The following is a 72,089-nucleotide window of genomic DNA, read 5'->3' on the forward strand; positions in this document are numbered from 1 at the left end:
GCAGCTTTTAATTCTATTTTTTGATGCTCCAAAAGAAAATTTTCCTCTCATCATTTTGTGTGAAGAGTTGTAGGATCAGACTTATGTCAAAAGGGAAAGACATCAGCTGGCATTTTGTCTAAGGACAGACTAAAAGCTAAGTGAGGACCTTTGGTTTTGGTTCATTGTTAATTACTACAATATCTGTAAAAAGAAGAATGGTTTGTCATACCCAAATGCAAAACCAGTACACTAAAAATCTGAACCTCGGACCCAGGCTAGCAAGGCCAACAGCTTTTGGGGACTTCTCCCTCTATTGCCTTGCCTAGCCATCAAGTTGTTGCCATTGATAAAAGATTTCCATAGCTATTACACTGGTCTGTTATAAAGGCAGTTTTGAATATCAACTCTGTTACTTGAGTTTCAGCCTCTTCTAATACAAGGACAGGCTGTGAGGGAGTTCAGTCTGTCCGAGCATCATGCTCTGTTTACATTTACTCCAGTCTGTGATTCTTCCAGTAAGAGTCAATCCAGAGAACAGTGTAAGAAGTGCTGGCTGGGAGGCACTCACAGCTACTCAAGCCTGAGCCTCTCACAGTAGAGGGAATGGGGTGAGAGTGGTGACTTCAGGGAAACTCAGATGCTCTATCCCAGTCTCTCCCAGCAGGGGTCACTATAAGGAAGATAAAAGTCTCTTGCACTGAAGTCATTGGAGAGAATATAGTGCACCCAAGGTGTTTTCATCCCAAGAACTGCACTGGAATTGGTCCTCTATACATATTTCACTGAACAATGGCATGATGCCCTGTTGAAAACTGCCTGGCTGTTCATCTTCATCGTAATTCCTGGTGATCTGTTGTCTTCTGTTGTTACACCTGTGTTAGTGGGACGTTATTTTAAGTTGAGCAGAATGAGAGCTATACAAATGCAGCTCCCTTCCCCTGCTGCTCTACTTAGCTTCTATTACAATTGTTTGCCGAACACATGCAGAACACAAAGAAAAACAGCTGGGCACCCTACACTGCATTAGAAAAAACCTCCTTCACTTGTCAGCAGCCTCTCTAGTTTACTCCACTAGCCCACTACCTACTCATACCCTCACTGTCCCTCTTAACCCTCCATCTCCAGTGCGGCAGAGTCACACCCCCCTTCAGTATTTGAATCAAACAAATTCAAGGTCTTGTCAAAGAAAATTACAAGTGTCCCAATACATCATTTACCCCATCTTTCAATCATTAATGCAGGGTACAGTTATGCAGAGCCTAACACTGAGACACCCAATGCACAATCACGACCTCAATGCAACACATTGCAATTTGTCATTACCCTTGGGCGTGGAGCTCCAGTAAGTTTTTAATGCAGGGAAGTGTTCCTAGCCAAACCAATTTGGAATGAATTTTGAGTCAGTCTGTGAACAGTTAAATCTGAATGTGTTACAGCTACTGCATTCACTTTGTGCCTTAAGATCCCAGTCCTGTGTGGTGCTGAGAGCTCTATACTCCCCATGGTCCCAGAGGCCAAGGCACAGGACTGGGACTTGGAAGATCGGGGTTCTATTTCTAACTAAGCCACAGACTCCCCAAGTGATTTTGCTTCTCTGTGCATCAGTAAAATGAGGATTGTATAATGCTTCTCTAGTTCACAGCACATTCTCAAGCATATTCATTAATGTTTGGGAAATGCTAAGATACTTCAGTTACAAGGATATAGAAAATAAAATGAGAGTAGGGTTGAAATGACGGTAATCAGCACCTCACAGGATTTGGCCCTAACTTAAGTAATTCTATTCATGAAAGATCAGACTTGCCTGACAGCATTTGTTCTTTATAAATCAATATTGCTTATGGCTCAGAATGGTATTAGCCTAGATAGTTACAGATTTTTTACAGCATGGTTCTTTCTTTAAATCACTAGAAATTAATGTAGATTTGCAGAACTATTTTATGGGAAATGTATACATCTAGGTATGAAAACATGACAGGCTATGTTAAGCTGTCCCCAAAAGTCTCTTGCTATTTGATAATATCATGTCATGAGGGTGCCCCAATGTTTTTCTGAAATAACTCCACTGACCTCAGAAATTCCAAATTTACAATGATGTGAGACCAGAATCTGCCACCCCTATTTCTACAGGAATGGGGATGTTCAATTCCTGTGCACTTTACACCTTGCCTTGGCTTTGTCTGCTGATATGCCCCAGTTTAACTGCACCTATGTGATGCAGACAGTAGTCTACTAGAAATTAGACTGAAACCAGCAACTCAATTAATAAAACCCATGAAACTGACATCAGATAAAAGCAGCAGAGAATCCTGTGGCACATTATAGACTAACAGACTTTTCGGATCATGAGCTTTCACCCACGAAAGCTCATGATCCAAAACGTCTGTTAGTCTATAAGGTGCCACAGGATTCTCTGCTGCTTTTACGGATTCAGACTAACACGGCTACCCCTCTGATACTTGACATCAGATAGCAGCACTTACCAACTGAAGATGGAGCTGAACTGGTGACCTAGAGTTGAAAGGCTCTGTGTCCCATCGCCAATCCACTGAGGCATACGGTACTGCAATTTCACAGGCAGCTTTTAGTAGAACTCCTACAGGGCAAGACCAATTACCCTAAGGAGCAGTCAGCTTTGTCTATGGTTGTGAACCCTGGACTCTGCAGGTCTCGTTGTCAAACCTGAGCCAAGGCAGGTCACTTCACATGTGTTTCAAATGTTTGTCCCTGCAATTCTCAGTTTATAGTTTCAAAAAGCTTCATTACTCAGCCTGGGTGGAGAAATGAAACATACAAACAGGACAGATCCTGACTATCAAGATTGCCCAAGAAGGGGGTCATGGTATAGGCTGCTCAGCTTGGCTGGGAGATCCAGCTGTGTTATTTCTGCCTTCATCCAAATGGTCTCATCTCAGTGTTTTCAGGATCGTTAAACTGTAGCTAAAGAGCTGCATCATCCACAAGAAGGGCTCATTCACCAGTTTATCTGCTACAGCAACCCAGAGCCACCATATGAACAGCTGTGGACCCCTAGACATGGGCATTGGACTCCTAGGTGTGCAAGTGATCAGGACTGAAGAGATTTGATCTCAGCATTTGATTAAAGAGAAATTGTTTTTATTTTTTACATTTTCCATTGTCTTATACAATGAACTCTTGACTTTGTGGACCACAGACACATCAGAAAAATTTGAATACATACAAACCCTCACAGTTAGTGAAATATAATGAATTCCACAGCACAACAGAGTAATGACTTAAGATGCTCTCTGCTGCTGTATTCATTAAAAGAAGCCAGTTTGCATTAGGATTTAGATTGTACTATTTGATTTGGCACTATGCAGCACATATCAGGACACTGCAGGGAGACAGAATTATCCTGAAGATCATATTGCAGCTGCAAGAGGACAGTACATTCTGTTATGCACTCCTCTGAAGCAGCAACAGACTGTGAGACAACAGCACAGTGTGATGAAAGTTAAAGGGATTTACAAAAGACCACACTGGCTTGCCTGTTACATGTTGCAGCACAGTTCACAACGCTGTACAATACTGCAGGTAGATGAGATGCATGTTACACCTCACTGTGTAGGAAGCTGTAGTACATAAGGCAACAAAGCATTGTGATACAGATTAGCTGTGCCAACTGGGAATTTCCCCAGTGCCTTCTCTGTATCCACGCCTTCTGAGGGAGATGAATTAGACCGTAAGATGTTCTATTTTCACTTTTCATCCTGGTCTTGCAGTATCACACATCATCTCGCCATATTGGTCTCTGAGACCCAAACCAAGGTCATTGCCTCATCACTGTCTCACACTTCCAAATAAGGTGAAGAGAATTGGAATGGTTTAGATGGTGTCAGAGCAGAGACTGTTCTCCTTGGGGAAACTACAGTGTAACAGTCTTACTCATGGCATAAATGAAATTTTGTAGAGAAATTGTCAGGGAAGGAAGATTTGTAATTTGGCAGGAAAAATACTGTAATGTCTTTGTGTACTTGGAAGCAAGACACAAGGCCAATGTTCACCCATGATAAAGAATTACCAGGTGGTAAATCCACTAACTGAGAAGGGGAATTAAGAGTACACTACGGCCTTCTTATAAAATGGAGGTCTACAGGCAATGTAAATGGATGCTAACTTTGACATATCATGCTGAGGAATAAAAATCAACAAGAATATATTTTTATAAATAGAGCTTTCATATTCAAGGATAAATTCATATTAAAACTAAATGCTGTGTGTACAAACTTTTAAAGCTAAAGGTCAGGCAATAAACACAACTCTTATTAGGACTGGCCAGACTTGTTTTGCCTATTTTCAAACTGACTCAAACAGCACAAATACAAGAGTTAAACTCAGAAGCTACCGGGGTTCATATTCCACTTAGGAGAAAGAGTGAATAAAGACTAGAGAGGAAGAAGTCCACTGCAAAATAGCATAACATATGGAACAGAGAGTAGAGACAGAAAAATTCTACTGAAAAAAATAGCTATAGTATCAAAGGAATACATCAATAAAATGTCATGGATAGGGAACTTACGTAAGGCAGCCTATATTTTGAAAGGATTCATTCATCCTGAATCTATAGCACAGTCCTCCATTTAGCTGAACTTAAAAAAAAAACGGGATCACTGTAGGGAAAGTAAGGAAAAAGGGGCATAGAAATCAAACTAGTTTCACCAACTTCTAAAAATAACAATGAATAAATCAATGTAATGAATTAAATCTCAGCTTACTAGACTGATACGTGGATCTAGTGTAGTGTTATTTATCTTTTGAATAATACAGTGCAAATTCACAAGAAAAATGAACTTGAGTTAGACCTTCATAAAAACGCTGGGGCGTAAGGTTGGATTTATGCAAAGAAGGCATGACAGAATACAGCCACAGCCAACAGAATGACCCCATTGATGTTCACAACATTTCTCCAGAATGGCACCTCGGAAGTGTCAGTCATTTTCTTCTCCATTGCCTCCTGCTCCTCTTTGCTCAGTTTCGGCCCTTTTTTCTGATCGAAGCCACAGAACCAGTTGTAGGCCTTCTTCAAGAACCCTTGTCCTTCATCGCCTTCCTCTGTGATAGAGAATAGCACAAAGGTCAAGAAACATGGTGTGTGTGGATCTAGAAGACTGGCACTAAAACAAGGTCTTGGTGATACAAAGCATTCTTTATAGACTCTTGTAATTGAAATAACAGCCTCGAATTCGTGGTCTTAATGATTCAAAAGCTCTCTAGGATGAATGTTGCAATTCCACAGCAGACCTGTGGAGTGAGTGATTCATAACCACCAAATAGCATTACAATCAATTCTTTTGTATCCTACAAACCCCTGTGCTTTCCAGTTCACTAAGAAATCGTTATTTACTGTACCTGTGGTTCTTCAAGATCTGATGCAGACATGTATTCCACCTAGGTATATGCACGGCCCAGTGCACCAGAGCTGGAGAAATTTGCCTTAAAGTACCCGTAGAGGGGCGGTGCTCATGCCCTGTGACTATAGCCCCTCCCCAGCTAAATGTGGCAGTGCCACCATGGCCCTCCCTTAGTTCCCTCACACTGAATGCCTGGAAATAAGATTCTGATGCAGAAGGGACAGCAGGTCGGTCATGGAATACACATCTGCATCACATCTTGAAGCAGTAAGTAACCATTTCTTCTTCAAGTAGATGCAGACATGTATTTCACTTTGACTAAGAAGCAATATTCCCTCTAGGAGGCAGGGCTCAGAGTTTACCTAAACAAGGACTACAGACCTACCACAGCCTGCATCCGCCCTGGAAGATGCAACTATGGCATAATGGTTCATGAACATATGTATCTATGACCATGTAGCAGCCCTGCAAATGTCCAATATGGAAACGTCACAGAGGAATGCTATGGACATTGCTTGCACCCTTGCAGAAAGAGCTCACACCTACTGACGGGGGGTAGCCAAAGCTATTTCATATGCAGCCTTAATGCAGGATGTTGTCCATTTGGAAACAGTCGAGGAAGAAACTGCTTCACTCTTCATGTCATCTGTACATGACACGAACAAACAAGGCAAAGCACAAAACAGTTATGTCCTGCCAGACAGAAGGCCAGACATCGCCTAATGTATAAGGAATGTGGCTTGGGAAAGAACACAGGTAAATATACCACCTGGGTCAAATGAAATTGAGAGACCACTTTGGGACAAAAATCTGGGATGCAATCACAAAGTCACTTTGTCTTCCGAGAATTGTGTATAAGGAGGCTCTGCCATTAGAGCCTGCAACTCACACTTGCCTTGCAGACGTTATCACTACCAGGAATGCAGTTTTCTGACATAAAAGTGGAAAGGGACAAGATGCCTGAGGCTCGAACAGAGGTCCCATTAAGGCTGCTAGGACTGAGTTAAAGTCCCACAGAGGAACTGGTTCTCAGACCAGAGGATGTAGATAAAGGAGCCCTTTTAAAACTCTTGATAACATGGCTCAGAATGGCAGGGGGATGAAATGCCAATATCACTGCCAGATGCACTTTCAATGTACTAAACACAAGCCCCAACAACTGAAGGCGAAGTGAGTATTCCAAAATGTCCACAATAGAGGCCAGGGTTTGCTGGATTCTATAAGGCTAGTGACCACACTGAAAATCACTTCCATTTTCCTGAATAGGGCATCCTGATGGAGGATTTTCTCCTGTTAAGGAGGACTTGTTGGACAGCTGCTGTACACAGCTCTTCTTCCTCACACATCCATGGAGCATCCACGCCATGAGATGCATGGAGATGAGTGCAGGATGCAAGGTGCAGCCTTCGTTCTGAGTCAGTAAGTCGGGATGGGGAGGATGGTACAGGAGGTTGAAGGTCGGAGAACCAGCACTGTCTTGGCCACACTGGGACAATGAGAATGAGCTTGTCCCAATCCACTCTGAGTTTGAAAATGACCTGAGGAATGATCGGGATTGGGGGAAAGAATGCCCCAAGCTGTGAAGATGACCTTGGGGGCACGTGTCTTCAGGGACCACTCATGACTCAGGGAAAAATACTTGCTGAGATGGTCTGCAAGATGATTCTGAACCCCAGGCAAGTAAATAGCTATTTAAATAATGCTCTCCTCGATGCAAAACTGCCACAGCCTGATCGCCAAGAAGGCAGAGTCACTTGGAGTCTACTCCCCCTTGTTTATTCACATAGTATATCACAATGGTATTGTCAGTAAGTATGTGAACCACTGAGTCTCTGATACAGTCCTGAAAAGTATGATGTGCATTGTAGATGGCCTACAGCTCCAGCATGTTGATATGGAGTGAAGACTCCTGTTCCAACCACAGCCCTTGTACTTTCATTGACCCCAGGGGTGCCCTCCAATACCTCAGACAGGCATCAGTAACAACCAACATGGTTGAGGAGAGCTGGATAAAGGGAACGCCCTGGCAAACACTCTTGGGATGCATCCACCACTGCAAGAAGTCCAGGGCCAGTGGAAGAAGATGGGCAGTCTGTCTAGAGGGTGAAGAGAAGGATGGTAAACTTCCTGAGCCATATTTGAAGGGGTTGAAGGCACAGACCTGCAAACTGGACCACCTGCATTCAAGTGGGAATCCGGTCCAAGAGTCTCAGACACATTCGAACTGTTGTGAAAGGCTCAGACTGCAGACTGAGGCGATGGTGGTGAATTATCTGAAAACGGTCGGTCGGCAGAAACACTTTTGACATCATGGAATGTAAGAGGGCCCCAATTAACTCGATTTTCTCAGCGGAAACAAGGTTGACTTCCTGGCGTTTAGGATGAGATCAAGACAGCCATGCAAGTACAGCGTGGTGCTGATGTGAGCAAGAACTTCCTCTCTGGAGTTCTGTCCCTCAGTAACCAGTCATTCAGATTCAGGAAGATGTGAATTCCTTTCTTCCTGAAATATGCTGTAACAACGGTCATGCATTTGGTAAAAACCTGGGGGGGGGGGGGGTGCAGAAGAGAGGCTGAATGGAAGCACTGTGTACTGAAAGTGGGCTCTGCCATGATGAATCAAAGGAATTTTCTGTGGCTCAGCAAAACTGACAAATGAAAGTAGTCATCCTGAAGGTCCAGAGCGGCAAACCAGTCGTTCTGAGATGATGCAAGGAGAATATCAGATAGACAACCATTTGGAACCTCATGTGCCCGATACATTTGTTGAGGCTGCGAAAGACAAGCATGGGTCTTACTCCTCCCTTCGATTTGGGTACCAGAAAGTACTGGAAGTAGAAGCTGTGACCCCCGCGTTCCTGCAGAACCTCTTCCATTGCTCCAAAAGCAAGTAGAGGGTGGACATGCTTGAGGAGCAGTATCTCATGAGAGAGGAGTCCCTGAAGAGGGACTGGGAGGGAGGATGGGGAGATGATGTGGAGAGAAACTGGATGGTATAACCCAATCTGATAGTGCTTAGGATCCAGCTGTCAGTGGTGATCAAGCCCCAAGCCCTGTGAAAACAGGCCAGCCTGTTCCCAAAAATGGGAGAAGAGAAGGGAGGAGCAAGGACGGGAACAGTGCTCTGGACCAAGGAATCAAAATGGGCATGTGGAGGGTGCCAGGGAGGGGCCAAACCCCGAGTCCAACTGCTTTCTCTTGTGGGATCTATCCCTCTTTCTGGGGTAGTCCCATTGCCTCAGGGGAGTGAAAGGCTGGCCAAACATTCACTGCAGACGATACTGCTGTTGCTATTGCACGTCACACTGGCACCTCTGCATTGCTGGCGTGTACACCCCAAGGACCGCAGAGTGGCCCGGGAATCAAAGAAGTGCAGCACTTTTGTCCAAAAACAGTGTTTAGCCGTTAAAAGGCAAATCCTCAATGGCTTGCTGGACATTAGGGGCACAGCACGAATTCTGCAGCCAAAGCCCTCCTCATGGTGACTGTGGAGACCATCACTCTGGCTGAGGTGTCCATGACCTCTAGTGTGGACTGCAAGGACGTATTAGCCACCAAGCAGCCCTCAGTGACAAATGCCCAGAATTCCTCTTGCGAGGCCTCAGGGAGCTGCTCTGCAAACTTTGACACAGTTGTCCAGTTTAAAAAAAATCTTACTTGGACAGTGAGGCTTCCTGGTTAGCAATTCACATCTGTAAGAAAAAGGAGGTGTAAATTTTCCTGCCCATGAGAGCCAATCATATAGAATCTCTATTCTTGGGGTTGGATTTAAACCAGCCCTGCCAGGCTGTTATTCACCACAGCTGCAGCTAAGGAATTTGGGGCTGGATAGGAGTAAAACCACTCTAATCCCTGCATGGGAATGAAATAATGCTTTTCCATGTGCTTAGCTGCAGGCAGTACCAAAACCAGCATGCTCCAAAGGTTCAAGGAGTGCATCATTTGTAGGGAAGGCAACTCTACCAGGGCAGACAGCTGCAGATATTCACTAATTTGTGGCTGTTCTCTTGCACAAACTCCACTTGGATACCAAGGGAAGCAGCTATCTGCTGCAAAAGGCCTTGGTACACCTTAAAATCCTCCAGTACCAAAGGGGAGGATGAGCTGGGCAGCACAGAATTGTCTGAAGATGAAGACGAGCCCCTTAGCTGAGCCAAACCAGATCCTGTTCCAGAGCAGACGGGCCTGTATGGGAGGACTCTGGAGGCTCTGCAGGGTGAAGGACCGCCAGTGCTGGGGCCTGCGGTAGATGGACAGTCACCACCACATCCTGGCTGTTGATCTCACCTTTGAGCAAGACAAAGAGAAGGACCTCCAAAACTGAGGGGTGTTCCACGGATTCCATGGAGGCCACTGACATAGGTAAGGCATTGGTGGCCAGTAGGTGCCGGGCCAGAGCCCTCCATACTGACCACAAGATGTGTGCCAATCCTGGTACCCGTAACAGTCCATCAACAGCCCCCAATGCTGGTCAGGTGATGGAAAACAGGAGGATGATGACACCGATTCAGACATAGAGGAGCCTCAGGATGCTGGAGATAAGGGCGGAGCAAGACCAAAGGGAATGAGACACCAGTCTGACTCATCCATCGCCTGGAACAAGGCAGGAGGCAGCACTGCAGAAGTGGCTGTTGGTCCCGAATTGAGCAGTGATATTGGGGTGTCTTACGATACTGATGTCCAGGGCAGTGAAAGCCACCACAGAAGCGTTTGCAGAGCCAACTGCAGAGGTCTGAGGAGTTTCCCGGTACTGAAGTCCCTGTATCAGCCCTGCTTCCACAACATGTGGAAGGGGAACACTGGGATGCAGTGCAAACAGACCTGAGGGGTCAGTGGCTTGTTCAATCAATGGGGCAAGAGATGACACAACCCTGGCAAAATCCTGGACCAAAGGAAAGGTTGGGATAGAAAAGCAGAAGTCTGTAGCTGCCTGGTGTGCTGTCGATATGGAAACAGTCGGTACCAGCATCTCCCTCATTGGCACCGGACTAAAAAGACACCCAGAGGCTGGAACCAGAGTCAACAGTACAGGGTTTCTGACCTCCCTACTCAGTACCAGCGAAGGGATGGAGATACCTGTACCATCCTGTGTGCCAGCATCAACTCCGTGCTGGTCCATGTTTTTCCTGGGGGAGGCGGAATAGTCACCCCAAGACCTGGAGCGATCTCAGTTGGTCTTATGCAACCTTTTCTCAGCACAGGTGACAGAGAGCAGCTCCTCTGTTTCTTCGGAGAGACGCCTGCTCCAGTGTGCTGGGCAAGCGAGCATACAACCTAAGTGGAATATGGGCCTGCATCTACTCGAAGAACAGCAGTTTGTTCCCAGTTAGCAGTGATATAGCTGAAAACACTGGTAGCTCACAAATGCTAAAAATCACTTAGCTGATTCAAGCACATTATAAATACTTAAATATACATGATTTGCAACAGGACTGAAAAGTGTTGAGTACAGAGTAATGGGCCAGATCTTCACCCTCGGCCTCTCCCACTACACTGCCATTTGCAGCAGGGGCAGCCACACCCACTTTCCTTCCTCAACATGCTCCCTCTGTCTCTTACACAGGTAAGGTTAGGGAGGGTAGCTACACAGGAGGGAGCTCCAACATTCTGCTGGAAAGGGCATCCCTTGCAAGGAGCAATTCTCTACCAGCTATTTTTGGCTGACTTAAGGCAACTTTACCCTGCTTACATGGTGCACAGAGGCCTTAGCAGGCTCGAGACTCCAGCCCTGACTCTTCAGCTTGAGATTGAGAACCAGGTTACAGTGTAGTTCAAATGTTTTTGTATTTTTTCTCTTTTTATTAAATGGCTGAATTCAGTCATGCTTGGTATCAGAGCCTGGAGCCAGGCAGAGTTTTGTGCAAGTTTCCCCAGTGCAATTCTGGGAAAACATCTTCACCCTGCTGTGCACCACCTTTGCTGTTCCAAAACCTAACCCCCTACACCACTTCCAAATGCATCTTCATTCAGTCCTTTCACACAACTCTGCTATCACCCCTGTCCAGCACCACCCACTTTGTTCTAGCCCTGAGCCTCTCATCTAATTACATGAAGTCTTTTGCGCTATGCACAAAAAACAACAGGGAACTAGACTGCCATCATGTAATTAATTTCACTCCCAATCTACATCAGACCCAACAGTGGTGAAAAATCATTGCACTAACTCTCTGTGCATACTAGCCCTTCAGCATCTGCTTTCAAGGGACTACAAGGCACTTCATTGTTTCCTCAGGAATGAAGTTAGGGACCTCAAATACATTGATGGTGTCTACAAAACTTAACAGAATTTTATTCAGAAATCACCTGATTCATCATCTTTACTCTCAAGTCCCTCAATCCTCTCATCTGCATCCAGGTCAATACGCTTCTCTTCACTGTTCCGCAGAGTCCAGCACAAGCCATAGAGCTGCCATTAAACAAAATTCAAAGCTGCAGCCTTAGAATACTGAAACCAGCACATGGAGATCGCTATAAGAACGGCCATACTGGGTCAGACCAAAGGTCCATCAAGCCCAGCGTCCTGTCCTCTGACAGTGGCCAGTGCCAGGTGCCACAGAGGGAATGAACAGACAGGTTCTCATCAAGTGATCCGTGTCCTGTCACCCAATCCCAGCTTCTGGCAAACAGAAGCTAAGGACACCATCCCTGCCCATCCTAGCTAATAGCCATTGATCCTGGCTATCGGATTTGGAGGTCATGATTGTTTGCTAAGTAATATGCAGGGTTTATTAGGGATCTCATAAGAGTAGGGAGATACTGTAGGAGACAATTCCTGTTTCCCTTCATTAACAACGTCATTACTGAAATCTTTGCTACACCACAGAAAATGCACCACCTACTGTTTGTGGCTCTTAGGTGTCAAATTCCAGTAGTAGTCCATATTGTATACTATATAATGTCTTCAAGGTGCTTCTGATTACAGAATAATCTCCAGAATATTGTTTATGTAGCAGAGTGTGCTGCCTTTCCAGAAATACCAGGACCAAGAAATAATTTGGGGAAGATGTAAAATTTCACTCTGAACCCAATTAGCTGGGAGGATCCTGTATGATTTGCATACTCTAAATTCTAGGATTGAGTATACTTATTAATATTTGTAAAGTGTAAATTAAAGTGATTTTTTTTCATAGCTTGCCAGTATCTCAGGGAGCAGGAGTGGGAATAAAAGAGCAGGAGAGGCAATAATACTCACATGTACATCAGGAATGGGTTTAGTTATCAGTGAGATACCCAGGATGACGATGGTGGAGATCCCAAAAAGGATTATAGCAAAGTAAAGGTAATGAACTCCACAAATTATCTTTGGACAGTTGCTGGGGTTTACACAGCTTCCAGGACCATACGCAAACTCTGCAGTCATTCGACTCAGCCCAACTACAAGCCCAATGAACAAGCCCCAGAAAGCACCCTGCAAAAAAAAGTATCAGAGGGGTAGCTGTGTTAGTCTGGATCTGTAAAAAGCGACAAAGAGTCCTGTGGCACCTTATACACTAACAGATGTATTGGAGCATAAGCTTCCATGGGTGAATACCCACTTCGTCAGACGCATGTAGTGGAAATTTCCAGAGGCAGGAATAAATATGCAGGCAAGAATCAGTCTAGAGATAACGAGGTTAGTTCAGTCAGGGAGGATGAGGCCCTCTTCTAGCAGTTGAGGTGTGAACACCAAGGGAGGAGAAACTGCTTTTGTAGTTGGCAAGCCATTCACAGTCTTTGTTTAATCCTGAGCTGATGGTGTCAATTTGCAAATGAACTGAAGTTCAGCAGTTTCTCTTGAAGTCTGGTCCTGAAGTTTTTATTGCGGATGGCTGCCTTTAATCGTATGTTGTGTCCAGGTGCTGAAGTGTTCTCCTACAGGTTTCTGTATATTGCCATTCCTAATATCTGACTTGTGTCCATTTATCCTTTTATATAGGGATTGTCCAGTTTGGTCAATGTACATAGCAGACAGGCATTGCTGGCACACGATGGCGTGTATTACATTGGTGGATGTGCAGGTGAATAAACCGGTGATGTTGTGGCTGATCTGGTTAGGCCCTGTGATGGTGTTGCTGGTGTAAATATGTGGGCAGAGTTGGCATCGAGGTTTGTTGCATGGATTGGTTCCTGAGTTAGAGTTACTATGGTATTCTCACCAGCAACCATACACCGCACCATAGTAACTCTAACTCTATCTCTAGACTGATTCTTGCCTGCATCTTTATAAAAAAGAACAGCAGCACTGCAGAATTTGTTTTTAAAATAAATTCTCTCTCAAGAATTACATGGAATTTGCACTCAGACATTAGAAGTAAAGATTCTTCTTCAAGTGGCTGCAGATGTGTATTCCTCTCAGACAACCATCACAACAAAGTTGGAAAACTTTGCCTAGCAGTAGTCATCAGGATGGTGCTCAGGCCCTGGGGCTCTAGCCCCTTCCCTGTCTATTTAAGGGCAGCAATGCCCCTACCCTTCTCTGTTCCTTCTCACTGCCCACAGCTAGAGTTGGAGCATTGTGTGTGGTGATTTACCTCACATTTTTTAGCTGTTTCTCTGGGAACTTACTGTATAAAGCCATTCCAATAGGTGTGTGCGCGTGCCACGTGCATGATCATTGGAAGGTTTTACCCTAGCGGCACCCTTCAGGTCAGCTGTGGAGCCCCAGGAGCGGCGCCTTCATGACAGCATATATAGGCCCCTGCCGACCTGCCACCTGCTCCATTCCTTCTTACTGCTACTGACGGTCATTGGAGCAACTTGTCTCTTGCTTTAGCAAGTGCTTTCCTAGTGGTTTTTCCTGTACATAGTTGTTAATTGTTATTATAGTAGTTAGTTTAAGTTGGGGTTCCCCCCCCCGCTAAGTTTTTCCCCCTCACCAGGGCACGCTGCAGCCCCACAGGTTCAAGCCGTGCGATAGGTGTGGTAAGCCTATGCCCAGAGGGGATCTGCATGCCACTTGTCTGAAGTGCCTGGGAGAGGGAGATTTGCAGGACAAGTGTAGTATTTGTAGAGGCTTCAAGCCAAGAACCAAAAGGGAGACAGACTATCAGCTGAAACTCCTTTTACTGAATTCTGCTTTTCAGCCTCAACCTGCACAAGAGGTGGCACCAGCACCCTCGGTGCACAGCGCACCAGCCTTGGTGCAGGACACCTCGGCACGACCTGCATAAGGAGCATCGGCACCTCTCCACAGTGTGCAAGGCCAGCTCATCAGTGCAACACCAATCACAGTCCCTAGTGCCGCATAAGAAGAAAAAGGCAAAGAGTGGCCGTTTCCCCACCAAGAAGAGCAAACAGGACACCAGTGCTGTGCATCCCATGCCAGGACACCAGAAGGCTGTTCCATCGGTCCTGACACCGTTGACTCCGGCCTCGAGGGAAGGTCCATCGAGTCCAGTATCGGTGGACTCCCCAGTCTGGGAGGTGCTGGAGGAGGACCTGAACCTTCCCTCCATATCGGGTACTGTTGAGGCCGCATAGGACTGACTGCCATGATGGCATAGTCCCCCACCTTGCATTCCCAGGCACTGGTTCAGGTGCATATGGCACAAGGCCTGGCTGATCCTGCAGTGCCGATGCCTGGTACATCTGCTGCACCATTTTGGGCACTGATGTCAGCACTGCCTGTGACTCAATCTGCAGCACTTGATGGCAGCACCGTCTGTGGCATCACCTACCCGGCACCAGGGCAAGCCCACTATGATGCTCCCTAGCACCACTGAGGTCCACTCTAGGGGTGATAGAGGAGGTTCCTCAGGAGTTATGGGGCAGGGGATTCTACTCTTGATATTTCCTCATCCCCAGTGCCAAAGGTGGGCTCAGTCCTATCCTGGATCTGCGAAACCTCAACACATTTATAAGAAAGCTGAAGTTTTGTATGGTTTCTCTGGCCACCATCATTCCTTCTCTGGATCCGGGAGACTGGTATGCCACCCTCGACCTGAAGGACCCTTACTTCCATATATCAATTATTCCAGCGCACAGACGATTCCTGAAATTTGTGGTCAGTGGTCGACACTACCAGTTCACTGTACTCCAATTTGGGCTTCCTCTGCAAATGCCAGGTACAGGTCTTCCCATACCTGGGCAACTGGCTCATCAAACACGATTCTCGGGTGCAAGTGCAAGAGCACATGGTGTTGGCATGCACCACTTTCAGCAGATTGGGGCTCATTCTGAATTGGCCCAAGTCTACCCTAGCCTCAACCCAAAAAACAGAATTTACTGGGGCTCTCCTGGACTCCACTCAAGCCAGAGCTTTCCTGCCCAAGTCCCGGTTCCAAAGCATCAGGGGCATCATCAAGAGCCTCCGCCGGTTTCCAACAACAATGGCCAGAAACTGCATGAAGCTTCTGGGGCATATAGTGACCTGCACATATGTAGTACAACACGCCAGATTGTGCCTTCTCCCCCTCCAGGCTTGTTTGGCGAATGTACACAGATCAAGCCGGGACCCTCTGGACAGACTGGTGACCCTCCCATCCCTGATTCTTGAGTCCCTCAGCTGCTGGCTAAAACCTCAGGTGGTCTGTGTGGGAGTGCCCTTCATCAAGTCTCAGCCTTCACTGTCGCTGGTCATGGACGCATCAGAGAAGTGCTGGAGAGCACACCTGGGCAGTATCAGAACTCAAGGCCTGTGGTCACAACCAGAACTATTGCTGCATATTAATGTCAGGGAAGGGAGAGCGGTTCGCCTGGCTTGCCAGATGTTCCAGGCCCATCTTCAGGGCAAGCGTGTCTCAGTGATGATGGACAACACCACAGCGACGTTCTCTATAAACAAACAAGGTGGTACTCGCTCTTCTCCCCTGTGCCAGGAAGCTCTCTGACTGTGGGATCTCTGCATTGCAGACTCCATCCAGCTACAGGCCTCATATCTGCCAGGAGCACAGAACGAACTAGTGTACCTCCTCAGCCGCTCGTTCACTCATGAGTAGCCACTCAGAGCGGACACTGCCCTTCCCATCTTCCAGAGGTGGGGCTATTCCTGCATGGACCTGTTTGCGACATGGAGCAACAAAGTGCCAGCTGTTCTGCTCCTTTCAGAACCACAGCCACGGCTCCATAGCAGACACTTTTCACCTCCCATGGACAGGTCATCTGCTATATATATGCGTTCCTGCCCTTCCCTCTCATACACAAGGTCTGGCAGGACAGAGCTTCGGTGATCCTCATAGCACCAGCGTGGCCCTGCCAGCACAGGTTCACCACATTGCTGAAATGATCAGTGGACAGGCCAGTAGCCCTTCCTATGCTCCCGGACCTCATCATGCAAGACTACACTTCTGTACCTGAAACAACAGGGGCTGGTGATATAATCTATTAAGGTGCACCTGGCTGCCAGTTCAGCCTTCCACCCAGGCATGGCGAGTAGGTTGGTCTTTGGAAATCCCATGTTTGGTCAGTTTCTCAAGGGCTTGGACAGGCTTTATCCGCAGGTGCAGCAGCCCATTCCCCAATGGGATCTCAACCTGGTTCTCTCCAGACTTATGGGGACCTCTTTCGAGCCCATGGCGACCTGCCCTCTATCCTACCTGTCCTGGGAGGTGGCTTTTCTGGCAGCCATTACCTCAGCCAGAAGGGTCTCTGAACTCAGAACAGTGACTTCTGAGCCTCCACCTTTTTTATAGAGAGAAGGTGCAACTACGCCCTCACCCAGCATTCCTACCCAAGGTAGTCTCACACTTTCATGTAAAGCAGGATATATTTTTACCGGTATTCTTTCCTAAACCTCATGCCAGCAACAGAGAGAAAGTACTTCATTCTCTGGACACCAGGCGTGCCCTAGCCTTCTACATTGACTGCACAAAGATGTCTCATAAGTTACCACAGCTCTTTATTGCAATCGCCGAAAGGATGAGAGGACTTCCCATCTCATCTCAGCACATTTCATCGTGGATCACATCTTGCATCAGAACGTGCTATGTGCCGCATTCGTTGTGCAAGTCCCTATTCAGGACATATGCAAGGCAGCAACATGGTCTTCCGTCCACACCTTCAAGTCGCACTACACCATCACTCAACAGGTCAGACACGATGCGGCCTTCGGCAGGGCAATACTTCAGTCAGCAACTCGGTGAACTCTGACCCCTCCTCCATGGAAACTGCTTGGGAGTCACCTACTGGAATGGACATGTGCAAGCACTCAGAGAAAACTGTTATTTACCATCTCTTAACTGTTGTTCTTCGACATGTGTGCTCATGTCCATTCCAAATCCCACTCGCCTCCCCTCTGTCAGAGTATTCCAGCAAGAAGGCACCAAACAGGCGGCAGATTGGCAGGGGCCTATATACACCGCCATGAAGGCGCCACTCCAGGGGCTTCACATACGACCCGCCGGGTACTGCTAGGGTAAAACCTTCTGACGATCATGCATGTGGCACATGCACACACCTATTGGAATGGACATGAGCAACACATCTTGAAGAACAACAGTTACGAAATGATAAGTAACCATTTTTTTCTTAGTGTAGTCTAGTAGTACCCTTAGGTTTAGTTAAAATAGTTAAGATAGCTAGTTTGTTGCATTGGGTGATGCTCTTACCGTGATTTAAACATTGTCCATTGTATGGGGTTGCTATCCCCAACACTGAACCCCACCCATGGTGTTTGTTGTGCCTAGGAGAAGGGCACAATAATGAGAGGTGTTCTATATGCAAGTCCTTTAAGAGGGGGACTCAGGTTAGCGAGGGACTTGCGTCTGAAACAACACCTCTCAAAGTAGGCTGTGAGGTCCTCAGCACTAGAGACTTCTTCAAACCACAGAGCTCTGTCCTCTCTTTCAGAGCAGACATGAAATGTGACTCCTGGCTCAAGATTCGGTGCTTCTCCTAACAGAAACTGTTCTCCTTCCTCAGGTCCTCCAAGGAAGAGGTCTCATAAGACTAAGCAAGACTACTGGAGAGCTCGAAGGGACTCCATCATATGGCTGCATGCCCTTTTGTAGACCAGCATGCAAGACTCTGCTTTTGCCTTCTTCAAATGTAAAGTTGTCAATTGTTGGACAGTCTTGTCTAAGTGCCTCTGGAGATCCTGGACTCCCTACAGCAGTTTTGAGCAACATATGCCAGGATGTTCCCTTTGCATGTCCTCCACTGACCAGGACTATAGTCACCAATGCCTTCAACAATAGGTTGGAGAACACATCTAAGAGCGTTGAAAATTCCGGGCTTGTGCTCAGAACGAGCCGTTCCCCTCCACATCAATGTCTTTGAGCTTCAAGCCATTTACAATGCCTGCTGAGCCTTCTGGGATCACGTCAGTAGTACAGCAGTTCACGCGCTTAACAATAACACTGCAATATATTATGAGAACAAGCAGGGTAGAGCTCACTCCAACTTGCTGTGTCAGGAGGCAATAAAGTACTGGCAGTTCTGCATCTGGGAGAGCATCATTCCCACAGCCTCTCACTTACCTGGGGCTCAGAATCACTTGGCAGATCACCTCAGTAGGAATTTCTCCCAAAATCATGAGTGGTCTCTGACGTCTTGTATTGAGGTCCATCTCTGTGGAATGGGGCATTCCCAACTGTTGACCAGTTTGCCAAGACAACCAGAAGTGATATTCATTTTGCTCTTGAGCAGATCTTGGTCCAGGCTCCTTACTGACATTTTCCATATCAATCGTGGATCAGCTCTAATGTATGCCTTCTCTCTGATCCCAATCATCCCACAGTTCATTCTCAATCTGAAATTGAACTATGCCAACTCATTCTCATTGCTCCGGCCTGGCCAAGGCAATGTTGGTTCTCTGACCTTCTCAGACTATCAGTTTGGCCTCCCATATCTCTTCATCCCGACCTACAGACTTCAGCACTAGGGTCAAGTTTTGCATACAGCACTTCGTATTCTGCATCTCACAGTGTGGATGCTACACGGCTAGATGAGGAGGAGGAATGATGGTCAGAAGCTGTTCATCAGGTGTTCCTTAACAGCAGGAAGCCCTCTCCACTTAACCAAGTAAGTTGCCTTAGTAAACATTTTTCAGTTTGGGCACTTGCTCGGGGAATTCAGCCAATGCTGGATGGTATTCAGGGCATTTGGGAGTACTTATTACACCTTCAGTCTCCTGGTCTCTTCCTCAGCTCATTAAAGGTTCACTTGGCAGAAATTTTGGCATTTCACCCAGCCATCCAAGTAACATCAGTTTTCTCAAAACCCCATGGTGCTGAGATTTCAAATGGGAATCATTCACCTCCACCTGCCTGTGAAAAAGCCAGTTCCCTTGTGGGACCTTCATAGTGTCCTTGCTGCCCTTATGGGTGTTGGTTGAATTCTCTGTTCCTCCTGCATGAAAAGACAGCCTTCTCTATAGCTATGAGATCTACAAGAGTGTGCAAGCCGCAGGCCTTAATGGCAGAACCCCAGTACATACAGTTTTTCAATGACAAAGTAGCTTTATGGCCACATCCAAAATTTTTCTAGGAAGTGGTTTCATAGTTTAACCTTAACCAAATGGTTTATTTACTGATGTTTTCCTAAACCACACTCCAACACAGATGAACAGTACCTTCAATTGTTGGATACGAGGCAATGGTTGGCATTCTACCTCGACTGTACTAAGCCTCTTTGGGCATTGTTTCATCTGTTTATCTCTTGTGCTCTTTGAATGAAGGGACAGGTGATTTCTGGGCAAATAATTTCCATGGATAACTTCTTGCATTCCATCTGCATATGAAATAGCTGAGACCGCGCCTCCACAAAGACGGTGGGTTCATTCGACGAGGGTCCAAGTGATGTCAATAGCATTGATCAGTGATGGTTCAATACTGGACGTTTGCTGGGCTGCTACCTGGTCTTCTGTACATACTTTTACCAAGCGTTATACAATTACCACTGCATCTACGTCAGATAAAACTTCAGGAGGGTAGTCCTGCAATCGTCTAAGTATATTCCAAGTTCAACCTCCTGTGAGTACAGCTTGAGAGTCACAAGAGTGGAACAAACATGTACAATCATTTGAAGAAGAAAATATATTTACTTACCTATATTGTAACTTGTTCTTCAAGATGGGAGGAGCGAAATGCATATTGCATGACCCACCTTCTGTCCCCTCTACATCAAAGTTTCTACTCTTGACATTCAGTGTGAAGAAATTGAGGGGGGATTGGGGCAGCGCCACCCCATGGGTACTGCTAGGCAAAGTTCTCCAGCTTTGGTGCACTGGGCATCTGCACACCTGAGTGCAATGTATGTACACCCACATCCTGAAGAACAACAGTTACAATACAGATAAATAACCATCTTCTCCCATCTTGACATATGCCAACAAGATTGATAAGTATATCCTGCCCCAGGTCTTGGCTGATATTTTTTGGCCTGTGTTATGCAGATAAGATCATCAGAAAAGGTCCTTTCTGACTTTAATAACTATGAAGAGAGTAAAATCCCCTGCTCCTACAACACAGCTCATATACAAGCTGTTTCTGAAGTCTGGAGAATGTCAGATGAGCATCTAGCATTATCTGAACCAAAACCTTTGAACCTTCAGAGCACTGGCCTTCCTTATCCATGTGTTTACTCTGTCTGTCGCTCTCTATTCTGAATATCATAAATATAAACAAAATATACAGAGCCAAATTCACTTATGAAGTAAGCAGGTGCAGCCCTATTGACTTTAATGCAATTGCACTCACTTACACCAGCAGTAAATTTGGCCTATATGCTAGAAAGGAGACAACTAATGACAGTGGTACTGAATTATAAATCCTGCTGGAAACTTTCTAGTTAGAACAAATTTATTATTAAATGGTCAGAAAAAAAAATCACAAAAAAGTATTGGAATAAGACAAGATGAGAACCTCAATTTATCATAAAAATAAGAACTTTTCAGAAAAGTCTAGTCTTGGATACTAAATAAATATCAGTCCATGATCCAGGCAGTGCTTCAGATCTCTGTGACTTTTATTTGTTCCCAGTATTTATTCTAATTAAGACTGCGCTTTTGACCAAATGCTGAGAGTCTTACTAGTTCTTAATCCACTCTTACTCAGGCAAAATTCCAACTGAAATCAACGGAAGACTTCTCTGAATAAGGACCTCAGGATCTGATCCTTTAACCATGAGGTTCAACCAAGCAGTGACTGGAAATGGAACATCCCTGATTAGGAAGTATCTAAACACTAGTACTATATTCACCAATGTCTAGAGAAAGAGTAGTGTTAGAAAGGAGTCAAAGTAACTAGAAAGCTCCAATCCTACCTGGAAACAGTGTTATATTGTTTATCTATTGGCTTTCCTCACCATTGCATCTGTGCACCTCACAAATATTAAATTAATTTATCCTCATAGGCAAGTATTATCCTCAGCATTGCAAGTGGGGAAATTGAGCTACAGAGCTATTATTGGAGTGATTTTCAGAGGTGCTGAGCGCACAGTTCTCACTGACTTCTGAGGGAGCTGTTCTGAGTGCTCAGCACCTCTGAAATTCAAGCCAACAGTGACCTGCCTAAGTTCTCACAGGGCGTCTGTGGCACAGCTGGGAATAGAAACCAGATCTCATGAGTTCCAGTCCAGCAGCTTAACCACAGGACTTTCCCCTTCCTTGTTGAAGCCTACAGAACCCACAGAGAACCTAGAACAGGGGTTGTCAAACTGGGGGTTGGGACCCCTCAGGGAGTTCCGAGGTTATTACATGCAGGGTCACGAGCTGTCAGCCTCCACCCCAAACCCTGCTTTGCATCCAGCATTTATAATAGTGTTAAATATATGTATAATGGTGTTAAAAACCATGTGTTTTTATTTATGAGGGGTCGCACTTAGAGGTTTGCTATGTGAATGGGGTCACCAGTGCAAAAGTTTGAGAACTACTGATCTAGAAGGTTGCAATAAAGCACTGTTTCCCAGAAATTATCCCTTCAGCACAGGTCACAGTGAAACAGTAGGTGGTTCCAGCTTCACAGCTATCTAGGAGCCAATAAAGTCCAACAAAGTCCATGCACATTTATATATATGTGATGGAAGGGGAGTATAAGGATTCCTCAACTGAGCCAAGAGCCCCTCAAGCATTCTGCTTTGGAACCTCGGGCACTGGCCTGTAGCGGGAATAGCCTCAAAGAAATTGAGAATCAAATTGAAACTAAGAAAGGGGAGTTGTCCCAGTGCACAGATGAATGTCTTCTGTGACCTTCTGCACACAGAGCCCTTCTCCTAGCCTGTACTCACCTCCTCATTGACCCTCTTACAGAAGATAGCAAGCAGGAAGACAGCAGCAATGGGTGGCCCCAGGTAGCTGGTGATAGACTGTATATAATCAAAGAGCTGCCCACTCTGAGCTGACTGCACCACAGGAATCCAAGCAATGCTGATACCAATTAAAGCTAAGATAAATAACCTGCAAATATAGCCAATCAAAAAATCTGTTAGCCACCTATTTATAAATATCAATCAGAAATACAGAAATCACAATGAACCAATCAACAATTCATTGTGTTATTCAACCAGCATTAAAACATCAGCAAAAATAACAGTAATCAGTCATCAGCACTAGGGAAAAAGACCAACCGGCAATGAAATCTCACCCGATCCATCAGCTCTCAGTCAATTCAAAATGACAACTCTGCTCTCAAGACAATAAATCAATAAGCACAAATAAACACAGCAATCAATAAAACACCAGAGAGGGATAAATAAAAGAGAAATCAGCGCATAGCTAGTGAATATTACTGATGCTGTAGCTTTGTCTAACTGGCATCTTGGAACGAAATTTAAATAGATCCCCTGGGATATCTGTAGGGAATAGACACCTCAGATTAATCTTTAAATAAGAAACGAGGCCTGGAAACCACCCCACAGAGTATCGAGAAAGACACACATGGGATTAAGCTGTCAGGCCACAAGAGGTCACTGCTGCATCACATGCATTCAGTGGAAGGTTGTTCATCAAGGCACTTTAAGGTGAACTTTGAAGGGTACAGTCTGTGATGGCTCCAATATTTCATTAGGTTCCTAATGCTGGGAAGCGGGGCAGTAACACTTACCTCCCAGCCAGCATGAGCTCTCTCTCAGATGCCTGGGATCGTATTTTGGTGTAGATGTCCATGGTGAACAGAGTGCTAGCACTATTAAAAATGGAAGTCAGGGAGCTCATGAGAGAGGCCAACATGACTGACAACATCAGACCTCGCAGACCTGAAACACAGAGAGAGACACCACCTGAGCTGGGGAGGGTCAGTCACTGGGAAAGCCCCATAAGTGACATCTCTGAGTGCATGGTCTGACCTCCCACAACCCAGCTATCTGTTAGTAAATGAAGCACACCCAGCTTAAGGCAACTTCATGGTACCCTACTGGCACATTAGCAGAATGGTGCCTTCTAGATCAGGAAGCACAACATTTACAATACCACATAATACCTAGACTGGGCTGTTAGGAGATGGATAATGGCAGTGTGTGTTTGCAATGTCAGGGGTAAGAGACACTCCCAGAAACATATACTCTTGTCGTTTATACTGCCTGACTGGACTCTGGGTCAGTGGGAGAGAAAAAACACCACCCAGGAATTGCCCCTAGAGGAGTACATGATCAAACAGCATTATGATTCTCCAGGGAAGATACCAGCATTACATGCAACTTGCAAGAGATGACTCCACAAGGGGCACAGCAAAACCAATCAAGGAAAGTGGTAAGAAACCCAGACATTGATAATCAGAGGTCTACCTAATAGGGAAATGTCAGTTATCTCAGTTCTCAGTCCCTTGTCCAAACTCAGTTTGTAGTTACGCCAGGGTAAACTTTAACAATTTATTCTAGATTTAGATCTTTAAGTCAATGGCCCCTTGTGACCACTCTACCTTTTCGCCCCTAGCTCACAAACAAGGCTCGGATGCAATGGTTGATCATTTCCTCCTATCTGAGAGAAACGGTAGTTCCCACTGAGTTGCTGATGGGTGACAGCTGCTGCATCAGTCTATAGGTCTAAGCTGCTTTAGATCTCATTGAAAGCCAAGCTTTTCATCTTGGCATTACACATCCTACACCCTCCACAAAGCCCTGCTGCCTTTTATTGAATTTAACTCGAGGTGCTATCTTTTGTCAGGGCAACTATCTATCCCTTCTCTGTACAGACCTTCCTACTCTCATGTGTCCCTGGCCATCTTTCCCTTTGCCTTCTGTGCTCACATTCCCGCGTCTAGCGGGCTACTTCTTCAGCTCACTTTTCTCTTAATGGTCTGAGACCAAACCCACCTGCATCACTGTCTAGCAGTCTCTTCCCAGGGAGGGGCAGTCTTCTCAGCATGCACTGAGTTCTCAAACGTTCCGTGCTGTACCCTTCTAAAATCTGCCAAACTCATAGGCCAGGGTAAAGCAGAGGCCCCATGTGTATGGGGCTTGGCTCTACCAGCTCCTCTTCCAGGAATGATGCAACTTTTCTACAGTGAGAGACTGGTGCCAGTGAGAAGTGAGGAAAACAGACCTCAAGCTGAGTTCAGCACAAGCAGCCTCTCTTAAGTAGCTTATCCTAATTCAGACAGCTGAGAAGCAGCCCTCCTGGCTGTGGCCTAAGTCTGCACAAACCCATCCCTTCTTAATGGTCCATTTGCAAACCACAGGCATAACATGAAGGCCTATACTTGTCTGCAAAAGTTTCTCATTTTTCCTTGTATGTATGTCTATCTCCCTCCAGAGGTGCATTGTTCTGCAAAATTGAATAGGCCTTATAATGTACCAATGGCTGTGCACCAGAAGGGCTGTACTTTCTCTTCCCAGCCCAGTGAGGTTAGCAGGGGAATGCAAAGACATCCCCAGAGATCCTGGCAGAGGCAGCTTCTTAGTAGCTGGCAACTACTAAGGCCAGATTTACCCATCTCACAAGGCCAACGCCAGCAGTGTCTTATTAGCTCATGTTTGCAAATAAGCAAGATTGCCACGGCTAGTCTGTAACCATCTGGCATCTATGACATAACGCATGGCATGTGTAGGAATATACTGTGTATATTGGAATGATCTAAGGCCTCCAATAGCTGAGCCCTGATAACTCAAGAAAGTGCTCTTGTACTTTGACGATGTCAAGTCAGACTAAATGAGAATGCAGGCCCCTAGTTCTGGTAGCCGATTTCCAAGTCTGGGAATCTCTCCCCCACAACACCCAACTTCTATTAATCTGCCATCCATGTTTTACCCACAAAAACACTATCACAGCCAGCATCTTACCATTCGGCATAAGGTCCACCACCATTTTTGGATAAGCAACATTTGAACAGCCAACTTTGGTGCCACAGTATTTCTCACATTCCGAGGGCACAACACAAGCCACCATATCTGAGAAAAAGATAACAAGACAGGGTTACCTAGCGTCATAGCAGCAAGTTATCCAAAAGTCAAGAGAACTTCCCAAACCCATCTTCATGCTAAACCACTGGATTTATTTGCCTGATATCACCCTTGGCTCTGCAGCTGTGGGAAGGAATTCCATTCCTGCATCACTTCTTTTCGAGGTGGGGAATAGTGATGTTGCTGAGGTCGAGCTGAACTGCACAGGAAGTCAGGACTGAATAATATGAGGACTGCAAAATCGGGGCTCAGGGGCCAGAGCAAAATTAGTGTGTGCTCTGAAAGGCCCTCTCCAGCTCAGACCACCTGCTCTCCTCTGTTGTTGTACACACACCTCAGTGGAGAGGGGAAAAACCAACTGGTATTCCGCTCACACTGAGCTCAGGCAGCATGCAAATCACAGGCATTTCCATGAGCTGGGAACACTCCTCTCTGGGATCCAGGCACCACTCCCTCTGCCCCAGTGAAACATCAGTCACATACAGGAGTGTTTCTCACCCTCTCAGGGAGAGTAAGAATGCTACCAACGAAGAGGGCAGGAGAGAAACAGACTCTGCGACTCCTGTTCTCCACCATGGATAGTGGAGCCCTGAGCAGGGAACAGAGAAAAGAGCAGTAGCTTCTTATTTTGTGGGAGCAGCTGGTGTGTGCATGTCTTTTGGGGGTCTGAGTGAGAAGAGGAGCTGAAGGAGTGGGGTGGGGGGGGGGAAACAGTGAAGAGAAAACTGAGTGGGGCTGGAAGAGGAATGAGAAGAGAATGAGGGAGCTACAGTACTAGGTCTCACCCGTGTACAGAATTCGACTGATCATTCCAGGCATCACCATCACAAACATGGGCAGCAGCTTCAGGTACCCACACATGATGCAGCCGGCCTTCACATGGGACATGTTCTTGCCTGAGAGGCATCGTTGAACAATAACCTGTCAATGAGACAGTAGATGTGAATGACTCCAGCTTTGTCACCCACACACGATGCCGGGCACACCAAGGCACAAATGAGACTTTTTAAACTGTGTTCCAATTTGCACTTTCCCATAATTAGAAAAACAAAAGGGCACTTGAAGGCCTTAGAACAAATCTAAATGGATAAAAGGAAACACTTTTGTCCAGTGTACGTTTAACCTTTGAGACTCCTTGCCACAGGATATTATTGAACCAAGTAGCTTAGGAAGATTCAAAAGGGATTAGACATTTAAATGAATAAGAACAGCAGACACAGTAACACTAGCTAGAATGCAAATTATAAGGGCTTTCAAATCTGATCACTAGCTGGTGGCTGGAAGAATACATGGTATGCAATACTGCACAATTACAGTAGTAGATTCTCCTTCTGAAACATACCAGTTTGATCATTTTTGGAGACAGGAAGGACTGTTGACCTAAGGAGAAGAAGGAAAGGAGAAGAAAGAGATGGACAAGTCCCCCAGCCTGGCACAGGGGGGACTGACATACACAGACCATCTGCCCAGCATTGTTTATGCAAGGAGATTCCAGCAGCACACATACAAGACACACCTAGTACAACTGGATGGGAAGCCAGGTCTATACCCAAATTGATAAAGGTCATTATATTTATGTTGATGTCCTATTAAGATGCCCACATCTGAAAACTAGATCCTCAATGTTCATTTAACGGGTCACAAGAAAGGGAGAAAAGCATCACACATAGAGCATATACTCAGCATGGCATGCAAAGGGTAGTAAAGGAACACACACACCATTGACTTAACATAGAAAGGGTTGAGCATTTAAAAGCTACAGAGAAAAATCACCTTGCCCTAAGGAGATAAAGGCATAGGGGGTGGGGTGGGAGAGAGATCAGTCCAGCTACACCACAGATTTTAGAATGCTCTGCATTTCCAGTTGTTGCCTTTACACTACCTGATCTGTGCACCAGTACCACAAAGCAAGGATGCTCAAGCCAAAGGTAAGCCCCGGCCATGGCAGGTCTCCAGTGATCGCATCTCGGAAGATGTGGAAAGAATCTGCCCGAGGGGTGTAGCATTTTGGGTCAATGGTAATGTTTCCATATGAGGTGTTTCCTGGAATTGCATTCATATATTTCTCCATAAAGGCCTTATATCCTCCTACTTTGGCAAATGCTGAAAAACAACATAAAGATGCTTGAAATTCCTGATAGAATGGAAGAGTCCCAGGAGGAAACTCCATGCTATCAGTGTGACAAACCTTCCCAACAGAGATCAACATTGTCAGAACACATCAAAATATGTGATATGAACACTCTCAAAAGCAAGGAGCCACAGTGACTTTCCTTCTAAAGATTGCTTTTATACTTCACTGTCCTTCCCATTCCCCAGATGCCTGCTTACACCTTGCCAGAAAGTATAATGTAGGTATAATATCGCCACGCTGCCTGACCTAGATGAGGACCAGAGTAGAGTCCACCAGATGAAGTCAATCCGAAATGTTTATTGTGAAGCAGGGGGACAACTTCATTTAACTAAAAAGCTTACAAAGACGAAGACCAAGCAGTAGGAAACTACAAGGTAAGAGAGAGGAAACTACAGCATCATAGGGCTCCCTGCCTTTACTACCTCCTCTTGATTAATTATGTAGGCTGACCCCGAAATACTAGGGTTCTGTTTCACAGATAGACTGCATTTTACTACCCATGTGATCTTGTGGCTACCCAGCTTCCTATTCACAATCACATGGCCCACCTCCTCTACCACTCTCAATGTCATCCCTATGGTAACTACAGAACTTGCATAAATATTTACTGTATTTGAGCTTTCTTCATGCAATTTAGCAGCTGGAAACAAGACGCAGCCATACTGTATGGCCAACCAGCTTCCCACTTTGCACCAGACATCCATGGACCACAGACTCAGAACCTTGGTCCTACTTTAATATTATACATTCCTACATGTGTTGAAGGTGCAATGGTCAGGACAACACGAGGGCTCTCCCCTTCCCCCCAGCAAATACATGAAGCAATTGGAGCGCCTCAACTCTTAACCTGTCAGGACTCCACAGTGCTGGATCTACTGCCACAGGACACTGGGGGCTGTAGCTGAACATTCCAGCTCTCGTTCATCAGATTTACTTACCAAATCCTGTGAGAATAAAGGATCCCACAAGCATGATGATGGTCTGTAAAGTGTCTGTGTAAATCACAGCAGCAAGGCCACCTACGGGCAAAGAAAGGCCAGAAAAATGTGTGAGACCCTCTGCTAATGCCTTAGTGGAAACCACCTCTCCTTGTCCCCTTCTTTTTCTCTCATGCACATACACCTCTCCCCTTTCGTGCTCTCATTTCCTCCCACTAACACCCACTCTCCTTTTCATCTTTCTGGATCCTCTTTTAACTTGTTTTTAATGTATCAATCTGTTCCACAGACTCACCTGTGATAGTATAAAGACCAGTAACAGCCAGCAGTATGATTATTGCCAAATAAAGATTTAGCCCCATGGCCATTTGGATAAATATAGCTCCAGAGAACATATCTGCCTAATAAAAGGAAAGATGACCGTTTAGGAAATGCTTAAGATATCTTCATCTCTGTTGATATCATCTCTTTCCCCCCACTCCCCCAAGCACTGCACTGCACAAAAGAATAAAAGCACATGCAAAATAAAGACAGATCTTGTCTCCTTGGTTGCCCAGACCTGCTTTATTTTAACTGCCAGTGGGTTTTTGAAGTTCACTTCTTTGTTTCTGCAGTTTTTACAATGGTTTCCAGAAATCTGTCAGTGATCCATCCTAACCAAATCTGGCTACCCATCTCTTCAGGCCTGTGCCTTTATGTATGCGAAAACAGTTCAACAAAGTTCTTAAATCCCAGACCATCCAAGTCATTTGATAACCTTTGCATTATATCCAGGAAGAGTTTTGTTTAAGAACTCTTTTGTCTTTATTTATGTCAATTCTATTCTTCAAGCCTCACCTTTCCAGTGCAACACAGATGCTTGGTATGACTGGTCTGCCTAGTTGAGGACAAACAGGAATCAAAGATGACACCTTATTTTACACAAATTCTATGAATATCTGTCAAAGTAATTAGCATTCAACTGGTCAGCTGGAGAAACAATTAGCTCTTGTAATGACATGGATTTTGCAACTTTGTGAATATGGCCTGGGATCTTAGTTACCAACACAAGCTGCACCAATGCAAACCCCTAAAATAGACATAATTTGAAATCAGGGTAACCAATTCCCAACAAATTCATGCCTCATCAGTGTAATTCATATCTCTATTAGGGGTTTGCAACAGTGCAGCATGCTGGAACAGTGCTAAGGGGGGGTGGGGGGGAGAGGATTTTCCAAAGTGCCTACATGCCATAGGAGCAGATGTGCCATTGAAAGTCATGTCACTGAATTTGTGCTCCTAAATCACTTAGGTGTTTTTGAAAATCTCATCCTAAAATCCCAGGGCAGACAAGGCTTAAGAGGGATGTTTAGTCCTCAGCTCTACTAGATTTTAGGACAAACATTTATTCAAGGAACACAGGGAGTGCCATCTAGTCAGGTATTCTGCCACAAGGAGAGGGTAATATAAAAGTCATGGATCTGGCTAATTGTGCCATGCTGTACATAACAACACTACTTAGCACATTTGACCTTTAAAGTGCTTTACAATCAGTATGTAACATATCCTCATGACTCCCCAGTCAGCCAGGCAACTGAGTATCATCATCCGCATTTTACAGACAGGGGCAAATCCATTCCACAGCACTCAGCCTAAGTAGCTGGGCAGATGCTGGAGGAAGAAAACCTCTCCCCCAGGCCACTGAGGAAACTCCTCCTTGAGACTATCATCACTCCTCCAGGCCACTGAGGAAACTCGTCCTTGAGACTGTCACCACCTCAACCCCCCTTCACCCTTCCTCCCTTCAGGGCAAGGAGGAGACTGTGCAGCTGCAGATCCTCCAGCCTTGCTCCCACCACCAGCCACTGCATGCTCACATGCAGAGTCATTGTGGAGCTGAGCTGTGCACCACACAGGGTGTGAAACACATGCACGGTCCCACCAGTAAATTCCATCCCTGCCTTCACCATCTGCAGCCATGGAGGCTGGGGCTGGCTTAAGATGCAGGAATTCATAAAGCTTAATCCCACAGGCTAACTGTGAGCCCATGCTGCTCTCTATGGGAGAGGATTCATTCTAGACCCTCACAGTTTATGCTCCCAACGTTTGAGGTTTGTATATTTTCAGCATTAGCTTAGTTTGCATGGTTACAAATATTACTGGTCATAAAATGATCCCACAAGGAAAAGTAGTTAATTATTTAACATCCTGAGCAATACGTAAACTCCTTGGATTTTCTGAATCACCTTCTGAGTTCACCTCTTCTGCCTGCCAGTTACATTATTTACTGCTAACGTTTCCTTGTTGTGGATACAATTAAAACGTTATCATATCTCTGAATGCACTAAATCTGCTCCATGCAAAAAAATCACTCCAGAGCCACGCACACATCACTCAGGAACCACAAGGCAAAACTATTAATGGTATGAGTGTCCTTTTACAACTACCATTACAGCTAAAGAATTCCAAGGAACACTTGCAACGCATTCAGAAGGTTTTTAATTCCTTCAGATTATGGGGGAGAATCTACATGTTTCCTAGATACCTCATCTTAATTTAATCAGTTACTGGCCACCAATGCCTTGCCTAGATGATTTTCTTAAAATTGCCCACCATTTCTACCATGGGCACAGCTCCACTGGTGACAGCAATGGAAGCAGCACTACTCGTTTTCAGCTACCTGAAAGCTGCCATGGCAACAGCTCTCACAGCGCTGTAGGCTTATGCAGCAGCTGACTGATTTAAGCTTCTCTATTCTGCTACTGCAGAACTCATCTTGGTTATCGGAGCCCCATGGAGTCAACCCCGACAGCATGGAGTTTCCTAGGCAGCAGTGGAACCAAGCCACAAAACAAGATGTGGGGGACGACAAAAAATACACAGAACAGAAACAAAAGAGAAAAGAGGCAGAAAATGGGCAAGAAAAAGGAAAGATGGCAGCAAATTCTGCAAGGGAACATGGAAAAAGGGGAGTCCATTGCTAGTGCATCATGCAGGGGAGGAACTTTGCCCAAAAAAAAAAGGGAACTCTGCAGCACAGAAACCATGGAACACAGAATATTGCACATTGGGCAAAACCCCAACAACCACATTTAAAAGTAATACTGCGGAGATACAAATATGAACTTCACTGGGTGTCTTTGTGACCTTGTACTTTATTTCAGCTTCAGCCTTGGCAGCCACAATGCCCTGATGTGCTTTGATCATTAAACTGAGAACTTCATCAAAAGCCAGCCCCCTTGGAAGCTACCAACTCCCCTGTATTCTTAATTCCCAAAACAGAATTATTAATTAAAAGATTTGCACATGTGGTGTCAGTCTGCCAATTATGAACCACCTATTTAATTGCCATACAGAGGATAACCACTCATGGTAGTTCATGGGATGCTCTCCCAGAGACTGATTAATATTGTTACAAGGGTTAGTCCAGTTAGTCCCAGCTGGAGAATATTCACAATGTTGTTAAACAACATTCTCCCTAATCTATAGTCTTTGGGGAGAGCATTTTAGGCATCTTTATCAACAGTCATTTGTAACACATTAATTAAAATCTCCCTGATTAAGATGATACAACCCTGCCTGCTATTTTAACCCTCCTAGCAAGCAGAATGATGAAATCAACTGTGTTCATATTCCAATACGCTGGTCTACAAAGATTAATGCTTCTATATTGGTCAGGGGACATAAGGCATATTTTCCTCTCCATCTGAACTTTCCTTCTCATCTAAGCTTTCCCCTGGACAGGTACTCAAATTCCCCTGACAAGATCCTGCTCTTCCAGGTCTTCTGGTGGTAGCAGGTACCAGCTCTGATATTAGCCTTCCTCCCAGAGAACCTGTTTTCTGTCCCTTCTTTTTCTTACCTTCACCAGCTGCCACAAACAACGCTAACTTAGGGCTTTTGTGAAACCCTGAGCCATCACATTCCAAATCACATTCCTGGTAATAAACTTCCAGTCATCCTCCTCAGGCAGGCCCAGATAGGGAGGTTCAGAGGGGTAACTCCCAAGACCAGCTGCTGCCATTTGCCCTCTTAATACCCAAAGCTATTCTTGTGGACCATCTTGTTCTGATCTACACTTATTAGGATCAACCAGAGTGCCTTGATATGCTGTGGTGAGCTGTTCTTCAACCACTCTGTAGGCACTTTTAAGGTCCTCTGCCTGCCACAGTAACCCCTGCTTCCCTCTCTCACCTCCTCCCTGTCATGTTTGAACTTCCTTTTTAGGCTTTTCCAAGATATGAACTAGGGACGTATTAAGGTTGCTTTTCCATCTGATGTTTCAATTTCTTATTCTGTTCCCTCATCTTCTAAACTTTACAACTGAGCCATACATGCCATCAGTAGATATTCCATGGCTGTAATTTTATGTCTTAATCTTTACCTTTCCAGTCCATTTCAGTCTGGAAATACCTCACATATACATAAATCCAGGGATCAGCTACATAAATTATATCTAACGCAAGTGAACCACCCCCATGTTCTGAAATATGGAGTCCTTTATAAAGAAGTTGTGACCTGTCAGCTGATATTTGTTTCTTTATACTGCAGTGCTCTGACGTGTCGCAGTTTTAGTGTTTCATTATCAGTAATGTATTATATCTTATTAAGTAATTAATTTCCTGCCCCCAGAAGGTGCCCTGCTGACAGGCATGCTGGGTGTGTTTTGAGATGCACTTAGGCCTGTAAGCAGTTAGAGTTACAATTTCTGCACTGCCACTGCTTTCATAGAATCATAGAATATGAGGGTTGGAAGGGACCTCAGGATAATTAGGCCACAACCCTGTCTTAACTAGCCCAAATTGATACTACAACTGATGTGCAATATCTGGAGTGCCAAATTGTAATAATGGCTTCTGTTTGATTATTAATTAAATGAGCCATCAAATAACAAGATCAGTTGGTTTATTAAACAAAGCTTAGACATCTAGGATTAACCAGCACAATACAAAGAGGAAATTCACTAATCCAGGGTCCAGAGTCTGTTAGCTCCACTAGTCCAATTTATTTTACAATTCTATCCATTATTTCTTCTTGGTTCATGCTTCACATTGTTTAGTTTTGTAACTATGATTATCCAATCAAAGACAAATGTCATATTCCATTATACCCTACATTTCAGTTTTAACCTGCTTAACAACATGTTTTTAACCGATCATTTCATTTTGTCCTTTGTGGTTTGGAATGTCTTGTTCATTGTCCAATCATATGTTAATATCACAATTGGAATCCTATCTCCTCATACATTCCCATTGTATAAGCCCTTTCTTTTCATTTCAGTTACAACTTCATTAGAGAATCACAGGAATAAAAAACAACTTTAAAAATAGGTTATGAAACCAGGTCACACACAACCATATTTTCACTCTATAAGTAAGGCTACGATTATGTCACGGAGGTCACGGAAGTCAGGGAATCCGTGACTTCCATTGACCTCTGTGACATTTTCTGCCCCAGGGGTGGAGTTCCCAGCGAGCCCCTCCCCCCCAGATCCCAGCCCCCAGCCTGGTGGAAGGACCCTGCAGCTGCCGTGCTGTGGCAGGCAGACCCTGCAGATGCCCCAGCTGAGCAGCTGCAGAGTGTCCTTGCTGCCTGCCATGGCTGGGCAACTGCAGGGTCCCACGGGAGTCCCCGTTGCCTGCTGGCTGGGCAGCTGGCGGACCCTGCTGCATCCTAGCCGCGGTGGGGGGGAGGGAGAGGCCTGCAGCTGCCCAGCGGTGGCGGGACCCCATAGCTGCCCAGTGGCGGCGGGCAGGGACCCCCTGCAGCTGCCCAACCACGGCCACCGGCTGGGGGACCCTGCAGTTTCCAGCTGCCCCGAGGGCGACGGGACCCTGCAGCAGCCCAGCCCCACAGGCAGGGAGACCCTTGAGCTCCTGCCCACCACAGCGGTGGGGGATCCAGGAGCCCCAGCAGCAGTGGGTGCTGAACCCACTTACCCTTTTGTCAGGGATATTCTTAGTGAGTCAGGGACAGTCACGGGCTGCCATGAATTTTTATTTATTCCCCATGACCTGTCCATGACTTTTACTACAAATATCCATGACAAGAACTTAGCCTTATCTATAAGCAATATAAAAATCTACCTACTAGTAATTCTTTACCATCTTCTCTTAACAAAAGTCCCATAAAGCTTTGCAAAATACAGCTAACAGCTTCATACGTAAGGGATGCTTGGAGCCCTACACCTATGTGCTCACAAAACCATGCCCAATTAAATGGATGCAACATTTCCAATTACAGCTACATATAAAACACAACAGTTATGTTGACAGCTCCTCACAGAAATAAATGCTAACGAAATGAAAACACCAAAAAGCCAACTTGGGGGTTTGCCATAGACCCAGCCTATTTAATTTGCAACCTTGGTAAGAATCAATTATTGTAAGAGCATGAGAATGAGAGCAAAAAGCCAGCTCTTTTAGGTTGCACTGGACTATTATCACTCAGCTCCAATGCAGAGGGCAAAGAGTAACCTTCCATAGCAACTGCAGAAAAACAACAGAGCCAGGTCTGCCTGACCTCTGGACTTGGCTGGAAACATGATTTCAAAAGGGGGCAGAAAATCACAACCTCCTTTGCTACTGCAATGTCCTTGTTAGCCACAGTTCATAGCTCAAACTGACCCACAGACAGGCTCTTTCCTCGCCTCTCCCTTCCTCTCCTTCCACTTTCCCACTCCTTTATTTGCTAACCCCATCTCTCTTCTCCCCACTGCCTTCCTCTCTTTTCTCTCTTTGGCTTCATTAGTACTAACAGGTTGCATGTTCAGCTGAGGATACCGATGGAAGGATGTGTGGGAACCGGGAACAAAAATCCATTCCTTGAAAGCCCAAGGCCCCTTTTCTCCCACTACAGCCAAAGAGAGTTACTCATACTTTGTACCAGGAGAATTTGGCCCAGGAGTCAGAATGGGAGACTTTAGAAAGAAGGCTCTAAAACAAAATGCTGAAAATGGGGTGGGGTGAATGTTCCTGGGTAAGAAGCAGCAATTGTTGCCTTTGGGGAACAAGGGCAGAGAACTAGGTGCTAAAATTCTGATAGTTTGGGACATTCTCTTCAGTTTCTGTCACTGACACCTGAGATGGCACATACAGTATATGGTGAAAAAGCTCCGGCCACCCTGACCTGTTCCAGAGGGGAGCACATGTGGAAACAAAATCCTGGAAAAAGAAAGCTAAATCATAACCACCATCTAGAGAAAGAGTTCGCTGGTATAATTCAACAGGCACAGACACACACAGCTGTAGAGCTGATTTGGATGGTCAGCACTGCTGGACGGAAGAGTGACAACATGGAAAGATTTTTACCTACCTAAATAGAGTTCAGGCAACAAATGAGAGAAGTGAACTACACATGTAGAGAGATTTTATGTGAGCATAAAATAAAATACAGATAGGAACGTCACTTAGAATAGAGGAACTGGAAAAGCTTAACTCACTGAGATCTTGGTGAAAATATAGAGGAGCAGAGAAAGGACTGACAGATACATCTGAATCCGTCGGCCACCAAAGCGCTTCTTGAGATACTCTGGCATCGTCACCACCTGCAGAAGGAGAGGGAGAAGAATTCACACTATGAGCAAAAGACAACTACCATAGGGGGTAGGGGCTCTTCCGTCCAGATACCACACTGATAAATGCACTAGAAATGTAGATGGCCTCCAAGAAGTACAGAAAGACACTCTGTCAAATCCTCCTCATGTCAGGATCTCAAAGACACAGAGACTTCCTTGTTTAAATACATACAGAAACAACTTGAGTTGAGTCCCTGTCACATTCAGGTCTCTCCTCCCACTGAGAATGGTTTTGTGATGGTGCTAGATTCACAAACACAGCAGGCTGAAAAAGAAAGATTAAAACTGGGAACAATAAAAGGCATAACCTAGTGTTTGTACTTACCCCAGCCCTGATGTAGATGGGTACAAACAACCAGCCAAGAGCAAATACAATTATCAGAGCCTGTAACCAAGGAAAGAACAGCTGAATTAGCCTCTGGTCCAGTCACTAGCACTTTCCAAGGCCATGTATCTGGCTGCAGTGAGTAAAATGGTGGCCAGCGCAGGCACCTCTGGCCTCATGCTTTCTGGTTTGAGCATTGGCCTGCTAAGCCCAGGGTTGTGAGTTCAATCCTTGAGGGGGCCATTTAGGGATTTGGGGCAAAAATCTGTCAGGGATGGTACTTGGTCCTGTTGTGAAGGCAGGGGACTGGACTCAATGACCTTTCAAGGTCCCTTCCAGTTCTATGAGATAAGTATACCTCCAAATGTGTCCGGCACTTTACAGTTGGAACTCCAGGGGTGAAGTCCCAGCCTTACTGAAGTCAATGGTAGTTTTGTCTTTGACTTGACTGGAACTAGAATTTCACCCCAGATGTCCAACAGAAGCATCTGAGGAAGAGTCCCCCACTGCAGCAGACTTACTGAAGTATCAAAGAGAACATTGCTTCAGCATTTTCCCATGTCTGTCCATGGAGAAATACATTTGTAGTGTGTCTAACACTGGTCTTAAAATTTCCTTCGGTTGCACTATCCCACTGCAGCTCCATTAGTATTAGCAACTACCACAGCATTACTGTGCCACAGGCACAGGTGCTTAAACCACTGTTTCATTAGTCGTGCCCAGAGCAGATCTAGATAACATGGTGTTTTAAACACCAGAAGCCCGCAGAAACCTCTCTGTATTGGCAGATTCACCATTGCTACCAATGGGAAATGTTAAGAAAGTCTAGAGATGCCACCCCCACCACCTTTACTAGCCCCTCCATCCAGTCTCCAGGCAGCCACCGGCACAGGAAACATTCCACTAACAAATCCAAGTGTGTTATGAACAAGTCTCACTTGTGACTAGCTCTGCTACTCCAAGGTGTTGGACAGCAGAGCTTACTGCCATATCACCCACCAGACTAGCCCACTGACCTGCCTTCTGCAGTGCCTTGGGAGTAGTTATAAGGTGCCCTAGACATTATAAGACATAATACTTTCATATTTGGGACTATATACTGTAAAGTATGGTAGCTCTGCTATACTACATACTGTATATTCTGCATCAGATATTTTATTGTAGATCATACATCCGTTTTTCTTACTTAAATGTTATGCAGACATGTGCACATTAAAACAAATAGAGCTAAATTCTGCTCTCAGACCTGCATTCTAGATCTCTCATCCACAGGCTAGTTCTTTATCGCCTCTCTGGAGTTCTGCTCATAGATCAAGCGTAGGACATGCCAGAGATACTGGGCACCATGCTGCTCTCACGTCCACCCATCTACATCAAGAGTAACTCCACTGAAGTCAAGGGAATTACACTGACACAAAGGCAGTGTAAGTGAGAGCAGAATCGGGTCTAGTTCTCTCTCTTGCTAACAGAATCAGTGTGGATCCTAAAGCAGCATTTTCCCATGTATATTAGCATGTTTATCAGTTCCATTGTGTTGTTCGTATTGTAATGAGCTAACTAGCTGGCTTCTGTGTGCGTGAACAAGTACACCACTGTCCTCACCTCTACTGTACTTAATCAAAACCTCTCAACTGTGTGTCTTAGGCTGCATACTGCTACCAGCTAGTGGAGAGCTCTTTAGCTCACATTGCAGAGGATCCTGGTTCTATCCCTTCAGATGTCATAAAGTTCCAAGTAACCTTAGTGTGGAGCCTGGATTTGTTTCAGCATCATCAGAGAATAATAAAAAATGAGAGTTTAAACTAACTGATTCCAATGTGTGCATGTCTCTAAGCGAGCGTCTACTTCCCCCAATGCACAAAGAAGTTGCAATCTATATGGGGCTCATTTCATACCCATACACTTCTATTTTAAATAAACCTAAGGGCCACATGCTTCCACTGATGATTCAAACCAGATTACAGGGAAACACCAAACCTCCAAGATCATTTGTGGTGTTGCATAAACTCCTTTGTGAAGTGCAACAGCCAGGGGCATGGCCACTATTATTCCAGAGGCTGAGGTGCCAAGGGAAGAGCTAGATCCCAAGGCTCTTGGCTCATTAAAGTTCTCTCATGACCAGATCTTCCTGGAGCACCGGGTAAACAGCAGTCTGGCTCCAGACTCCATGCTGCAGGAATTGACCTCCTAGTGGCTATGTCCCAATTCCCCTCCAAGGAGTATAGTGGAGAAACCAGTGCTGTTCAGGGCAGCGGTAACATGTGATGCAAACTGCACCTTCAGACTGGCTGACCTGAAAGGGGAAATACAGCATAAAGGGGCTGTTCCCCAACTCCTGCATCTCCTCCCGGCCACACATACATGAGCTTTGTTGCTGAATCCATGGAGGGCTACAGGTAAAATTCACTGAGGAGAGGGGGCACGTTATCTTTCATCTCAGCTCTCTCCCCCCGATCCTTTCCCAAACCTTTACGGTTCTTCTGCCACACTCCAGGCAGTAGTCGTAATACTTTTAATCAAGTGAGGTGTTTGGTTATAGGACAGGTGTCTGTCCCCAGCAGACTGAGAACAGACCAGCACTGATGGTGCATTAGGAGGAAATCTCTGCACTCCTTCGCTGCCATCCCTTAGTGAGGGGGAAATGAGAGGACAAGTTGGGAGTGAAGGCAACCCTAAATCCCTCACTGCCTGGAGGAAAGCAAAATATGCCTTTCCCCTAGTCCCACTTCTGCAGTGCAAGCTCTCAGCAAAAATGATACAGATGAGATGAGAAAAGCTGTCCTTCCCTCTGATATCGGGAAATGTTGTTTATAAGTATTTGAAAAGCAATCAAAGGACAAGGATAGAATGGAGGAAATCACCAATATATTGAGAGACAGAGAGAGAAGAAAACCTCTGTGGAAACTGGTTTCCTAATATAGTAATGGCCTTTTCTTCTCCCATTGACTGGGCGGCAGGTGAGAGTGGGAAGAGAGGCTGGGGGAATGGGAATCGACACCAAGTGTTCTTGTGATGGGTGGTTCTGCCAGTCGCCAGCCCTGAGGGAGGCAGGTGCTGCTGGGTGCGGGCTCTGACAGCATTAGAGTGAGTTGGATTTTTAGACAATGTAGGCTCACCTGATCTCTTTGGATACCCCCGAGGTTACAATTTTATGTAAACGTGTACCACTTACGTTCCACTCAAATCCTGCAATGGCGATTCCTGCAGCCGCTCCTGTGCCTGCCAAGCCCACAAAGTGCCCACTGCCAATGTTACTGGCAAACAGAGAAGCACCAATCTGGAAAGAGAGAGAACAGACTTGGGTCATAGATTCTGGACTCAGGCCCTGGCTAAAATAAGAGCTGTATTTGCGACCCCCAAAAAAGGGCTTATTTGGTGTTTTGAGACTTCCTGTCTGCCATCACTGTGGGACCTGAGTGCCTGATTTCCCCTCTTAAAACCCAACATTGCAGCCATCATCCCCCCACAGACAAGGAGGACTGAGCAGGATATCACATATTAACTCATCCAGAGGGGACATCGGTGAATGATAATACTCCCTCCTCCAACTAAGGTGAGCACGTGGCCTCCGCCCATACAGAATTTCAGCTCTTTGGAGAACATTTCCAACTAACATGTGGGTGATGTATTGCAGAATGAGCAGCCAATGATCTTGGCCAGAGGTCCGGGCAGCTAGTGCAAAAGGCTGATGTCACACATCTAACCTGCTCCAAGGAGAAGAGGCTAATTCATGCCCCTGTCAGGAAAATAAGATACGTGTCATTGGGCGAAAGATCCACAAGCCTTACAGCTGCCTTGTATCTTCAGTGGGAGACACCCTTTTTGTACTTGGTTTGCTTCCATCAAAGGGACAATGGGTTACCTGAATGGGACTCTGGGAGCTGCTATGGTAGGTCCAGCTACTGACCCAAGGGTGCAGTACGTGTGAGTGACACGTGTGCATACAAGGAATGTTGGTATCTCTAAAGCCTGTAACATCCTGTATTGATCCCACAGACTGAGTAATGGGGAGAAACAGGAACTGCTGATATGTACGGATCGAAGGAAAGAAGGAAATTAGTACTGGATTAAAAATAAGACAGAGATTCACAAAAGGCAGATCATATCTACGTAATCCTTCTGCCAGGTGGTGGCGGCAGCAAAAAGGGACAGGTTCAATATCTAGAGGAGCTTCCCCTTAACATTATAAAACAGAACCAGCTTGAGCCCCCATCCAGAAATCTTGGGAAACAATATACTACCACCCCTGGGAGCCTGTAGGAAGTAATACTTCCCCAGTTGCAAACACCGAGTCTGAGTATAACAAAAGAAAACTTTATTAAGAGGAGACGAAATAGAGCATTAATCTGGGAAAACACCACAACAATCACTCAAAAGTATGTTAACCAAAATTATGTACTGGCCCCACATTGTCTTGAGCAGTAGACTTTTGCCTCAGCTTCCCACTTTGTGGTATGAAAGTCCAATAAACAGACGCCTATTTAACAAACCACTCCTTTTCCCTCTGCTGCACCCCACTGACATTTGTCAGCTGAGGGCAGCAAAGTCCCAGAGTCCAGGGCTGTGTTCAGGCGGGTTCACCTCCTGCCCCCAGGCTCGTGGGATGGGTGAGTGATGCCTCTACTCACCACTGTCGCTGCACATCACTGCTGCACACCACTGTGAGCCTTTGACCAAGACAAGGCAGCTAAAACCAATGCCCTAAACAGCCTGATGCTAATACAAGTTTGCCAGGTCTTAAAGGGGCTGATATGTCGTGCGCTGTGCCTGTTTGTTTCCAGCAGCGAGGCTGCAAGTGAAAGTCAACGCCAAAGACAGAAACTGTATTTTCTATCTTTGCTAATTTTTCCTCTCCCATTTTTGGGTGTGTTTGTCTTGTTTTGTCTTCTAGGAAATGGGACTGGACTTTAAACAACGACTCCAGCCCATCTCAGCTAACTTCCCCTCTTTCCCCGCCCCAAGAGACAGTTATTACTATCTTTAATGCCATCTAAGAGACTGTCAGGGAAGGGGGGTTTCTTTCTAAAAGCTCTCTCCAGCTGAAGGGAAAAGGAACAAGGGATGTTTTAAAATGAGAGCCTTACTTAACACTTTACATTTCAAATGCTTTAAAGGTTTTTCCTTCTTTTTCTGTATCTTTAATAATAGGTTAAACATAGGTTTAATGGTGTGTTTGCTAGGGTAGTAGGCAGCCTGAGGTCTCTGTATACCAAACACCAAACCTTGTTTAAACGGTATAAAGATGGATGGATGAATGGATGACTCTTTTGGGGCTCATATATTCCATCTAAATTAATACAACACCAGAGAGTAACATTCCAGCTTTACACATGGCAGTATTGTATTGTCTGTGTACATTTTTGTAAAGAAAAACACAAAACCAAACAAAAACCAATGCAGTTAGCAAAACATTTCCGTTAACACAACAGTCATTATTCCCAGTTCAGGACAAACCAATGCCAACGTATGGGTCTATTACTTTCTGCTTCTGTTTATCTTTCTGACAGAGGAAAGATTCTGCACAAGAGGATCCTAAGATCAGTATACACTAGTTACAAATGCAATCTAAAACCAAAATCTTTTTCAGTAATTACATGTCTGTATATAGGGACAGATCTTTGAATTCAGAACAGTGAAAAGAAATTTGCTCCAATACTTTAGTAATTTGTAGCAAGAAAAAGTTATGTGGAAGAGGCTAGCTGATGGCTGGCAGCATGTATGGCAGTTACTATGTTTTAATTAAACCAGTGTATCTACATAATGCAAATGTCCTGGGAATTCTGCTTAACTTTTCAGGCTGGGATCTACAAAGTGCTTAATGCCCTTAGGATACTTTGATAAATCTCAGCCTTCTTCTAGATGCATCACAGACGCAAGATAGAGAAACTGGGCCTTAAACTTTGGATTGTCCCAGACAGGGCTGGGCACAGAATCTCATCAATCAGAGTAAGTGGATGCTGTAACATATCCCCGCATAAACTAAAGGATTCTGGCCTATTTTCCAAGAAACTCCATGTTACCGGAAGGCTGTCCCTTCATGACATGGTCAGCATTACAATTTTCAGGGATCTGGCTATTAATGATCTCCCCTTATTCTTATGCTGTTAGAGGTATAACAAATTGGGTGGGGTGGGGTTTTCTTCTCCTCTGGACAGACCTGACAAACAGACAGCATGCATAGGATGTGGGGCCCTGAGGGTACACGAGCTAAGCCTGCTTCTCCGAGGAGGGAATTTCAGAGCAAAAGTAGCTCCCGCCACCAGTTAGCACTGACTGCATTTCAGAAAGAATATAGTGGAACTAGAAGAGGGCATGAGGGTTTGAAAGGGATGGGGTCAACTGTTCAGTGAATGAAAGAATGAAAGCTATAGTGCAAGAAAGGAGAAGAAAGATGAGGAAAAGGGAAGAAAGACTGTTGAAAGAGACAGGGGCTCACTAGTCAGGAAAGAACCGTCTGGCTGCAGCTATATGAAAGTTACTCTATATTTGACACATTATTCATTAATCTATTCACCTTACTATTTTCATTGGCTTTCTGCTGCCCAGAAGTCCTGGTGCTTACTGCCCCACAAGCCTCCTAAGGAACCTGGAAATCCTACACTTTGCCTAGCAAAGTAACAGAAACAATTCCCAGCCCCTACAGTGCACTGTTCATGCCACTGATCCACCTCTTTAGGTAGGGACTTCACTCTTGTGGGATAACACTGGAAATGTTTTTAACTTCATTATTTTGGGACACAAAAGTGTATTCTGCAAATCCACAGCTCTCCCCATCCTTAACCAATCCAACTTGCATATTGCTTAGTGTCTCTGTATAGCCTTATCATGCATCTATCAAGCTGCCTTGAGAAAGGAGAGCAGGTTTGCTATTCTGCTGCCCTAAGTTCTCTGCAAGATCTTCATTTTGCATTCTTATCTACTCAGGTAATTTTAAAATGCCACACAATCCTTTAACCAGGAGAAATGGACATGCATTTCTCAAGCAGCATAGGCTTTGTTAAATTGTAGAATCACCTGGGTCCCTCCTTCCTCACTTGGTGCTATGCAATTACACCTCTACCCCGATATAACGCGACCCGATATAACACGAATTCGGATACAATGCGGTAAAGCTGTGCTCCGGGGTGGGGGCGGGGAGGGGTGTGCACTCCGGTAGATCAAAGCAAGTTCAATATAATGCGGTTTCACCTATAACATGGTAAGATTTTTTGGCTCCCGAGGACAGCATTAGATCGGGGTAGATGTGTACTTACATCCTCAATCCTTGCATATCCAACAATTTTTTAGGTATCTTGCTGGGACTTCATATGCACGTGTTGGCTTGGAAAGCAACACAGCTTCTGCTAGTTGCTTAGCAAGCCAGCCTGATACTTTAGTTTCCCCATCGTCAAATATGCGGGCACCAGACCCAATGCCTACAGTCTTGGGAAGGCATCCCACTACTAGTCCCATTAGAGGGTTTTAGCAGAGTCATTAGGAGTTTGATTTACTGCACTTTTCCTTCCCTATCAAAGTTTCACTTTGGTTGCATGTTTGGTTGCTCTTTTTACCTTGAACAGTGGTGGTTTCAACCTGGCCTACAACTAAAAATGTTTCTACCTCAGTCCACTACTTCTAGGGACAGAAGGTAAAATATTTATCCCCACTGTCCACCTCCTATAACCTGCCTACAGAACTGCTGAATTAACAAACAGGAAGAATTTTATAAAATAATCCTTCACATACACAATGATCAAAGAAACCTACTCAGTGGGCAACAGCGAAACATGACTGCATTAAACTGAAGTTAAAGATTATCTATATATCCCAATTCTCTTCCTTCTTTGACTGCTGGGTGTTACTCATTTACTGTTGTCCAGCCCATAAATTAATACAAAAGCAGCAAAGAATCCTGTGGCACCTTATAGACTAACAGATGTTTTGGAGCATGAGCTTTCGTGGGTGAATACCCACTTCGTCAGATGCATGTAGTGGAAATTTCCAGGGGCAGGGATACCTAAGACAATACACTGCCTCCAATTATCTGGCTGAACTCCTCACCCCTCCAACTAGCAAGAAAAAAAGGGAACATTCCATTTCATTCAACAAAGAACAGGGAAAACACACCATCCACTTTTCTTTTCTTAATCCTCAGCCTATACCCCCTGGCTGCTTGGTATAGCAGGGAACAGCATGACAATTGAGGAATGAAACTAAGTCAATGGAAATTTTATTTCTAAAACAGGTTTTGGAATTACATTTTCTTTTATTCTCTATAGCAGAAAGCAATGAATCGTGCAGTCAAGTCTCAATAAGTCGAAGTCAAAAGGAAGAAATATACTACGATGGGAAGAGTCCATTTATAAAGCAACATCCCCATCTACAGACTTGGGAAACTCACCCAGGTTTCCCTGGAACATTCCCAGGTTATAATCACACATGGCACTGCCCCAGGGTGAAATCAGAAGTAACATTTCTCTAACACTTTACATATTGCATTAGTTGGCACAGCATCAAGCTGGTATTTTTACTCTTTTTGGCCTTTTTATATTTTATCCCTGCTTCTGCCATATCTATTTGCACTGGGAGGGCTGAGGACGGCCCAGACTAAAACCAGGGAAAGGGTTTTCCAGAATCTCACATTCTCTTGTTCAGAGTAGCCCTCCAGAACAGTATTGTTAATGTAAGTGTTTAACTAGGGATTTGAGTGCTTGCCATGCCTTTTGCTTTTATCTTACCAGGTATTGCCAAGGGTGGAGAGGAAGAGATTTCCTGTTAGCTGTTCCAAAGCGAAGAAGCTCACAGGGAGGAGACAAAGATGGTTTTAAGCAAATGTTAATCCTAGAGACAATTTTGGCAGTACAGGATCATCCCCTCTGGCCTCTGATATGCCTCTAAATGGACAAGAGGTTTAGGCAATGTAAAGCTGGCTACACTGCTTTATGTCCCTGGGGGACTCCCCTGTATCAGGGGAATTCCCAGCTGCCCCTTTACGGAAGCTTCAAGTCACCTTTGTGGCTTTAGAGCAGTGCAAAGAGGCTTACCCAGCGCTGAGGGTCTGACCCATGCTGTTTTTGTGTTGTACACACTGGGCTGGATTCCCCACTGCCTTGCATCTTGAGCCATCATTTGCACCTGTACAAGATGATAGTGTTTTACACTCACTATTCATAGGTATAAAGAACTATATGAAGTGCAAAGCAGCAGAGAATCAGGTCTAGTGCATTTAGTCAGCCAGGGAGGCAGGGGTCCTGATTCACCATTGTGTTTGTTATCGAGTTTCACAGCAGAGTCACTCCATTGATTAAACAAAACAAAAGTTCCCTTAAAATAACTTTGAGATTCTCAGTTTCCCAATGGTTCTATTAGTACCTGAATGGTCTCAGTCCTAATCTACTCATGAGATCCTCCTCCTGCTTGGAAAGACAATGCTCTAACATGAAAATGGAAATTCCAGTCCTGCCCCAATTCAGGCAACACTGAATGGAAACACTGAGAAAGGGGCAGCAATTTCTGAAAACTGTTCTGAAAATTCCTACAGTCAGTAAATATTTATTTAGTTCTGTAAGGCCCCAAACCTGCAATTGTATCCGTGTGGACAGAGCCCTGCATCAAATCCCACCCAAGTGCAAAGGTCCTGTCACATGGGTCCAACTTCAGGATCAGGGGTAGGTTTTATAACCTTCACTAAAGTTTTCCTTCCAAGATGAACTGCAATGATGATCACGAAAGTACCATATTAGTGACACTCAGAAAATGCATCTATCACAATCTGGGATGTAATCCAGACTAGCGAGAGGTTGCATCACCACCTGCTCTGCAACCTTAGGTGCCTCACTATGCTTTGCTGCTGTAGCTCCCAACCTGGCCCCTCATGAACAGCCAAATAGCATGCATGTCACACCCCGAATGTCTTTTTATAGCTGCAGCCTTCCAGCTACACATGAGCCACACTCTAGCTTCCAGCAGCCTTGGTTACTACTTGCAAGGTGATCCCAACACACTCCCAGGTCTGAATTTTCCCCAAAACACATGCATTCTGCACTCCCCAGCCCTCTCCTGGACAGTCACGTATTAGAGGTCCATTGCCCTGTAAGGAGCCAATGTACAACAGTTCGCTGCTTTAATTGGTGCTATCAAACAATTCAGTTTAAACACAACATTGGATTGGTTTTGATTAAAGAATAAATATAGTTTATTTAACTACTAAGAGACAGGTTTTACGTGAGCACAAGTACAAAGTATTAAAAAGTCATAAAATGCTTTCTACTGACTACACTTAAACTAGACTTGGTTGAAGGTAAAATCCTTCCCACATGTTCCCAGCAACATCGCTGACCAAATTTTAAAGTCAGGATCTCTCACAAAGTCCAAAGGCTGGTTCCTCTGAATTCTTGGGTGAAAGAGACAGACAGACAGAGAGGGAGAAAAGAAAGCAAGAGGACCTGGGGCGTTTTGCACTCCATTTTTATAGTCCAGTCACCCTCAGAAATGCATTTTGCTGAAATAAAGTTCCTTCAAGCTGTGGAGATGGAGGCATGAAGTCTCATGGTGAAAGAAGTTCCCTGTTTGTTAAAATGCTGCCAAAGGACGGCCACTCGACTGGTGATTGCCAATCAACTTTGATCACATCTGGCTAAAGGCTTCAGCTTGTCTCTGAGAAACAGGTTTACCCCCTCCCCAGACTTGTCTGGTAAACACATTTCAGCCATAATTTCAGCCTATGTTCATAACTTTACATACAACATTGTTACATACATTTCATCTTGATATTACTGGCCAGCAAATTATTCGTTTTCAAATGATAGCTCACAAGGCATATTTGTACAAAGATTATTACAGTGGTGTATAGGGTGTGAATACACGGACGCATTCAGTCACAGAACCACATTTATTTAGAAAGATTTCTCCTTTGCCAGGAAGTCTCATTCAATAGAGAGATTGTGACCTAATGGAGAGAGCATTGGACTAACACAGGAGACTTGGATCCTAGTCTCAGCCCTTGCTACTGGCCTGCTGGGTGACCTTGGGCAAGTCACTGCACCTCATAGAATCATAAAATATCAGAGTCGGAAGGGACCTCAGGAGGGCCTGTAAATCACCTGTCTGTGAATCACTTTCCCCATCTTAAAACAGGGACAATGACACTTACCTCCTCTGCAAAGTGGTTTTGGAGCTACAGCTAAAATGTGCTGTATAAGTGCTTGGTACTATTATTATAAATGTAAACTCTGATTTGTTATCAGTAATTTATTATGAACATTTCAGGGTTCTCTCCTTGCAATGTTACAGCAAAGGACTAGATTGCACGGCCACAGTGAAGGCAATACAGCAGCACCACAGAAACCACCCCTACAAATCAATTCCTCCCTGTACCTTGTACCTAACAGCAATCACCTCACATGAGCTAGGCCCTCAGCCAAGAACATTAGGGTCCAGAGAGGTAGTAAGTACAAAACATTCAATAAATGGTGAAAGTGATGTGCAGCGAAATGTTACATGTGGACTAAAAGCACACGTATGCATACACACACACACACAGAGCGTATAATACGAACTCACCGGCCACCACACCATTTTATGTCCAGCCAGGAAGAATCCTCCCACTGTCCCTCGGTTGGACAAGAACATGGCCTGGAAAAAGAATGATTGGTTAAAATTTTCAGCTCTAACAGGCAAACTATGCCTGATGACATAAACAACCAGGGCATCAATGAGAAAGATGAACCAATATAATGCCAAGAAAGATTTTGAAGGGAATAGCATGACCTGACAATGACTGAGCAATGATTCTTGTATCAATCTATAAATTAACCATCGGGGTGCCTCTAAGTTTTTTGTTGACTCAAGGCAGTCAGGCAGCCTTTGCTGGCATTTCTGCAGGAGGTCTGCCCCGGTCACGTGGATTCGACGGCACGCCTTGGGGGGATCTGCCAGTTTCATGCCTTCTGCGTACCCGCCGCTGAATTGCCACGAAAGCCACAGGACTAGTGGACCTCCCGCAGGCATGTCGCCGAAGGCTACCTGACTGCCACCCTCACAGCCCCCCGCGGCTTGCCGCCCCAGGCATGCGCTTGGTGCGCCGGTGCCTTGAGCCACCAGTTAACCACTGAAGCTTTATTGGTTCAATTTTCATTACATGAAGCCTGCAAAACCCAAATCTAAACACCGCACATGTTAAAATGCAATGAACTATAAATAAAACACAAGAAATGCATCACTAACCAAAGGCCTTGCCGGCAAACTGTCACTCACAGGAGTACTCCTTGAGGTGCGCAGGCCTCAAAACTGCTGATGTAGCGAGTTTTATGTCCATGCACTAGAGCTGCCGTACCGAGCTTTCTTACTCAATACTAGCATGCTCCAGAGTTTCCCTGCAGGAATCCACTGCATGGCAATTTAACCTTTCCTGCTCTGATAAGCTCATCCAGGTACCCGCACTTATTAGCCTTTCTTCACTTCCACAGAGTAGCAGTTAAGAATTACTTTCCTCACTCTCATTTTATATGTCAGGAGAGACTTTATGGGAAGTTTCCCTCACATCTTTCATAGGGCCTGACGCAAAACCCTTTGCAGACCATAGGATTCCCATTCCTTTGGATCAGGCCCAGAGAGGGCATGAGCAAAAGTGAGCCAGAATGCAGATCCTAATATAGATGAAGAAAATAAACAAACAGGGACATGTTTCACTACAGACAATAGTTGAATCAATATTTGTCTAATGGAAAAGGACAACATTGGTGGAGAGACACATTTAATATTAGGCTTCTTAGCAACTATTCTAAACAAGTAGAAACTTCAATGCTCCAGTGCCTGACATGCCACCTACCAGCCCTCTTCTGACCCAGGAATTTATATTACAAAGAATTACAGTCAATAACAAATTACAATAATCATACTTCAGGTCAGATTGTACCTTTAAGGCACAAGCCTGGTTCCCTCCTGGAGCTCCCCAAGATGCATTGGATGTATTTCTGCCACAACACTCCTTACAGGAGAGCATGCTGCACCCTTCTGAGTCAATGAACAGCTTGGCTGCTCGAGTGGGCTGATGAGGGTGGTGGGGGGGGGGACTCCTGGTCCTGCCTCCTCCCCATTCTTCCCTGGTCCTTTGAGGTTGCTTGCGCCCCAGGGTCCACTAAGAAGCAGCAGTGCTCTCATGAAAGGTATAGGCCCTCAATTGTGTTTTGCTTCTGTGGGAGGTGGCAGGGGGAATAAATAGACAGACTGTCTGGTACAATCTAACCCTTGGCATCCAATACACTCAGCAAGAGGTACAGGTGCAGGTACTTCACATCTTCAAAGTGCTGAACAAACATTAACTAGTTCATTGGCATCAAAAGTTAATCACTTCTCAAAACTCTGTCAGGCTGCTAGTGTGGAAGATTTTGTCTGCAGCTGCCTTCTGTGTTCTATGGCATGGACTCCTGGGTTATTTCAGGGGAGTGCACAGGTCACTGAGGGGCAGGTTTCCCTGATTCACTCTGTTAACTGCTGGCTCTTTCCTCAAGGGACTAGCAGAATTTTCCCCATGGACAGTCTCTGATGTCTCCTCTGATAGAATACAGACTCTGTTCCTGAAAGGGATATCAGCTCTTTAATCTAGTGACACACAAGTGTTTTCCATTAAGGCAGCATTAGTACAAATACTATCTGTCCTTTTCCTTTGAACCGTTTACAACTCAGTCCAGTACTCACCCTCCTCCCTACCACAATCAACCCCACTGCAATCCCTATTTACCCCACCTCTTGCACTTCACTCCAATTCCTACGTCATCATGAATTCCCATTGTGGTTGCCTCTGCTCCAGCACCCTGTCCCTAACCATCCACCACCATTACCATCCCATTTCCACCTCCACCCCCACTCTGTTCTTCACCAGGTCCCCACCTCAATTCTGCTAAAAACTGCACTTCACCATTATCCTGATCTCCATCGATCAGTCATCTCCTATAGTCCCTTCGATACAGATATCCCTCCATCACCCTCACTCCAAGCCCCATCTATGTTATCCTCCACCACAGTCTCATCCTCTTCACCCCCAAGCCAGGCCTCGTACCAGGTCCTACTTCCCCAGTGAATCCCAACATAATCTCCATCCTGCCACTTCTTAATCCACCCCCCAATAAAGCACCAGGCAATTTATACATTTTAATTTACAAAGCCATTTTCCTAGAACCCAATAAACTACATTTTCATTAAGAAAGAAAAATCCAGACGTACCCATATTCCCACTGCCACGGTTACCAAGAAATAGATGACTATGACCAAGATGTCTGCAGCGTTATTGATTTTTGTGGAGGAGTCCATCCTGCTTGCTTCTTCAGCTCCCTTCCTTCTCTTATCCTTATATCGTCTTTTGCAGACTTGAGATAACAAAAGACCCGTTATCCCCTGCTGTTTTGTTTAATATTTATCTTCAGATTCACTTATTTCCTATGGGGTGCAAGTTGAAGCTCGTGCTTTTTCTTGAGCTGTGATTCCCACCAAAAAACTGGTCCCCAAATACAACTGTTGCAGTTTTCATAGGCAAAGGAAGTCCTCAGTTCACATCCGCTGCAGAAGGTGCTCACTGCAATTGTAGCCCAAGAGCAGGCGTCTGAGAAGCAGTGAGCTGTAGAAGGAGTGGCGTGGACATAACATACTCGGTGTATGCACCTCCCTGTTCGTGGATATTTTTTCAGCAGTAAATCTGGTCATGGAATGAATTGTTTCCTTAAGAACAGGACGCTTACCAAGACCAAAGGAAGAGTGACCTGACAGTTAGGGAAACACCACGGTTTTCTGAGCTGACACTCCTGCTATGCTGTCCCTCATTCCAGCAGGAATATATAATGGAGGTACAGCCCAGGATTTCTGGGAACAAGTCACTTTGATCTCTTACAGCTAGATATTTATAGATGTGTCTGAACCATAAAGAACTGGCTAAGGAACTTGCTGGACCGTTAATGTTGATTTTGAAAAGTCTTGGAACCCTGCGGAAGTTCCAGAAGACTGGTAGAAAGCTAAAGCTGCGGCAATATTTAAAAGGGGCAAACTGGATGGCTAAGTAATTGTAGGCCGGTCAATCTGACAATCAATCCTTAGCAAGATAATGAGTGACTGATCTGGTACTCAATTAATAAAGAATTAGAGGTGGATAATATAATTAATGCTAATCAATATTGGTTTATGGAAAACAGATCCTATCAAATTAACTTGATTTTTTTACATGCGATTACAGGTTTGGTTGATAAAAGTAACAGTATTAATGTAACACAATGGCTCTCAAACTTTCCAGACTTACTATACCCCTTTCAGGAGTCTCATTTGTCTTGTATACCCCGAAGTTTCATTTCACTTAAAATCTGTTTGTATACAAAATCAGACACAAAAATACAAAAGTATCACAGCACAGTAATACTGAAAAAGCGTTTACTTTCTCATTTTTACCACACAATTATAAAATAAATCAACTGGAATATAAATAATGTACTTATATTTCAATATACAGTATATAGAGTGGTATAAATAAGTCACTGTCTGTATGAAATTTTAGTTTGTACTGATTTCACTAGTGTTTTTTATGTAGCCTGTTGTAAAACTAGGCAAGTATCTAGATCAGTTGATATGCCCCCTGGAAGACCTCTGTGTACCCCTGGTTGAGAACCACTGATGTAATAGACTTCTGTAGGCATCTGACTTGATATCAACCACTTTTTGATTAAAATCTAGAATATAAAATTAACACGACACATATTAAATGTATGAGAAACTGGCTAACTGATAGATCTCAAAATGTTACTGTAATGAGGAATCATCATCAAGCGGATGTGTTTCCAGCAAGATCCCACAGGGATCAGTTTTTGGCTCTATGTTATTTAACATTTTAATCAATGACCTAGAAGAAAACATAAAACCATCATTGATAAAGTTTGTAAAAGATTCAAATTGGAGGAATGATAAATAATGAAGAGGACAGGTCACGCAGAGAGATCTGGATCACTTGGTAAGCTGGGCACAAGCAAACAATATGCATTTAAATACGACTACAGGTAAATCTACACTTTCTAGGAACAAAGAACGTAGGCGGTACTTAAAGGATGGGAGACTCTCTCCCGGGAAGAAGTCACTCTGAAAAAGATTTGGGGGTAGTAGTGGATAATAAGCTGAATGTGAGCTTCCAGTGCGATGCTGTGACCAAAAGGGCTAATGCAAACCTTGTATGCATAAACATAGAAACCTCAAGTAGGAATAGAGAAGTTACTTTACCTCTGTATTTGGCACCGATGTGACTATTCCTGGAATACTGCATCCAGTTCTGGGGCCCACAATTCAAGAACGATGTTGATCAATTGGAGAGGGTGCAGAGAAGAGCCATGACAACAATTAAAGGACTAAGTAGATCTTATAGTGGTAGACTCAAGGTGATCCATTTATTTAGCTTAACAAATACCAGATTAAGAGGTGACTTGATAACCATTTATAAGTACCTATATGGAGAACAAATAGTTAATAATAGTCTCTTCAATCTCTCAGAGAAAGATAGAATGTGATCCAATGGCTAGAAGTTGAAACAAGACAAATTCAGACTGGAAAGAGGGAAATTAACCATTGGTACAATTTACCAAGGGTTGTTGTGGATTCTCCATAACTGGCAAATTTTTAAATCAAGACTGGATGTTCTTCCTAAAGATCTTAAAAGGGTCTGTGGGGAGTTCTACGGCCTGTGTTATCGAGGTCAGACTAAATGATCACAGTGGTCCCTTATGGCCTTGGAATCTACAAATAAAGTTGAGATTCAGACATCAACATCCCAGAAGTGAAGACAGTTCAGACTGTTCAGAACCAGGGTTTTGGCTCTGCCCACTGTCACCAATTATCAAGTTCTAATTCCAGATGCCAATGGCACCAAAGTTCAGCAGTGCTTAGGTCTGGTCCCATCTCCAGTTATTTATTCTTTCTTGGGCTTCAAAATTAAACCAAACAAAATGATCTGATGCAAAAGAGAACTCAGATGTGGGGCAGGTTGCGACTCAGTTTCTAAATCAGTCAGAAACAAACCATTAAAAGGGAAATTTCCTCTGGAGATTCCTGTGATCATCTCTGATTGAGCAGGAGGTGGGTATCACAGCTGTGATCAGAGAAGTGCAGGAAATGTAGGCAACAGGCACAGACAGGTGCCATAGGCTGGGGGAGGCTGTGCCTCCCCAAACAGCCAGGCATGGCCCTGCCCACACTCCACCCCCAGCCCCACCTCCTGCTTCACGCTCTGCCTGCAGCTCCAGTCCCTCAGGTGCTGGTTCCAGCTGCACCACCCACCATCCTGGCACTCCCGGGCTGGGGGAGGGCTGCGGCCGTGTGCTACCCACCCTCCTGGCGCTGGCAGCTAGCCTCCCCCAGCCAGCAGTTTACACACTGCCCATGGGCACAGGTACAAGAATTTCAGGGCTCTGGGGGTATTTGAAAAAGTGTTGTCTCTACCCCCACTTTGCCCCACGCAATCACAATTCATTTACAGTTCAGTAGGCTGCCTGCCAAAAACTGATTGCCTCAGGGCATTTATCCTAAGCAGTACATAAACAGCACAATGGGCTGGATTGTGATCTTATATTGGTTATACATCATTGACTAGTGGAATTACTCCAGATTTTCAGTACTGCTTGGAACCTTTCCAAGGTATAATTGTTCTGTGACAGTTAGGCTTTTTTCCTGTAATTAGTAGCTAAACAGGAGAGAGTGTCTATATCTAAAAGATCATCAGAAAGAACCATTAATCTGAAATTATAGCTGTCATAGTATTCTTTTCTCAATCTGAACCTTAGAGCCCCAAAAATGAGGTACTAGCATGAAATTCTCTAAGCTTAATTACCAGCTTAGATCTGATATGTTGCCACCAATCAGGATTCTGAGTACCTGATAAACTCTGGTCTCTCCTCAAACGTTCCCTGGGGACCCCAAGACCCAAATTCCTTGAGTCTCACAACAAAGGGAAATAAACCATTTCCCTTCCCCCTCTTTACTCCTCTCGATCTTTCCTGCCTGGGTACACCAGGAGATTACCGTGCTTCAACTCCTTGAAACACAACACAGAGAGATCAGGTTTCTCTCCCCCTCTCCCCTCACCCAGAGGCAATACAGATTCAAGCTCCGTGAATCTAACACAAAGAGGAAATTTACCTTTCCCTCCCACCAAGTCCTGGGGAGTACAGACTCAATACCTTAGCATTAACAAGGAGTAAAAAATCAATTAGGTCTTAAAAAAGAAAGTTTTAATAAAAGACAAAAAGAGTAAAATAATCTCTGTAAATTTAAGATGGAATATTACACGGTCTTTCAGCTTATAGAAAATGGATAAACAGCCTTATTCAGAAAAAATACAATTTAAAATATTTCCAGCAAACTACACATTTGCAAATACAAAAAAACAATTTAAAGACTATACTGTCTTTCTACCTTTGTACTTACAAATTGGAAACAGAAGATTAGAGAGCCTGTAGATACGTGTGGTCACTCTCAGAGCCCAGAGAGACAACAGACCAAGAACAAAGGACCCACACCCAAGCTTCCCTCCACCCAGATTTGAAAGTATCTTGTCTCCTGATTGGTCCTCCGGTCAGGTGTTGCAGGTCACTGTTTGTTAACTTTTACAGGTGAAAGAGACATTAACCCTTAGCTATCTGTTTATGACAATAGCGTAAAAGAAGAACTCCATCCTTCTCATCTAGACACTGCAATGCAACTTAAACACCTACAAATTTACAAGATGCTGTCCCTCAATATTTTAGGCATCTCTTCTTCAGCAGAGACCTCAGTTTGTTCTATAAACAGGTTGTGAAATTACTAGTTTTAAATCTAATAGGGAAAAAATAATCCTAAAAGCTGGTGAGCACCCACAATTCTACAACATTTGTAAAACACAACCTCTCTTGTTGTCCGCTCCAGAGAAAGAGGTCTATTTACTAAGCCTACTCACCAGGCAGCAGTTTGTCTAAGGTAGGCTGTAGCTGGCCTTTCATACAAAGGCTGATCAAATGGATTCCCATGTGTGCTTGTAACATGAATTGTTTCATTTTCACTCATTCTTAATTCATGAATTGAATTCCTGTTTCAGCTCGTGTAGCCACAACTCTGACAAAAGAAATAGGAGGTTGCTGGGCCGATTCTCCACTGCCTTGCCCATTGAATTGTCATCCACCCTGGGCAAACTGTCACTAAAGAGACTATAAGATGCTACTATGTGGTATAAATGACTGTAAACTTCTGCTTTAACCCACTTCACACACTTTGGCCAGGTCTAGATGATGCCACAACATGCAAGAACAGGAGAGACTCAGACCTCAAGAATTAATAATCACACAATTCACATCCTTACCTGTGAAAACAGCAAAGAATCCTGTTGCACCTTATAGACTAACAGACGTTTTGGAGCATGAGCTTTCGTGGGTGAATACCCACTTCGTCAGATGCATGTAGTGGAAATTCCAGGGAGGTATATATATGCAGGCAAGCTAGAGATAATGGGATTAGTTCAATCAGGGAGGATGAGGCCTGTTCTAGCAGTTGAGGTGTGAAAACCAAGGAGAGAGAAACTGGTTTTGTAGTTGGCAAGCCATCACAGTCTTTGTTTAATCCTGAGCTGATGGTGTCAAATTTGCAGATAAACTGAAGCTCAGCAGTTTCTCTTTGAAGTCTGGTCCTGAAGTTTTTTTGCTGCAGGATGGCCACCTTAAGGTCTGCTATAGTGTGGCCAGGAAGGTTGAGTGTTCTCCTACAGGTTTTTGTATATGCCATTCCTAATATCTGATTTGTGTCCATTTATCCTTTTCCATAGAGACTGTCCAGTTTGGCCGATGTACATAGCAGAGGGGCATTGCTGGCATATGATGGCGTATATTACATTGGTGGACATGCAGGTGAATGAACGGTGATGGCATGGCTGATCTGGTTAGGTCCTGTGATGGTGTCGCTGGTGTAGATATGTGGGCAGAGTTGGCATCAAGGTTTGTTGCATGGATTGGTTCCTGAGCGAGAGTTACTATGGTGTGGTGTGCAGTTACTGGTGAGAATATGTTTCAGGTTGGCAGGTTGCCTGTGGGCGAGGACGGCCTGCCACACACAAGGCCTGAGAAAGTGTGGATCGTTGTCCAGGATGGGTTGTAGATCCCTGATGATGTGTTGGAGGGGTTTTAGCTGGGGACTGTATGGGATGGCCAGTGGAGTCCTGATGGTTCTTTCTTGGTTTGTCTTGCAGTAGAAGGCTTCTGGGTACACGTCTGGCTCTGTGATCTGTTTCCTTATTCCTTGTGCGGGTATGTAGTTTGAGAATGCTTGGTGAAGATTTGTAGGTGAGCCAGACGTGCAATGCCCCTCTGCTATGTACATCGGCCATACAGGACAGTCGCTACGGAAAAGGCTAAACGGATACAAATCAGATATTAGGAATGGCAATTATATAAAAACCTGTAGAAGAACACTTCAACCTTCCTGGCCACACTATAGTAGACCTTAAGGTGACCATCCTGCAGCAAAAAAACTTCAGGACCAGACTTCAAAGAGAAACTGCTGAGCTTCAGTTCATCTGCAAATTTGACACCATCAGCTCAGGTTTAAACAAAGAACTGTGAACGGCTTGCCAACTACAAAACCAGTTTCTCCTCCCTTGGTTTCACACCTCAACTGCTAGAACAGGCCCTCATCCTCCCTGATTGAACTAATCCCATTATCTCTAGCTTGCCTGCATATAATACTGCCCCTGGAAATTTCCACTACATGCATCTGACAAAGTGGGTATTCACCCACGAAAGCTCATGCTCCAAAACGTCTTTTAGTCTATAAGGTGCCACAGGATTCTTTGCTGCTTTTACAGATCCAGACTAACACGGCTACCCCTCTGATCTTTACCTGTGGCGGCTGTATTGGTTTGGTTCTGCTTTCTCCTTGTCAGGTACAGATGTAACTGAGACACTCATTACAGAGTGTCAGGAAAAGATTGGCTGTGAGGTAATTACAATACTTGTGCCTCCATATCCTCATACCTGCAGTTCATAGGGAAACCCACAGAGACATTGTACTCAGCACTAGTCAGCACAGCACAGCTTCTCTCACACACAGGACAGACAAAGTCAGCCTGTGGAATTCACTGCTGCGGGTGATCTGACACTCAAGTACTAGTTGGTTTTTTAAAAAAAAAATCTAACCAACAACAACGTTTGCACTTATGCATGCAAAGACAGGAGCAAATAAAGTTCATGCTGCATAGTGGGAGCTTCTTAGCAGGAGGCAGGAAAGAGACTTCCACCCCACACTCCTGAGCAGGACATTCACAATTAGCTAGGTCCATTACTGGACATTTTCATCTTCCTGAAATACCAGCTCCAAAACTAGGCTCTACTGCAGGGTTGGGCAAACTTTTTGGACCGAGGGCCATATTGGGGTTGCGCAACTGGATGGAGGGCTGGGTAGGGAAGGCTGTGCCTCTCCAAACAGCCTGGCCCCTGCCCCCTATCCACCCCCTCCCACTTCCTACTCCCTGACTGCCCCCCTCAGAACTCCAACCCATCCAATCCCCCCCGCTCCTTGTCCCCAACCATCCCCTCCCAGGACCCCTCCCCCCATCCAACCCTCCTGCTCCCTATGCCCTGACTTCTACCCACACCCCTGCCACCTGACAGCCCCCCCAGGACTCCCACCCCCTATCCAACTGCCCTTTGCTCCTCATCCCCTGACCACCCCCTCCTGGGACCCCCTGCCCCTAACTGCCCCCCGGGATCCCACCCCCTTATCCAACCCCCCTGCTCCCTGTACTGACTTCCCTCTCAACCCCTATCCACATCCCCACCCCCTAACAGGCCCCCCGGGACTCCCACTCCCAACCCTCCCTGCTCCCCATCCCGACAGACCCCCCAGAACCTCCATCCCATCCAACTGCCCCTCCTCCCTGACTGCCCCCCAACCCCCTCGCTCCCTTGCCCAACCCCCCTGCTCCCCACCCCCTTACCACCAGCAGGGGCTCGCAACCGCGACATCCAGCCACTCTTCCCATGCTGCCCAGCGGAAGCAGCGGACCAGGGCACGGCAGTGTGGCTGCGGAGGAGGGGAGACAGCGGGAGAGGAACCGGGGACTAGGCTCCCCGGCTGGGAGCTGAGGGGCCGGGCAGGACGGTCCCGCGGGCCAGACATGGCCTGCAGGTTGTAGTTTGCCCACGTCTGCTCTACTGAAAGCAGGACACCAGACTTGAGTGACCAGTAATTGGATTCACCATGGAAAATCCTACATTCCTTCTTATGGGCCCATTTCAACTTCCTTTAAGTCAAAGAGACTTTCCATTTATTTTAATGGAAGTCGGATCATTCTCTATAGACTGTATACAGCAGTGGTTCTCAAAGCCAGCGTGCTGCTTGTTCAGGGAAAGCCCCTGGCAGGCTGGGCCGGTTTGTTTATCTGCCGTGTCCGCAGGTTCGGCCGACTGTGGCTCCCACTGGCCACAGTTTGCTGCTCCTGGCCAAGGGGCTGTGGGAAGCGGCACGGGCTGAGGGATGTGCTGGCCACCCTGCCTGCAGCCCCCATTGGCCTGGAGCGGCGAACCGCGGCCAATGGAACCGCGATCGGCAGAACCTGCGGACACGGCAGGTAAACAAACTGGACTGGCCCGCCAGGGGCTTTCCCTGAACAAGCGGCAGACTGGCTTTGAGAACCACTGGTATACAGCATAACATGTAGAACTGGGTAAGAGTCCTGAGTCCAGCCTATGCTGATTGCTTCTCTCTGGACTCAGTCTGGTGGATGCGAATCCATCATGGAGATGACACACTCAGGATTAGATTATCTCTCGCTTTGCACAGGTAGGGAAGAGGGTACAAAAAGCCACCCTCTGCCCTGTGCCTCTGTTTACAGGTAGTGATAATGGATTTTTCGCCTATAACTGTAGAGACAGAGAAATTCTGCATCCTCCATCTAGGAGACAAGCTGCCACCATGCTTGTCTTCTGAAGGGGAGGGAGGGAGCACAGCCAACCTGGCTTTTAAATGCTGGAAGGGAGATTTTTGGGTGAGACAACCTTTATGAGCAGCTACCTAATTCACAGCCATGAAAAACACAGCAAGGACTGTGAAATCTGGTCTTCTGTGTGCTTTTCCCTCTACTATACCGATTTCACAAGAGAGACCAGTTTCTCAAACTGGGGGTCCCAATGCAAAAGGGAGTTGCAGAGGGAGTACAAGGTTATTTTAGGGGAGATTGTGTTATTGCCATCCTTACTTCTGTGCTGCCTTCAGAGCTGAATGACAAGAGAATTGTTGCTAGAGAACTTGCTGGGGCCTTCCTTGAACCAGAAGATGTTTCTTTAAATTCTGAAAAGGTCATAGGGCCTGGTTTCATTTAAGTCAAAGACAAAACTCCATAGATGTCACTGGTGCCATATCAGGCTAGTGATCATAAGCCCTGGCACCATCAGAAGCTCATATTTCTGTTTAACAACAAAGGTAAAGGTTCTGAAAAGCTGAGAGGAGACACCGGATCAAGAGTCTGCAGAGCAACATTCAGAGAACTCCAGCCACTGGAAAGCTTTGGAACTTGCTTTTAACATTATTTTAAGTCTGCACCGGTAGTTATTTTTTAATGCACACATTCCTAAAAATATAGACACACAGTATGGAGCATTAACATTGTATAAATTATTAAAGGTATTTCTTTTTTGTATGTTTCTGAAATTAATGCTGATGAAAGGAGCTGAATTGACAGTTCTGAAGAACCTAGTCCTCTATTCCACTCCAGTATGGGCAGGACCAACAGACTTCAGTCTGCTTCGTGAATTTGCCTCAACCCTGCCTTGGAGGGGACCAACCTTAATGACAAGAGGGGAGTTTAGTTTGCAGCTCCTTATGTTCCATGGCATCTCTGGTGAGACTGTTAATGAGGGTACCAACTGGCATGATGGTGATTTTAATAATGATAGATGAAGACTGGTGGTTGTTTTAGGGCTATAGACACCTTCATCTGTATATCAGAACTTTGAATTGAGACTACCCAATTATCTCACCTATAGTTTATAAACCATTAATCATCCATCAGATGGCAATGACTTCGAGTCACTATCAATATAGACTGGATTTGACCATATAAAGTTAAAAGGCAGAAGATTCTGTATCTTATACTTTTGGGTCACCCAGTTCCCTATTTCTGTTACATATTCCAGAGAATGTTTTGTTTCATGTGCATTCTAATGCATCATCCTGCCCTATCATAATATCACTACAACACTTCAAGAGAATAATAAGGAAGAGGGAGCCTCCCTACTTTTTTGTTCATTACAAGAAAAATCAAATGGTTAATGCATCAACATGAACCCATCAGCATCTCAGCATTCTGGCCAGAAGATACAGGAACCATACGGACACTCTGAAAGAAATATATCTGACAATATTGCAAAAAGGGACTTAACTTACACGTACCAAGATGGAGAAAGCAGCAAATAAGCTTTGTACTAAATGGGGCTGGAAGTGAAGAAGGCTGAAAAAGCCATGGAGTTTTGTCACGTACCTGGGAATAAGTAATCTAATTAAGGGCAGATAAATGTTGAAGAGATAGCTTAGTGGACTCTAAACTCCATAGCACAGCATATAGAAAGGACAAGAAGTGTTGGAACACAGAGTCTTTCATGCAAGGTACTGGATAATTAGATCATTTACACACTCATACTGTACTTCAAACAGTGTCATTTGATATAACAAGGTAAGAGTGCTGCCATATGCCCTGTAGAAACCTGAATAGCAATTACAGGCAGTATTTTACACAGTACCCAAAGTTAACTGAAGCTGCCGGGAGTTGTGTCCCAATTCTCAGCGGGAGCTCTGAGGAGCTAACCTGGAGCACTGCTAATCAGGGAACAGGAGCTCATTCGAAATAAAGCTTTCTGGGCTTGGTTTTCACTAGAAAATTAAGTCACACTTGAGGACTTATTAATGTACCTGAAGTTAAATATGACTTAACAGTTAGCGTAGACCAGGATCTGAAACCCAACGGTCATGTCGGTAGGCTGTGGGTAAACCTTACTGAAACCAGCTACCTTTGACCAGCTGACAAAGCTACATATGACTTGTCCCCATCTACACTGACTGCAAAGTTATGTGCTACATCACAGCAGTTAAAGCGACTACTCAAGTTCATGTTCTAAGATGACCTGATTTTCTAGTGAAGACAAGCCCTCCTGAGTTAATTCACTGTGGGCTCCTGATCAGGTTTGATCATTCCAGACTTGTGGAGGTGGCAGGCTCTTGCTGACTCTGAGCTCGGCTACACTTGCGAGTTACCGTGCATTAAAGCAGCCCCGGCCACACTAGCTCACTACCCGTCCACACTGGCAAGGCATGTAGAGCGCTCTGATTCCAGGGGCAGAGCGCTGCTGGTACTTAACCTCAGCAAGGAAAATAACATTTGATGTGCCACTGCTGGAGCGCCCCAGCGTCAGTGTGAATGAGGTGTTGCATTACTGCGCTCTGATCAGCCTCTGGAAACATCCCATAATCCCCTTAAGTCAAGTGGCCACTCTTGTCATTGTTTTGGATATGCCCTTTGAAAGCTTCGTTTGACAGCCGGTTGCTTATCTGCTCCGAGACAAAGCAACCATTACTGCGGAACACTGTGTGTGAGAGAGAAAGGCAGGGGGTGGAGGTGGAGGTGCAGACTGCTTTGGAAATCTTAGACATAGTCTGTGGACCCCAAGGGTCCATGGATGATGGACCACAGGTTGAAAGCCACTGCTCTAGATAGTACTTTTAAAAATGCCTCCTGCCAAAAGAGGATGCATCCATTTTGGGAGTGGGAAGGTTGTTAAGCTCCTTAATTCTAAAATATAAAGGTATGGTCTTCAGTACTTCTCTCTTGACTAAGAAAGCCCCACAGCCTTCCTTCTAGAGCAGAGGTGGGCAAACTACAGCCCACGGGCCACATCTGGCCTGCAGGACTGTTCCGCCTGGCCTTTGAACTCCCAGCTGAGAAGGCTAGCCCCCAGCCCCTCTTCTACTGTCCGCCCTCCCCCACAGCCTCAGCTTGTTGTGCCACCAGCACTGGGCCTACCCAGGTTTTACCTGGCTGCAGCTCAACCTTCTGCCTTCCACACTCCCATGGGGTTAGGGTCTTCCCTGCGGGAGCTTTTCTTCCTCTGTGCAGTTTCTTGACCTTCCCCCCTTCATTGCAGCTTTCTGCTACTCTGAGAAGCAGCTCATCCAGCCCAGGTGTGCCTCGTTAGTAAACAAGGCTGGCTAGCCTCAAGCCCTCCAGCCCTTAAGAGGCAAAACACACTGCTACAATGCTACTAGAATTTAAACAGAATTGGCTAAATCCCTATGATTCAGTCCTCTGTTACTGGATGATCAGTAGTATGTGCAGCCTGTCTTTCTGAGAGGAGGGAAACCAAAGATGTGAATGGTTCATATGGCAAAAGGATTATGTGGGCTCTCTCAGATGGGTACAATGCTACCCAAATCTTGCTTACACAACTCCATACAACTTATTTTCAGCCATCTCACCCAGTTTTAGCAGAAATATAACATATAGGCTCCACCTAAGAATGGGTTCCACCTATATCAAAATGGAACCAGATTGCCAGCATGTAAAATTAAAAAGGTTGTAGAGGTGCTTTTAAACTAGGGGCTGAGGGAAAGCCTAAAGGTCCATAGGATCACACCATTCAGATAGACACATCCTTTAGCAGATGATTTATTAAAGGGGATACTCTATTTCTCTTCAATTCTTACCTGTATTTTATCCACTTCTGTCCTCTCCTTTTTACTATGATATAGTCAAACGAAAAGTCCCATTCAATTACATCTTATGAAGGTAGACAACTAAATACTGACTTATTTTATAAGTGCTTGCATACAACTGCAAAAAGTCTAAATACTCAAATGGGTGAACTTGAGCACCTGGTATTAAACAAGGATATTGATATAATAAGCATGCAGAAACTTGGTGGAACAATGACAATCAATGGGACAGAGTAATTCCAGGGTACAAAATATACAGGAATGACAAAGTAGGTCATTCTGATAGGAGAGTGGCACTACATGTGAAAGAAAGCATAGCGTCAAATATAGCAAAAATCTTAAATGAATCAAACAGTACCACAAACTCTCTATCGACAGAAATTCCATGCTTAAACAATAAGAGCATAGCAGCAAGAATATATTATTGATCACCTGATTGGGATGGTGACAGTGATTGTTAAATGCTCGAGGAGATTAGAGACGATAAGAACAAAAAAACCAGTAATGATGGGAGATTTCAACTACCCCCATATTGACTGGGAACATGTCACCTCAGGATAGGAAGGAGAGATAAAAGTTCTAGACACCATTAATTACTGCTTTTTGGAGCAGCTAGTCCTGGAACCCACAAGGGGAGAAGCAATTCTCAATTTAGTCTTAAGTGAAGCACAGGATCTGGTCCAAGAGGTGAATATAGTTGAACTGCTTAGTAATAGCGACCAAAGTATAATAAATTTAACATTATTGTAGGGAGGAAAACATCCAAGAAATCCATCACGGTAGCATTTAACTTCAAAAAGGAGAACAGCACAAACATGAGGCGGCTAGTTAAATGGAAATTAAAAGGAACAGTCAGTCACAAGAATGAAATGTCTGCAAGCTGCATGAAAAAGAATTTTAAACACCATAATAGAGGCTCACACTATATATACACCCTGAAGGATATGCTTGTGTTCATTTTGAATAAAATGCCGTTTGCAGGGTGCTTAGGCATAGGGAAGCATGCTGGGGCTCACCACCCTAGGAACATTTTAGAGAAGGCCAGGGGAAGGGGGTTGAGCTCAGCATGTAGAATGGAAAACTATGGGAATGTGATAAACAAATCCATATATGGAAAGGTTAAATCTGATTGGTTAGAGGTTTACGTTATGTAACTTGTTATATAAGTGCCATGTGCTATGAAATAGCAAGGGGAGGGGCTCCTTGCTGAAGGGACTCTTACCTGATTTTTGTACCAGGGGCTCTCCCTTTTTACATATTAAATAAAGCCTTGTTGAATTGAATTGAATTGCATCAAATCAAAGTCCCTTGATTTCTGCCCAGCATCTGACTCATTGGGAACCACAAAATCCCAACAACCCCAAATTTAAAAAAAAAATAGTAAGAGGACAAAAAAAACAGCACCATGGTTAAAAAGAGTAAGGCAGGCAGTTAGAAACAAAAAAACATCCTTTAAACATTGACAGTCAAATACTACTGAGGAAAATAAAAAGGGGTATAAATTCTGGCAAGTCAAATGTAAAACTATAACTAGGCAGGCCATAAAAGAATTTGAAGAACACCTAGCAAAAGACACAAAAACAAACAGCATTTTTTTTTTAATACTGTACCTCAGAAGCAGGAAACCTGCCAAACAGTCTGTGGACTGACTGGACGATCAAGGTGCTAAAGGAGCACTCAAAGAAGAGAAGAACATTGGAGAGAAGCTAAATGAATTCTTTGCATTCTCTTCATTGAAGAGGATGTGAGAGAGATTCCTACACCTAAGCCATTCTTTTAAGGTGACAGAGCTGAGGAATGGTCTCAGACTGAGGTGTCAATAGAGGTTTTGGAACAACTTGATAAATTAAACACAAATAAGTCACCAGGACCAAATGGTATTCACCCAAAAGTTCTGAAGGAACTCAAATATGAAATAACAGAATTATTAACTGTGGTATGCAATCTATTCCTTAAATCAGCCTCTGTACCAGATGACTGGCAGATAGCTCATGGTAGACCAATTTTTAAACACCCCTCAGAGGCGATCCTGGCCATTATCCACCAATAAGCCTAACTTAAGTACCAGGGAAATTGGTTAGAACTATAGTAAAAAACCACAATTATCAGACACATAAATGAACAAGATATGTTGGAACAACGAGGAGTCCCTGTGGCACCTTAGAGACTAACAAACTTATTTGGACATAAGCTTTCGTGGTTCTAGCCCATGAAAACTTATACCCAAATAAATTTGTTAGTCTCTAAGGTGCCACAAGTACTCCTGTTCTTTTTGCAGATACAGACTAACACAGCTGCTACTCTGAAACAGAGGGAAAATTACCTTTGTAGTGATAATGAGGCCATTGCAATCAAGGTGAATGTCGCCCATTCCCAACAGCTGACAAGAAGGTGTGAGTATCAGCAGAGGGAAAATTACTTTTTGTAGTGACCCATCCATTCCCAGATATGTTGGGAAAGAGTCAACAGGCTTTTTTCAAAGGGAAACCATGCCCACCAATTTATTAGAATTCATTAAGGGGGGTCAATAAACACGTGGACAACAGTGATCCAGTGGGTATAGTGTACTTGGACTATCAGAAAGCCTTTTACAAGGTCCCTCACCAAAGGCTCTTAAGCAAAGCAAGGGGTCATGGCATAAGAGGAAAGATCCTCTCGTGGATCAGTCACTGGTTAAAATATAGTAAACAAAGAGTAGGAACAAACAGAAAGATTTCACATTGGAAAGAGGTAAATAGCAAGATCTGTACCAGGACCAGTGCTGTTCAACATATTCATAAATGATCTGGAAAAGAAGGTAAACAGTGAAGTGGCAAAGTTTACAGATGATACAAAAGTACTCAAGGTAGTTAAGTCCAAAACTGATTGTGAAGGGTTATAAAGTGATCTCACAAAACTGGGAGACTAGGCAACAAAATGGCAGATGAAATTCGGTGTTCATAAATGCAAAGTAATGCACACTGGAATAGATAGTCCCAATTATACATACGCAGTTATGGAGTCTACATTAGCCGTTACCACTCAAGAAAAAGACCTTGGAGTCATCATGGGTAATTCTCTGAAAACATCCACTCAGTATGCAGCGGCAGTCAAAAAAGAAAACAGAATGTTGGGCATCATTAAGGACAGGATAGATAATAAGACCAAAAATATTGTATTGCCTCTATATAAATCCATGGTATGCCCCATCTCAAAAAAGACATATTAGAATTGGAAAAAGTACAGAGGGCAACAAAAATTATTAGGGGTATAGAACAGCTTCCACCTGAGGAGAGAATAAAAAGACTTAGACTGTTCAGCTTGGAAAAGAGATGACTAAGGGAGGGTCTGTAAAATCATGAATGGTGTGGAGAAAGTGAATAAGGCAGTGTTATTCCTTCACATAACACAAGAATCAAGGGCACCTCAATGAAATTAATAGGCAGCAGGTTTAAAACAAATATAAGGAAGTACTTCTTCACACAATAGACAGTCAATCTGTGGAATTCATTGCCAGGGGATGCTGTGAAGGCCCAAGTATAACTGGGTTCAAACAAGAATTAGATAAATTCATGGAGGATACATGGCTATTAGCCAAGATGGTCAGGGATGCAACCCCATGCTCTGGGTGCCCCTAAACCTCTGACTGCTAGAAGCTGGGAGTGAATGACATGGGATGGATCACTCGAAATTGCCCTCTTCTATTCACTCACTCTGAAATATCTGGCACTGGCTAGATGGACCATTGATCTCACCCAGTATGGCCATTCTTATGTTTGTATAGAATCAATATTATAGTTGATGTAACTGGGCTAGATTTGAGAATCAGTTCTCATTGGTTGTAATTTGGCAAAAGATAGATCCTTGAAAAGATCTCTGTCTTTAAGATCTACACTGTCTTCTAGAGAGACTCTTACCTCCCCGAGGACAATATGGGGAATAAGATCTCAAATCTAACATCCCTGCTGGCCACTGGGTTGAGGATGAATACCAGACACTCCATTTCTGACCTCCCAGGTTAGGCTCATGTAACTACATTTATTTTGATAGTACCCCAGCCAAAACAGGTGAAGTAGGAAGCACACTGTTATCTACTGAAGATGTCAAGCATCTGCACCTCTTTGGCACATCTGCTGTGATAATGCCATTTGGTAAGAGAGTCCAGGACCACATGTGCACAAGAATCAAGCTCACGTTCAAAATTACTTCTGCCCTTAGTTTAATTTTGCTGATAGCAATCCTTAATCTCTCAGCTTCGGACTCAGCGCCTTCCTGTAAGCAAAAGTCTAGATATTCATCCCTGGAAAGTGACAACAGTTCCAAGATCAAAAGAACAGGGGAATGAAACAAAAAAGAAGGCAGTTCTGAAGACAGCCACTTACAAAAGCCTTGACAGACTTAAGGAGTTAAAAACAATGGTCTGGACCAGGGGTAGGTTTAGGCACGTGGGCTGATTTTCAGTGGCACTCACAATGCCCAGGATCTGGCCACCGGTCCGGGGGGGTCTGCATTTTAATTTAATTTTAAATGAAGCTTCTTAAACATTTTAAAAGCCTTATTAACTTTTCACAGAACAATATTTAGTTACATACTACAGATTTAGAGAAAGAGACCTTCTAAAAACATTAAAATGTATTACCAGCACGCAAAACCTTAAATTAGAGTGAATAAATGAAGACTCAGCACACCACTTCTGAAAGGTTGCCGACCCCTGGTGTGGACTTTGGGACTGTAACTCACCTGGGTCAGTAATTGCTTCTAGTGCTACAGAACCGTAAAATTTGTATTGGGCTTGTCTGTGTTATACTGCATACATCTGGCTAATTATCTTTTCTTTTTCTTCAAATAGCTCCACATGGATCCTTTCTTCTCCTCTGTGTTCTTCAACTCTCTTTCTTTCTTCATTAACTTATTCTCCAGGGAGGGAAGCTCTCCTTCTGCCATTGTCACTCTGTAGTCTACACTTCTCTGCTTGGTTTGTTTATCTGAAACAATCAGAAATGTTAGTCACTGAAAAAATGGTATTTAACTGTTGCATTTGAACAGGAGAAACAGTGTAATGAAAAGGAATGGAAACAAGATCTGAAAGACAGGTGGAAGAAAGGGGACAGAACTATTAATAGATACAACAGACCTATTATCATGGGGACCTCTCAAATTCAAAGTTAATTGACTACAATAGGCATGAATAAATGTAATGTGTACTGGAAACACTGGCAGGAGTTTAAGTGAGGAAAAGGAGGATGGGGAAGAAAGCAAGAAAGTAGAGCTGTTACAATTGGTGAATTTGTTTAAATGAAGAACCCTATTTAATCTTTCTCACTAGTTGCTTATTTCAATCAAAACATAACAGAGGCCTGATGCATGCAATCAGGATTGCTTGTTGCTATTGTGTCATGAAAGTGCACAATACAGAGACCCAGACCCACTTGTTTCATTGGTGTAAGAACTCGAGGCACAGCTGAGAAGAATAGACCAAGCAATGACAATAATCTAAACCATCTTTCAATAGATTAACCTGTTGATTATCATATTGGGCTCCTGGAACATCAATCCTGGAAGAATAATTTGCTTGGCTGGAAGGGAAGAAGGGCCCCAGCCAGCTGGAATTTGTTAGCGGTGACTGGGGATAATAGGGACTCGGTTTATGGAAAATGAGGAACCCATCATGCATGGAACTATAGCATCAATAGGAGATATCCCAGATGGCAGCTGAGAGGAATAGCTCTGAGATTACAAAATTAGCTGAATTGCACGTTAACAGCAGCCCAGAATATTAGAAACCTACAGCACAAGGATAATAGAGGGCGGGGAACTTAATTTTGCTGGATTTGTGAAATCAACCTTAGAGAGAAGGAGGGAGCCTCTGCCAGCAGTGAGAGATCATGGAAATAAAGCATAGAGAACAGACAAAATCCTTTTTAAAAGGGATGTCAGAGGAGAGAACTGTGAGTTGGAATTCCTGAAGAGGACTATTCTGGAAAAGCCTGTAATCTCTGGAGAGCAGAGGGAGCTACTGGAGATTGCATTCCTGAGGGTGGTGAACTTCATTTAATGTTGAAGAGTTTGGGGGGATATTTTTGTTATAATGCTGATTTTTATTAACCTTGGTTGCTTCCCCATTCCCCTCCTCACTCTCTCTCACACACACACACAGAACTCAAATGCATAGAACCATTTTAAAGAACCAGGAAAAAAAATTTACCAAGCCAATGTTACCTTGGATTATTTATCAACAGTATTAATAGAAATTTATTGGATTCACTGTTTCTTCTCAACCCTGGACATATTATTATATAGTGGACAATCAGCCAGAGACCCCATAATTTGTAGCAGTAGAAACAGCCAAAGCAGGGATGGCTGTATGGAAGGAGGGGTAAAATGGGACCCAATTGGAACCACTCCTCCACCCAGCATCCCTCAGGACCTAGAACTATGCAGGTATCTCTCTCTCTCACACACACACTCACACACACACACACACACACAAGAAGCCAAGTGATGCTTCCCTTCCCCCCATGATGTGGCCTTGGAAGAGGAGAGGGGAGAAATGCTGAGAGCAACCAGCCAGAGACTCCAGCTAGTAGGGGCAGATGCAGCCAAAGCAGGTACCTCAGGACATTCAGAAAACATTCTACAAGTTTGACTGAAATTTCTCTGCCCTGTGCAAACTGGCTGCTTGCTCCAACATTTCCCTCCGAGTCTCTTCACCCAAATCTGCCCCTTCTACTGACTCTCACCTCCTTCCCCGTCCTTTTTCTTTCCTCCTAGCTACCCCCCCCCACACAAAAAATTGTGGAACTAGCGCAATGTTGGCTGCCATTGCTATTGTTCACTCAGCTCATGTTTTATACCCTGCGTCTGTCTAGTCAGACTGTCAACTCTTCAGGGCAGGGACGTCTACTCCTCTATATTTGTACAGTGCAGCCCCATTCTTGCTTGGTGCCTAGGGACAGTTACCTCAAAAAAGGAGTGGACTGAGCGCCCTTTCAAATTTCCCAGGACTGCTACTTCAAATAAGGGACAATCATGGGAAGACCAGGACAAGTGGCAACCCTACCCCCATTACTAGGACATGTTGCTATGGTAACAGTATAGGGAGAAAAAACCCAGCTGTTAAATTGAAGGGGGCATTAGCATAATATTCTGGACCAAGATTCCCTGGAGTACAGTGATGGTATCAAACATCTGTATTGATGTTGTATCATCATGTCGCACAACAAAGTCAATCTAATCACAGATTTTCTCCTGAGTCTCCTACAGAACATAGGAGGAGAAAATGTTCACAGATCTGAAGGGAAGATTTTGAGGTGTTGATTTTCTAGAAAATTGATCAAATTGCTACCAACCACTTGGAAATTTGTTTTTACTACCCGCAGGCAGATTGGATAATGATTTAAAAACAAGCTCAAAAATCAAAGCTTTGAGGATAGTTCCTGTAAGAATAAAATCAGTTGATATCTAGTCAGTTGATAAGTGCTGAAGTTGAAGCATATCAACAATGGCAAGTGGCTGGAAGCTATATTTTAAGTGACCAGGTCAGTCAATAGCTTTACTAACACTGAAAGGAAAGGACAACATTCATAACAAATAGGTGATAGAATTAGTGACAAGAACCACAGAATTTACTCCAAAAAATGGATCTAACAGCCAGTGCAACATATCTGAATTTTAGCAAAGCATTGATAGTGTCTCATGAAACTCTACTCTCAAAATTACTTAACAGTGGGCTGGATAGGAACTCTGTCACAGACGCTGATCTGTCTTTAAGTTTTAATTCATTGTTATCCTTTTGTATTGTTTCTCTGATCTGACTGGTGTTTACAGCTTGTTCCTATGTAGTATCATGTTACTGCCCTTTTGGTGATGGCTTCGTACCTGTATGATGTGCAAACAGGAGAGGGATACCTCACAATCTTTGGACAATTCCACCATTTCTGTTGCCTGGGCTCATTTGAAGTGCTGCTGATGGATGCCGGATTCCTCCTCCTGGTCTGCTAAAGAATAAAGCTACTTGGCAGTGCTTCCAGTGAGGCAAGGGGTTTATGTCACTAAGGCAGCAGAACCACACTTGAACTCAAACTCACACAAGCAAACAAATTAAAAACAATAACTATAAACTTTATAGAAGGATTTGATTAAAAAGAAATAATATGCTTAGTATAAATATTAAATGACTAAAATGATTAGATATATTAATGCATTTTAATTACTAAAGGCTACGTCAGCAAGCATACTAGGTCATGTGACCACACACTCCCCCCGACTTTCTGAAACAAAAGCATATCCCCTCTCAGTTCTGTCTGTTCCCCCGCATCCCCAGGTGGTGCACATGGAGACACATTGCAGGCCTGCAAAGAGATCCTGTTAGAACCACACTTGATTATACTGGGAATTTGCAGATACAATGTACCTTAATGGTGCAAGATTAAACCCTAACTACCTCACTATAAAACAGGGTACTCACTTAGGCTCCTTTTTTTTACCTGAGCAGTCAGGGGACTGACGCAAGCAAGCAGTTCCTCCCTGGGGATTGTTGGAGAGGGACTAATCACCCAGTCCCTTCTGGAGCTGTGCTGACAGTCTTTAAGATTTGGAACAAAGAGGTCAGCTGCAAGCAGGTCAGGTCTCTTGATCTAAAATCCCAGATCCGGTGTGGTCTGCTACAGGGGAAACAGGCTGCAATCAGCGGTAGGAGAGACAGGCTGGTGGGAGGAGGAGCAGATTGTCCCCTCCTCGGGCTTTTCTGCAGGCAGAGGTTACAGAGAGGCCAGTTGCTGGTCCTGGATGTGCTGTGCTGGTAGGCTGTAAGGAGACCTTCTTTCCC

At 44.6% G+C, this 72,089-nt stretch overlaps 1 protein-coding gene across 1 annotated transcript; it reads right to left on the minus strand.

Annotated features, from left to right (window-relative positions):
• Nucleotides 1–4,011: 4,011 nt before the first annotated feature.
• LOC116837122 (sodium/glucose cotransporter 1-like) lies at nt 4,012–52,995 on the minus strand. The gene is made up of 15 exons (XM_032801302.2): nt 52,790–52,995; nt 48,101–48,172; nt 39,732–39,836; nt 36,560–36,619; nt 36,100–36,204; nt 28,975–29,080; nt 28,680–28,760; nt 27,490–27,710; nt 26,393–26,528; nt 25,488–25,595; nt 23,315–23,465; nt 22,500–22,668; nt 12,550–12,765; nt 11,661–11,763; nt 4,012–5,058 (listed from the first exon to the last, which is right to left on the minus strand). The coding sequence occupies exons 2-15, from the start codon at nt 48,167–48,169 to the stop codon at nt 4,841–4,843; spliced, it is 1,848 nt and encodes a 615-aa protein (XP_032657193.1). The 5' UTR covers nt 48,170–48,172; nt 52,790–52,995; the 3' UTR covers nt 4,012–4,840.
• Nucleotides 52,996–72,089: the final 19,094 nt, after the last annotated feature.

Source organism: Chelonoidis abingdonii, chromosome 22 (genome assembly GCF_003597395.2).
Source record: "Chelonoidis abingdonii isolate Lonesome George chromosome 22, CheloAbing_2.0, whole genome shotgun sequence".
NCBI classification, from domain to species: Eukaryota; Metazoa; Chordata; order Testudines; family Testudinidae; genus Chelonoidis; species Chelonoidis abingdonii.

Coding starts and splice junctions, on each gene's coding strand:
- LOC116837122 (XM_032801302.2), bottom strand. CDS start 48,169: ATGTTCTTGTCCAACCGAGGGACAGTGGGAGGATTCTTCCTGGCTGGA. Junction 22,669..23,314: donor GAGCTCATGCTGGCTGGGAG/GTAAGTGTTACT, acceptor CTATATTTGCAG/GTTATTTATCTTAGCTTTAA. Junction 5,059..11,660: donor GAGTAAAGATGATGAATCAG/GTGATTTCTGAA, acceptor TCTCTATCACAG/AGGAAGGCGATGAAGGACAA.